The sequence below is a fragment of the Acomys russatus genome, chromosome 10 (genome assembly GCF_903995435.1).
Source record: "Acomys russatus chromosome 10, mAcoRus1.1, whole genome shotgun sequence".
Classification (NCBI taxonomy): domain Eukaryota; kingdom Metazoa; phylum Chordata; class Mammalia; order Rodentia; family Muridae; genus Acomys; species Acomys russatus.
The window spans coordinates 27,222,171-27,294,259 of record NC_067146.1 but is presented as its reverse complement, the minus strand read 5'-3'; the positions used below and the strand labels follow the sequence as shown (position 1 = coordinate 27,294,259).

The window sequence follows — 72,089 nt, the reverse complement described above, 5'->3', positions numbered from 1 at the left end:
TAATGGGAGAATGATCCCATTACTCACTTATCCATTCCTTCCGTTGAACAGGTGACAGCCAAAGGTCCAGTATATCCTTTCTCTGTTGAGGGATCGCTAAACAAAATGCTCTTTAACCCTCAGGAGCTGAATGTAGACAAGAAATAGGAATCAAAAAAAACTTAGTCAATTTTAGCTTTTAGTCAAGTCTCTCCAATTTCTACGCAGAGACCTTGGCCTGTCATACTTAGGAAAATCCTTAACTAAAGAATTCTGGGATATAAATGCAAAAATGCATAAAAGCCATGGAGGCTGGGGCCTAAGTCCTCCACTGAAGCACCCCTAAGAGATGGCCATGTGCTAGCAGCAGTGTGCCTCATCTGCTGTGAGAAGAGCAATGTTCCCTTGTGAAGTTTGCCCGGGAAAATCTCTGGCATCACAGCTGAACTTATAAAACCATATGTAAACTTTTGATTAGGAACCTGACTCTTCAATACCACAAATGTGGTCTTCTGCATGGTACAGCGGAGCTAGAAGAGAGTGATTAAAGCTGGGTGCTCTGTCTGGCTTGCAAAAGTATAGAAGGAGAATGGAATATGGCCAGCTCGAATAGACACATAGACATAGGGTCAGGTAAACAAAGTAAGAATAGAGTGCCAGGGACCAGGGGGATGCCAACATCAGCCAGAAGCTGAGAGCTAAATATCTTTCTCAAACGGGTCTGTTTCACCTAAAGGACTAAGTACTCTCCAGGCCCACACTTGGTATCTCTAACTGGAGTCAGAACATTAAAAAGTATTAATAGCACTAGTAATAAGAGAGTGTAAATGATGTGTGTGTTAGTCCACAGACAGCACTTGTGTGGAAGTCAGAGGACAACATTTATGGAGTAGGTTCACTCCTTCCACCTTTGCATATGTTCTGGGTCTCTAGGCTTGGGAGAAAAGCACCTTTACCTCTGCCTCACCGTACTGACTCGGTCAGTAAAGTGCCTGCAATACAAATAGGAGGGTCTGAGTTCCCACCCCCAACATCCTCATAAGGATGCCCAAGATGAACCTGTAATCCCAGCACTGGGGAGGCAGAGATACTGAGAGACCTGCAACTTGCTGGCTGTTTACCTAAACTGGTGAGCTCCAGGTTCGGAGAGAGAGACCTTGTCTCCAAGAGGAAAGTTTAGAGGAATTGAGGAAGACATTTAGCACTGACTTCTGGCCTACACACTTGGACACACACACACACACACACACACGTAAACACTTTAATACACACACATACAAATTTCTGAATATCCTTGAGGTCTTAAAATTTTCCAAAAACATAAATGAAGAATTAAGCACCAGTTGATCAGCTTCTGGCATCATGTATGTATTACACAAGGATGCAGCTTAATAAGGTTTCTAACAGACAGAGATCCACTGGGAGCACTTCTGTGAATCTGATATTCTGAAGCATGAGCAACCTGCTTTTCCTGTAGATCCTGACTGGCAAATACTTTACAAAATAACATGTTTGAGGCAACTGGTTGTGTCTATCTTCCTTGTACAACCAGTGCTGTGCTTTCTGTCACTGTATTTACACTTTCTCAAATTCTCAGTAGGTGTAATCATAGCATGTGTTCCTGTTTAGCCTGGTTTCTTCTACTCAGTATAGTTGTTGTGAGGTGGCTGACAACAGTCTGTAACTGCAGTCTTAGAAAACACAATGCCTGCATCTGAACCCGGAGCTGTCAGGTATGCATGTGGCACACAATCACACACAGGCAACATACTCGTGCACATAAAGGAATGCATAGATCTTTTAAAAAGTAAAATATCCAGGGAAAAGAAGATAAAGAAGTAGGAGAAAGATAAGAATTCAGGACCCACAATCCTTCTCAAAGTTGAGAGAAAAAAAAAACAAACCCTGTGTCCACAGGCACATCCTTAGCTGTAGCTAGTGTAGCTACAACAGACAGACATGGCAGGAGGACAAGAAGCCAAGACCTCAGCCTGAGTGAAGCGTAGAATTAAGAAAAGGGGTTGCAGGCTCAGCGAGGTAGCACATGCCTATTACTGCAGTCATCAAGAAGCTGAGGCAGGAGCATAGCAAGCTCAAGGGCAGTCTGAGCTACATAGAGAGATATCTCAAGCAAGGAGAGATTACAACAGTATGTGGAGTCCAGCAGTCCATCCCATCTGATAGACCAGGAAGCATTAAGAAGAAGCAAGAGAAGAAATGGCTGAGGATAAAGAAGACCAGTCTGAAAACCTTGCAAGAGTAGAAAAGGCTGGCAGAGAGCCAGCCGTGACCATTTAGAAAGGTAAGAGGGATTGATAATGCATCAGGGAAATTATTTTCATTCTGGGAGTGTTGGCATCCAAGGACATTTGCCATCTCACCTCTTGTAAGTATTCTCTTCCAACTCAAAGCCAGCTGTTGCAGAGGAGATCTGGAACAGCTGCCTGGGGAATGTGGTAGCAGAAAGGAAATTTACTTTTCTTATGAGCATCTTCGATGTTCCTGAAGAAGCAATTATGTGCTTAAAGCCCTTTTTTAAGAGGGAGTTCTTCTGGCATCTCAGAAATTGATTTATATACAAAACTCTTGCTTAGTAGCCAATATAACACATTTTTTAAAAAGTGATTATAATTCCAACATAACCATGATGTGGTGGCCGATGATAATCTCGGAAGCAGATTAAACAGAAACAGCATTGTGAGTGGCAGTGGCTGCAAGAGAGGGAATTTGCTTTGCCATGTGTTAGAGACTTGCTCTGCATCCTTGTAAATGTGAGCTCATTTCATTCTTACAGCGGTCTTGCATAGCAGCCATCGGCACTCTCCTTAAGTCACCTGTGCGTTTCACTAGGCTGGTAACGGATTAGTTAGATTAACAGGTTTTGCTTCAGTGCTGTGGTGAATATATTAGTAGTGTCAGGAAAAATATAACCAACTCACCAACTGATATGAATTCAGTAATGACGACATTTATATATATTCAGTGAGCTTCATTATTTAGAACTGGCAAAGGTCATGTGCCAACAAGAGGATCTTAAAATGTGTCTGTAACTTGTTCATGCTTTGAAAAGAAATCATTCAATTTGGAAAAGATAATCTTTAGTTACTCTAGACATGCAAAGCATAGGTCTTTGATATTTATTTTTACATTATTTTAAAATGTACCTTAAAACACAATAGAATAACTTATGGCGTCTCCACCTTGGTTACAAGTTGTACTGGTCACTTAGCAAGTTTACATCCTAGTTGGAACTTTCTCATTTTTTCACAGAAAATTAAATGGAGACACAGATAAAATAATAAACTACATTTGGAATTAATTCTTATACCAGAAGGACAATTTGGCTTCATGACCATGCTTTCTATTTTTAGCAACCCTCATACTATGAAAAGATCTCACCTTATTAAATATTTTTATTAAGAAGAAATTAAGTATAAAATGTGAATGTTCAAAACTTAGGGGACCTGTAATTACTAAGGATGTTTGCGACACCAGATTCATGTAAAAAGAATAAAATAAAGTGTACAAAGTCAATTTCACAAAAAGTTTAGCTTGGCAATAGGCAGATGGATGTGGGACAAAGGAAGTGTTGCTGGAGTTCTGCCTGAGCTATGCATCGCATGGGAATGCCTTCTTGCTAAAAATGTCTTCTGCATCAGCCCTGACTTCTGAGACTGATACAACAACACTGCATCTTTTGCCCATGTTTCAGCACTATGTTGAATTTTGTCCTGTAATTCTCTTCCCTACTTACCTGGCATCCCTTTATCTTCCATAAAGGAGCAAGAAAAAAAAAAGTGAATGGTAACATAGTGATGAAGGAACTAATATTCCTCTGGTAGAACCAAGTAGAGTGCTTCAACGGAGACAGTAAGACCAGAACATGACCAAGACCCACAGAGGTAGCCCACACCGGGAGTCACGCAGACTCTGATGGGGAAACGTTATGAAGTGCTTTGGCCAGCACACTGGGTAGTATTGAGAGTTGCAAGCACTAAGCCTAGAGCTTGTCTGTGGCCAATCACTGTACACACACACCCCCACTCACCAGAGGAGCAACTCATCCTTTTCCTGGCTTCTGACAGCACCTGGAGGGAGCAGACTTGCACAGATCTGCTCACTCTATGTCACTTCTTAGTTGTCTCCCAAAGATGTGGAATATAGCATGAACAAAGCAGAAAAATATGACCTTTTAAAAGGACATACCTTTTGCCCATACTCAAGATATTCGAACCTGAATGTGTACACCCTGTCTGGCATACTCACTAGGTTTCTGTGGATACAAACCACATCGTCTTTTTTAATTTATTTATTTATTGTATATGAGTATTTTATCTGCAGAATAAGGCATCAGATCACATTACAGATGGTTGTGAGCCAGCATGTGGTTGCTGGGAATTGAACTCAGGACCTCTGGAAGAGCAGGCATGTCTCTTAAGCACTGAGCCATCTCTTCAGCCCCCTACAAACGACATCTTAATAGCTTTACCTCTAAGGCTCGTTTCTTATTCTTTGGCCTCAACACAATACCAATGATCGCTCTTCTGAACTTCCCTGAACAGCTTCTCCTTGGCTTCTCTTCATGTTCTCCTCTACCCTAAGCCAGGAAAATGACTTCATTTTCCAGTGGTGATCCTTTCAATATACAGATATGAAAAAGCCATGTCCTCGCTTTCTCAGAAAAATGGGAACAGGGCTTCCTCAAGACCCAGCTATCCCACTCCTTGGAATATACCCAGAAAATGCCCTATCACACAACAGGGACATATGCTCAACCATGTTCATAGCTGCTTTATACATAATAGCCAGAACATGGAAACAGCCTAAGTGTCCCTCAGTACAAGAATGGACTAAGAAACTGTGGTATATTTACACGATGGAATACTACTCAGCTATTAAAAACAAGGAATTCCCGAAATTTGTGGACAAATGGATTGATCTAGAAATTATCATAATGAGTGAGTTCACCCAGAAGCAAAAAGAGACAAATGGTGTATACTCACTTATATCAAAACACTAGTCCAAGGGATATGTACCATGAAAAACTTTACTTACCAAGAAAGTGGGTCAGAGGAGAGGACATCCTATTGAGACTTTAGGCGAGAGTAACATGGAAGAATAAGGAAATAGTAGGATCCACAGGGTCCTGGAAACCTACAAGAAGAGCTTTATGACAGGCAGATCTGGGTCCTAGGGTCCTCCTCAAACTAAGGCACCAGCCAAGGAGAATATAGGCATTAAACTTCGAACCCCTACCAGGACCTAGCCGATGATCATGATATTCTCCACCGTTGAGTGGAGAGTGAGATCTGATTCTCACATGAACTCTGGTGCTCCTTTTCTGACCACGTCCCCTGGATGGGGAGGCCTGGCGGCACTCAGAGGAAGGATAGCAAGTTACCAAGAAGAGACTCGATATTCTAAGAGCATATATAGGGGGAGGAGGTCTCCCTCAATCACAGACATAGGGGAGGGGACAAGGGGGGAAGTGGGAGGGAGGGAAGAATGGGAGGAAACAGGGGAAGGGGGGAAGGGCTAACAAGCGAGATGTAATATGAATAAAATAATAAAATGGAAAAAAAAGAACAAAGAAAAAGCCATGTCCTGCTTAAAAATCATTCCAGTGCAATGTGGCTTGGTGCTGTGGTATTTGGCTGAACACGTTCTTCTCTTTCCCACTCTGCAGCTCTTTCCCTCAGACCTGAATGCCAGACCCACAACACCCACTAGATTCTTATTCCTCACTATGGCTACCCTGCTTCCACTTGGCTCTAGGTAGTCCAAATTCTTTTCAGACCTGTTGAAATGTCACCCTACATTCCTTGATACATTATAATGACTCCTTAACACATGTGTGCACGTGATGTGGTGTGTGTGTGTTATTTCTAATGTGATTGTTAATTGTTAGATGATCTTATTCATGTCTGTCTCCACCACTAAAGCAGAAACTATATCCATCTTTTAAGCACAGAATCTCCAGGGATGTCCAGACTATTAGGCATTCAGTGAATATCTGTCACATTTGTTGAACACTTTAGAAAGCTATAAACAATAAAAACTTAAAATTCATCTAGTAAACAATTGTGATAAAAGAGGAAATACTCATGAGCTAATTAGTAGGAGTCATTTCAGTAAAATTCTTATTGCCCGATGAAAATAATGAGTTATTTGAAACTATGACAAATGAAGATGAATGTTAAACATAAAAATAATAAAAAGATGTTATGGCAGCTCTAGTTTGCAAAGTGATGATGAAAATGTCATGAAGGTTGAGAAATGGCCTTTGTCTGTATAAAAGGAACCAAGAAACCTCATCAGAATCACTAGGGAGACTTCTGGGGACCTGTCCACCACAGGTCTTTGCATTCAGAAAATTGGACCTGGCTAAGTGGAGTTGTGTCAAAAATAACATGAAATGCCAATGGTCAATGAAATACCAAGGCACAACGATTTTATAAAGAAGTCTATTTGAGCCATACGTGTAAAGGCTGGAAATCCAAAGAGCATGATTTGGTCTTCCATGGCAACCCCAAGGTAGATAACAAAATAAGTAGCCAATGTGAAAAGCTCCAAGCAAGAATCCAGAAAAGACTGGGGCCCATAATACCCTCTGTTGATACACTCTCCCAATGGATTCCCAGTAGGCTTCACCTCTTAAAGGACCTATAATCATACATAGGACTGAATCTGCATCGTGGAGCCTTTGAAGAACAAACAATCCTCAAACAGCAGTAGCAATTAGCAAACAGAAGAAAATCCTAATCTTCATGCAGGAGTCTTGCTGTGGCTTTGAAATCTCTCATAAGATGCACACATCATTGGTAGACTGGGCTGCTTTGTGGTTGAGAGAGGCCCACCGTAGGCAAAATGTGCATGCTTTCTTCACATCCTTCCTGCTCTTGTCCTGTTTCTAGAGAATGCTAGACCCAAAATGATTTGGTGTGAAGGACTAATTTCATGATGAAAACATTATGCCTCAGTGCTTAAAATATTCTACAGTGTTTTCTTTAAGTCTCCTTAAATTTTTGTTTTCAGCCTCAAAGGATAGAATTCACCATGTTTAATGAAAAAAAGTAAACCTAGGTTTGTGAACCTGGAGATACATAGAATATGTTTCTTCTTCTTCTTCTTCTTTTTTTTTTCTTCTTATATTTTAATCTGCAGTGCTGAGTATGGTACTCAGAGTCTGAACTGTGCCACATACTACTTTGTCAGTGTACTGTGGAAGTACTAGTGTTGACCTCTTAGGTCAGCAGTAAAAGTGTTCTCGAAAGATTCCGTGGTATTATTAGCGGCTTGTTTCTCTTTATCTTAATGTTAAAACATTAGTGCTTTTTCTCATTGGTTGAGATTTAGGAGGTGAGTGTGAATAGGCATCTGGTTTCCTGTCGCTGCAAAGGCCATGACAAGAGATGTAAACTTTTCCTTTCTCTGGTCAGTATTAAGAATAAACAGTTTCTAGCCAGGCGTGGTGATGCACGCCTTTAATTCCCGCACTCGGGAGGCAGAGGCAGGCGGATCGCTGTGAGTTCGAGGCCAGCCTGGTCTACAAAGTGAGTCCAGGACAGCCAAGGCTACGCAGAGAAACCCTACCTTGAAAAACAAAACAAAACAAAAACAGAAACACGAATAAACAGTTTCAGCTACCAAGATGAGACTTGATGGCCTATGACCATATAGTAGGGGAGGAGGTCCCCCTCGGTCTTAGACTTAGGGGAGAGGAATAGGGTGAAAATGGGAGGGAGGGAGGAACGGGAGGATACAAGTGATGGGATAACAACTGAGTTGTAATCTGAATAAATTAATAAATTTTAAAAAAAGAATAAACAGTTTCATGTTTTAAAAGTTAATTCTCAACTACTCTAGAAAACAGTATTGTGGTTTCTTAAGCTAAACCTGCAAGTACCCAAAGGACACAGCATCTCACTCCTAGACTACATCAAAGAGGACTGACATTTGTCCTCACACATTGAACCCTTATGTCCGAAGCATCTTTATTCATCATAGGTAAGACTGGGAAGAACCCTGGTGTTTTTCAGTGAGTGCAGAGCTTACCCATAATAAAGCGAAATGAACTGCTAGAACGTTTAAAATTTGGAGAAGTATTTAGAGGATTCTATTGAAGATTATAACATCTTGCAATGGGAAAGTACAAGAACAACGTTTGCTGGGTTCGGGGAAGGGTTAAGTGGTGAAGAGAGGAGCAGAGTACAAAAGAGAAGCTCAAACACCTAGTGGTGGAAATATTCTGTACCATTGTCTATCCATTCACTAAATGACAGACATGGAATCATCCAGGTGCGCATGTTGTTTTGCTATTACGACTAATGCTCAAGTCTTTATATGGACATTTGTTTTCACTTGACTCGGTAGATGCCTCGGAGAAAACTATTGCTAATCTTCATGGCATACTAACGCTTAACTTTATAGCAATTGCTAAAGTGTATTACAAAGTTCCAAAGCATTTTAGACTCCCATCAGATAATAAGTACTCTAAACTTTTTATGAGATAGTCGCTTTTATTACATTTATTTTATTTATTGTTATTTTGTTAATTGAAATTAATTTTTCAGACAATATATTCTGATTGATGTTCCCCTCCCCCAAAACTCAAGACTCCTCCCCACCTGATCTCCCATCCAAATCCACATATTTTTCTCCTTAGAGAAGCAGCAGGCATCTAAAAGACAATAATAAAGTAAAATAAGACAATAATTAAATGTGTCATTTATTTTGTTAATTTAGGTCATCAAGTTTGGCTGTAAGTGCCTCTACTTACTGATTTGTTTCACTGTTCCATTATTTTTATAACCATTTAAACACACAGATTAGTATTTCACAACTGGCTTTTGTTTATTTTCCTTTATTTAATTTTCCTTGACTTTAGTTTCTAAAATTGTTCATTTGCTGGCCCTCACAAATCCTGGGCAAACACTCTTTGACTGACATGCTTCCCCAGCCCTCAGTATTATTTTGGTGTTTTTTGTTGTTGTTGTTTTGTTTTGTTTTTTTACTAATAATACTGAACATCTTTTTAATCATCCAATTAGTCATTCATATATTTGTTTCTTCCAAAATTGTAACTCATACATAAACATTGAAGTTGTTCACATTGATATGGTGCCATCTTTGTTACTTTTCTGTTGCTGTGAAGACACACCATGTAGTAGAAAAGACAATGAGCCTGTGGATTAGTTTAGGAAGAACTTCCACTTTAGGAGTCCTGAGTATTGTACCTCCTCACTTTCCAGATGTTCACCGATTTCTCTTTGCAGTGGTCTTGGGAAGAGATATTTTCTCGGAAATTTATTCCTGAAAAGCCTATGATTCCCAATGCTTAAGAGGCATCTAATTTCCTAAGGGAGGGAAATGGGTACTGTAGTTTCTTTTCAGATTGTTCATTGTTAGAATGCAGGAATACAATTAGTTGTGTGTATGTGTGGTTTGGTTTCCTTAAATCTTGCAAACCTGGATTATTAGTTTTAGCAATTTTTTCTAGGTTCACAAGGATTTTCCAACTAATACCAAACTATCTGCAGATAAAACAGTTTTATATCTTCCTCTCTAGTCTGTGTGACATTAATTTCTCTTCTTGCCATGCTGTGCTGGCTAAAGCCCTGGTAAAATGTTAAATGGGATTCATGAGAGTAGACATCAGAAAGCATGCTCTCTTTCACCAAGATTATACTGGCTGTGGACTATGCTTGTTTGTTTGTTTGGGTGGCAGTGAAAGGCATACAATCAAGGCAGAACTGCCATTGACACCTGGTAAAATTGAAAAGCCTTCAAATGGCACAACCACAAGTTCCCTTCTCCACTCTTGGCCCATGAATAAGTCCCCATAGCCAAGCAGCAGGTGCAATTCCTAATGGTCTTCAAAGAGTGGCTTTCCAGCTCAGCAAGCCAGTATGATTAATCAATAAATAAAATGACATCATCCTAACAGTGTCAGGGACTCCTTATACTCTGTAAACTATAAAGCCTGCCTCCCATGGTCCAGGATGTTCGTTCTATACTCCAGGGTCATATCTTTCGGGCCCACCATGGCAGATGGTATCCTCCTTCCCTGAGTTATAAGAGTGTGGGATTGATATACTTTTGTGTATCTCATATGTTAACTGCCTGCGACAGAGTTTTCTGTCATTTCCCAAACCCTTCATCAGGAACCCTTCCCTTACTGGAGAGGTGACTAGGAGGCAGACGGAGAAAGTATAACTCTGTTTCTAGCTTGAGAGATTTAACTATGAATTGACATTAAATTTCTTTTTAATCATTTTTCTGAATTTATTGAGATAATTCATTGAATTTTGCATGCATTCTGTAAATGCAGTGGAATGCATTATTTGATTTTAATTTATTAACCAAGTTGCATTGCTTGAGTGAACATCACATGATCAATATCAATTCCCTTTACATGTTGCTGGATTAAGTTTATAGTATATTACTCAGTATTTTTTGTAAATATGTTGGGCTGATCCATTTTTCTCTTCTCTTATGATGCTGCCTGGTTTTAATATCAAATATCTTATCATCAGCCTCATAGAAAGACTGACTGATGAATTTTCTCTGCTCATTGCTTTTTTTTTTTAATTTTATTTTACAGGCATGGGTGTTTTGCCTGTTAATATGCCTGAGTACCATACATGTGTCTGGTGCTGGGGCGCTCAGAGAGGATGTCAGGTCCTCTGGGACTGGAGTTACAATTTGTTCCATGTGTTTGGGTACAAAGAATCAAATAAGGGTCTTCTAGAAGAGCAGCTAGTGCTCTTAACAGCTGAGCCACTTCTTTAGCTCCTCCTTATTTCATTTTCATTTGTATGTTGTTTGATCTTTGCCTAGTGCCCTTAACGTAAAACTTGGAATATTGATTTGAACTGGGTGGAGGCGGAGCACCCCTTTAATCTCAGTATTTTGGAAGCAGAAACAGGATGCTCTCTTGAGCTCAAGGCCAGACTGGTCTACAAAGTGAGTTCCAGAACAGCCAGAGCTACACTGAGAAACTCTGACTTGAAAAAATGGAAAAGAAAGAGAAAAAGAATATTGATTCATTTTTTTCCTACTTTTCGAATATAAGACGATAAAGCCATATCTTTCCCATTAACTGGGACATTATTTATGTCCTATATTATAGAGTATCTTTTGTCGTTATGATCAAGAATTTTCTAAGATACCATACAACTTTTCCTAGTTGTGTGTGGTGTTCAGAAGCAATCATTTACCTTCCACATTTGGGGGCATTTCTCACAATTACTCCTGCTATTGAGATGCATTTCAATTTCACTGTAGTTGGAGAACATTCTCTCAGAGATTGGCCTCAGACTTCCAACGTGCTCTGCCTTGAAAAATGTTCCAAATGTGTTTGGGATTAACATGTGCTTATCCACTGGAAGGATTGTGGATGAAGTATGCACATTAACTCATCACCAGACAATACAGAAGTTAAGTTAAATGAATACAAAATTCAGTTTTTTTACTAAATTCTTTGATTTTTTGCCTTTTGTTCTAGCAAAAGTGAAAGTGGGAAACAAGCATCTAGTAATGAAACTGTGTTATTTTCATAATACATCAATATTTTATCATAATGTCTTGGTGTCTCCAATGGTATTTCCTTAATTTCCATTTTTGTCTTATATTAATGTATCCATTCCAGCTATGTTAATCTTTTTATCTTTCACTGGTTGTGCCTCAGAAGCTGTATATCTTTTTCATCCAATTTAAGAATATCTGCTTTTTTGATTGTTGTAAAATCTCATTTGATATAGCTACTGGTATCATCAAAAGTACATTTGCCATTTTTCTGCCTGTCTTCCAAATGTCTCATGAATTTCATATCTATTTCTCCTCTTTGGGGTCAGAATTTTTAGTGTATTGTTTCAATATCTGTCAATTTAAATGTTGTGTGAGTTCACATGATGTGCTGGGAGGGATACATGCCACACACTTTTGTGTAGAGGACCCTCAAAATGTTTTTATTTGAGATGGTTTTATTTGTAGTCCAGGCTGGCCTGGAACTCATGTCAGTCCTGTTTCCACTGCCTGCCATGTGCTGGATTACAGAAATTAGCCAGACCCAGGCCTTCCTGTCAAACTGATAAGCTTACTTTGTGAGTTATTTTCTTAGAGTTGTGCTATCGAGCATTATATTTTTATTAGTAGTATATAGTTTATAATCATCCACATGAGGTTGATGCACAGGAAATAATTCCAGCAAAATATTGAAATTTTTCTTCTCTGAGGATGTTTTCTTTCTCCTTTTTTGTGTAATCATAGCCATACTCTTCACAATTAATGCTAGTCTCATAACAGCTGCTTTGTACAACTGCATGTCACTTAGGACGCTTTAAATAACACATATTATTTTATTTATTTGTACATTCTCAAATAATTTCATATTTACTAGATCCTTTCATCTTATGAATATAAGTTGTCATCCTGTAGTATTTTCCATTAATCTAAGAATTTCTTTAATAATTCTTTTTCTGATATTGTTTTTACTTTAATTTTTTATAATTTATTTATATTACATCCCCATTGTAAACCCTCCCTTGTCTCCTCCTGTTCTCACTCTCCCTCCCTCTTTCCCCCATCCCCTTTTCCCTAGTTTTCTAAAAGAGAAAGCCCTTCTACCCTACTATCTGACCGCTCACTGGGACTCCCTACATCTTCTTTGGTGACCCTGCAAGGCCATATGGCCAAGAGGAAGCTTTCAAATAGCAGGCACCAGAGTCCATGTCAGAGATAGCCCATGCTCCCCTTACTTAGGAGTCCTACATGGAGACTAAGCTGCCCATAGGCTATATCTGAACAGGGAGTCTAGGTTATCCCTACGCACTGTCCTTAGTTGGTGCATCAGTTGCTGCAGGCTCCTTACATCCAGATTTGTTGGCCTTGTTGGTCTCTTTATGCAGCTCCTATACCCTTCTGTTCCTTTTATTCCCCGCCCCCCCACACACACACACTCTTCCATGAAACATCCCTGCCTTCTGTCCAAAGTTTGGCTGTGAGTCAGCATCTGCTTTGATGCCCTGCTGGGTAGGGTCTTTCAGGGGACATCTGTGGTAGGTTCCTATCCTCTTCCCTCTTCAACCAGTTCCAGTGCTTATTCTCTTTGCCCTTCTGAATGCAAATCAAGCATCCCCCTAGGGTCCTCCTTGTTATTTACCTTCTTTATCTCTGTGTATCGCAGTGTGGTTATCCTGTACTACATGGGTAATATCAGCCTATAAGTGAGTATATACCATGAGTGTATTTCTGCATCTTGATTATGTCGCTCAGGCCAAACTTTTCTAGTTCCCTCCATTTGTCTGCAAATTTCGAGATTTCCTTGTTTTTGATAGCTGAGTAGTATTCCATTGTGTAAATGTACCACAGTTTCTTTATCCATTCTTCAGTTGAGGGACATCGAGGTTGTTTCCAGATTCTGGCTATTACAAATAAAGCTGTTATTGTAAGGCAGACCTAAGTTATTTCAGATTTTTCTAGATATGCAAATCTTAGTTGACATTAGTTTTCCCTTCCAGTACTTTGAATATCATAGTCTTCTTTCTCCTCTTAAGGTAATCCTGAACAGATCTGATTTATGCCTTCCTATTTCCTTGTTGTCAAGGTAACACTTATATTGCCATGTGTAATTGTCTTCTTGGAGGCTTACAGCCTGTCTGCTAACCTAGGCCTATTTCTGGAAGCTTCTAGCCTCCAGATAATCTAATCTAGGCCAAGAATGCTTTCAGCCTCTGAGATTTACTGCCAAATAAGCTCACCTTTTCTAGTTATTTCTAAGCTCTGCGTGGCTGCTTCAACTCAAGTATTGTGGGTCAAATTCCTCAAGCTGACTTACTCAAACTGGCTTCTCTCAGCTGACTGAATTGCTCTGCTTGACCTCCAATTAACTCTAGCAAACTTTTCTATTCTTCTGGTTCTTTCTCATTCGCTAGCTTCAGCTGCCTCTGCTGACCTCCCCTGAACTCATGAGTGAACTCCAACCTCACTTCCTCCTTCTGCCAAGTACCTTTACCTTCTTGTTTGTGATAAAGATGTATTCTAGGGGTATATAGCTGCATTCCCACCAGACTAGTCATGTTGCTGCATTAAAATTCCACTACACACTGCAGCTAATCCTCCTGGCCTCACATTTCCAACTAGCCCCGGAGCCCCCTGGGTCTTGGTGATTGCATGTTCCCTTTATTGTAGGACTGATATCTGGAAGAAAAGGTCAACGTTATTTTACTTGTTCACAAAAGGACTGATTACTGCTTTGCTCCCAGAGAGCCAACTTCTAAGTCTAATGTGAAAATAGAATCATTGGCTGCCAAAGTAACCATTGTTCTCTTTATAGAACTAGCCATCTTCTCACCACTCTTCTAAGCCCCCCTTTAACCTTTCTAATAGCAAAACATCAGAAACAAAACTTTCCTGCTGAGATTTTTTTTTTTTTTTTTTTTTTTTAAGCTGTGAGCACCACCATCTTATTTACGAAGATAACAAATTTAAAAAGTAGACCTGGGGTCTGGGGTTTTTTCTAACTGGCACATGATTCATGCAGTAATGAGTCTGACTAACTGTTCATTTTTCCCATTAAAGAAAGCAAATTTCAATCTTTACAACAACCGTATTTTACACACACACACACACACACACACACACACACACCCGCCTCCAAAAAAAATGTAAAATTATATTTTCCATTCTTGTGCAAAGAAATTTCAGGTCTAACAAAAAAAAAATTAAGAGTGATAGGAAAATGTTTAATAGGTCAGTAAGAGTTTGACTTAGGAGGCATAGGGAACATAATAAGAGACTTGGTCTATAGCCATTGTCTCCAGTAAGAACCTGTCAGAATACAGCTGTTATACACTACTGGGTATTTAACAGGGAAAATACAACATGGAATTGTTAACTAGGTAACTGAAAAGGCAAAAAACAAAACGTGAACTAGCAACTGCAAGAAGCAGCTGCCACCCTTGGGCGGAAGAACAAAGGAAGGAGGCTGGCCATAGGAAAACTCAGAAACTGGGAGAAGAAGCCCCACAGAGCTGAAACTCCCATCTCTGCAGAGGTCTCCAGACAGCTGGTCCTGGCATCACTGAGAAGGCACAAACAGACAGGTTCTGCCAGTAATGCGGTGGGAGGGAACTGGCATCTCAGAGAGCAGCAGAAGGCAAGGCAGACGCACCCAGGAATAGGAAGCAGACAGGAAGCTTCACCAAGTTCCTTCCTCCTCTCCGTACCTCACCGCCACCACTACCCTTACCACACCACAAGTGATAGAGTTTCATAGCAAACTATCTAGTAACCACTAAATGTGATTTGTGACCTGCCAGCTCTTGCATCATGCAGAAGACAGAAGGAGACTCTTGGTGCTGAGATACGATGCTTAGTAACTGTCACATTCATTTAATTCAAAATAAAACTCTCCCCTGGTGTACCCAGTCTCTTTATTTCCCATGCACATGCAACCAACTGAGTCTTCTGAAATTACGATATGATGAAACAATCAAATATTACAGTGACTTGTAGTTTCTTATCATTTTAACCAAGGCTAAACCAAAGTTGGCGTCTACCTTCCTTTGCTGCAGAAGGTAAGGTCACATGGGAACGAGAAGAAAGATGAAAAAGAATTACTTTTACTTTCACTGTGGTGTGTGTATGTATGCATCGCATATGTTGTATACCCGTGCACGTGAGTGCATGAGCACCCTGTGTGCTCTCCTGTGGAGGCTGAAGGCTAACCTCAGGTATTGTTCCCCAGGAGCACCCACCTTGTTCTTTTGAGACAGGTCCTCTTATTGGGACTTGCAGCTCACCAATTAGGCAAGGCTGGCTGGCCAGAGACCCCCTGAGACCAGCCTGTCTGTACCTTTCTAGTGCTTCAGTTACAAGCATGCACGGTGCCTGCCTTGTCATGTAAGTACTTGAAAAGTCTCAGGTCTGTGCAGCAAGCGCTTCACTGACTGCGCCTTCTCCCTACTCTTCGTATGTTTGATGGACATCTTATTTTTATTTTGGTCACCTCAAGTAAGTTACAGATACAGAGAGTTCAAATTATAAACAAACAAAATGCACCTATGTCAACAAATAAAACCACCCCACCACTGTGCAACCTGAAAGATCATGAAGTTTAAATGCTGAGCATTTCCAGGTTAGAAGCAGAGACAGGGCAGACAGGCACAGAGATTCTCCAGTCTCAGTGGTATTGCTTATTCACTCGAGGATCACCAGCCTCATGGCTGTGCCTTTCTGGATGAAAAGCCTTTTAGGAAGTAGAGAAAAAGAAAGCAGTATAAACTTAGGCTAAAGACAGTAGCTAAGATTCCCACAGACTCTGAGGAAGGTTAGGAAAGTTCTCTTCTTGGAACTTGTATAGAATATTATTGCATAGATTATGGTACGTTAGTGGAAGAAGTCAGAGATCGCCTCCGTTCCTTAACATGTTCAAGACAAATGCACAGCACATATGAGACCATGAGTTGTACCACCTGCATGCAAAACAGAAACAAAACTAACAAGCACGACAGAAACTTCTAAAGTGTTGCCAGGATGATGTGCAGGTGTGTGTTTTGACGTGATGGTACTCAGCATCAAACACACTTCTCTTATGGTAAGAAGAGCACATTCTAGAAGCTCATTTCGACATGGAGCCTTAGTTCTGCCTTCAGAAGAATTTGTTCTAAAATTCCTAATGATTGTAAAACCCTCAATTATTTTTGAGGAAATGTAGGCTTATTTCTAAGAATGGTGATAGTCTCCCTGTCTTCTCCACTAGGATGAATTATATCTTCTTGTGATTCAAGATTTAAAAAAAAAATTTAAAACAAATAGTGATTTTCAACACAACAGTCTTATAGGAAGGAAGGAGGGGGGAAAGAGTATAAGTTGTTTCCTATATGACTTTAATACCTGAAGCTGGTTAAGAAACAGTGGAAATCAAGTCTCTTCTTGGCAACCTGCTGTCCTTCCTCTGAGTGCCACCAGGTCTCCCCCTCCAGGGGACATGGTCAAATGTGAGGCACCAGAGTATGTGAGAAAGTCAGACCCCACTCTCCACTCAACTGTGGAGAATGTTCTGACCATACAGGGGGAGGTATTCCCCTCAGGAACAGTCATAGGGGAGGAGAATAATGGGAAAATGGGAGGGAGGGAAGAATGGGAGGATACAAGGGATGGGATAAACATTGAGATGTAACAAGAATAAATTAATAAAAAAAATAATGGTAAAAAAAAGAAACAGTGGAAAAGTAAATAGAGGAAAAACTGGAATATATATATATATATATATATATATATATATATATATATATATATATATATATATATATATGGATGGATGTATACAAAGATGTTATATTTTTTATGACTGGGGAGAACATAGGTCCTAGTGGAGAAGCTACTGCTGTTATTTTACTAAGTGGATATGATGTGCCCCTCCAGGTCCAGTTGCCTCAGACATAGCTGTATTTATGACTGTAGAATAGTTGTTCTATCAGGTTTGGTCAGAGAAGTTTCACTTTACAGTGGTCAGTGGAGTCTGCAGAGACTCACGGCTTATCAAAAAAGTGAGAATAAATGTCTGTGGGATGCCTAGCCATAAGGAACATCTGTATCATCTGCCTCTAAGGCTCACGGCCCATCTGGTAAGAGGCTGAATAACTGAAAGTCTGATGTCAGGACATAATATAGCCGCTGCGCTCCTTTTTTGTTTGTTTGTTTGTTTTTGTTGTTGTTTTGTGTTGTTTTAGTTTGGGGTTTTTGTTTGTTTGGCTGGTTTGGTTTGGTATGGTTTGGTTTTTCAAGACAGGGTTTCTCTGTGTAGCCTTGGCTGTCCTAGACTCACTTTGTAGACCAGCCTCTAACTCACAGTGGTCCGCCTGCCTCTGCTTCCTGAGTGGTGGGATTAATGGCGTGCGCCACCACACCCTGCCTTGGCTGCTGCACTCTTGAGGGCACAGCAGAGGTAATTATAGTCACAAGATTGGAACCTTGTTATGGGATTGGGGAGGAGCCCTCACCTATCCCTGAGGGCTTGTATTACGTAATGGTTGCTTGGGAGGGAGAGATTTTCCTCCGAGGTGTAGCCACTGGTGAGGTCTTGGTCCAGTGTGCAAACTCTCGCCTGGGCTTCTTTTTTGTTTTTGTTTTTGTTTTTCGAGACAGGGTTTCTCTGTGCAGCCTCGGCAGTCCTGCCTCTGCTTTGTAGTCCAGGCTCTGCCTCCTGAGTGCTGGGACTAAAGGTAAGGCGTGTGCCACCACACCAGCCAGCTTCTGTATACAACCTTAATGAAACTCACTAGGCCACAGTGGGGGGAGGGGAGCCGGGGAGAAGTGAGGGGGGGGGGGGGGAAGGGTCATTTGAAAATAGAAAAGGGCCTGGTTGGGAAGACAGGTAGCAGGAGCAGAAAGTGGGCAAGAGAAGTTAATGGATGTGAATATAATTGAAATATATCTGTAAGAATGTCAAAATGTTTATATATCATATGATAACAACAAACAGCTGAAAAACACAATGATCTTTTTCCTCAAATATATTTAAGATGTTTAACTTTTGTTTTTTTGTTTTTGTTTGGTTGTTGTTGGTGGTGGTGGTGGTTTTTTGTTTCTCCTGCCTCTGCTGGGATGAAAGGCCTGCGCCACCACACCTGGTAAATTATTTGCTTTTTAATGTGTAAACTGGCTTTTAAATGATGATGAGCAAAGCACCATCAATAACAACCGGAAAGAGAATGATTTGTATCTAAGAATTGAAATGACATACGAAAGCAAATTGCTCCGTGTGAGAACTGTCGACGGGAGCATGAGATTGCACACTGTGATGGAATGGGCACGGTGACGACAGCACCTCGTTGAGGCTGATGATGGAACGGGCCCGGTGAGAACAGCATCACAAGGGGCCTCGTTCAGGCTGACACAAGGCCACTGGACATGGATCCGAGACCAAGAGACTTCTCTCAAGACAGGCAAAACAGAGAGTAAGTGACTGCCTGGAACAAAGAGCTAGGGCACCTTTTCTTTTGGGAAAAATAAAACGAAGCCCTAGCACAGGATCTTATTTCTGATTTTCCTAAAATACAGCTAAAAGGTCAATGCTACCAGGCCTTACACCCGGGCCTTTTTTATCTTTTATGCTATGATTTGTAATCCTATTTCTATCAGATGCCTTTGCTAAGGAAAAGCAGTTTATAACCCAACCCAGTTTCAGCGTTACCGGACATCATTGCCTATAAATCGTTTATATTAACTTGTCTGTACTAGAAAATATTAGAGCACAGACAACCAACATAATTTTTTACCTAGAAATCTATTCTTAACATTTTAAGACAAATTTTTCACTTTAAAAATCTATGAAAGGGACATAGAATTAATATTAAGTTCTTAATATTTTTAGAATTAACATTTGTAGTGACCCTATCTTTCCCAGGTAAGACAAGAGCCCACAGTGTAGGAAAACCTCAGACTGGACCCCAGGTCACCTGGCGCTGGGCTCCTGCCAGTGCAGCCTCAGCTTCAGGACCTCTGCCACCCAGGCTGCTCAATCTAATCACAGGTGCCCACTGTCACTGAGCGGAAACTTTATGGATAGCGCAATTTACAGGCCCCCACCTCAGACCTCGTCCAGGATGGGGACACACAGTTTGTACCTCGGGTGCCCAATACCAGCACCACTCTGTGGAGACTTTCCAGGTACCTGGTCTTGTGGCCCTAACCTCAGTCCCTCCACAGGAAGTGGTTACCTTCTGGGAAGGAGACATACAGCTCCTACCTCAGGTGCCCACATTCTCCAACAGGAGGCAGAGACTTTCAGGGTACCACAACTTAACAAGAGGAGGGTCCCCAGACTCTCAACAGCCAGTGAAGGACACCAGAAACTACCACACAAGGCCAGAGACATTCAGATGGCTAAAGGCCAGCATAAAAACACCAACAACAAAAGCTAAAATAATACGGCATCTCCAGAACCCAGTTATTCCAAAGCAAACAACCCTGGATACTCTAAAACAACTGAAACACAAGGAATTGACCTCCAATCTTACAATGATAATGGAGGGAACAAGTAAAATCCATAAGGAAATACAAGAAGAAACAGCCAAACAGATTGAGGTCCTAAGAGAGGTCATGACAGAAGACTATGGGGAAGAAATGAAGAAATCACTGGATGAATTTTAAGAAAATGCAGTCAGGTGAAGGAAATCAATAAAATGGTTCACGATCTGAGGAAGGGATAAAGTATTTAATGCATGCACCTTTGTGGAATATGTAAAATTCAAACCACAGCACCATCTCATGTGTTAACTTAAATAGATACGACGAAATCCACTGTAACCTACAGAGCTGCTATGAAGATCACAAGAGACAGACCAGAACACAGCAAAACTTTAACCATCAGGAACACAAAGTCTGCAGGTGAGGAGCCTTTTTATAGAATGTGGTGAAAGTTCAACAACTCAACTATTTTATGTAGTTTCTACTGCTTGATAAAACAGTAGAACCCTTGGGCAGAAAAAGGTTTTACTTGGCTTGAAGTTCCACATAATAATCCTCCATGTAAGAAAGTCAGGGCAAGAACTCAGGCCAGGAACCTGGGGCCAGGAACTCAGGACAGGAACTTGGGAGCAGAAACTCAGGACAGGAAGTTGGGGCAGGAACTCAGGGCAGGAACTTGGGGCAGGAACTCAGGACAGGAACTTGGGGGCAGGAACTCGGGGCAGGAACTTGGGGACAGGAACTTGGGGGCAGGAACTCGGGGCAGGAACTTGGGGACAGGAACTCAGGACAGGAACTTGGGAGCAGGAACTCAGGGCAGGAACTTGGGGGCAGGAACTTGGGAGCAGGAACTCGGGGCAGGAACTTGGGGGCAGGAACTTGGGGGCAGAAACTCAGGATAGGAACTTGGGGGCAGAAACTCAGGGCAGGAACTTGGGGACAGGAACTCAGGAGAGGAACTTGGGAGCAGGAACTCAGGGCAGGAACTTGGGGCAGGAACTCAGGACAGGAACTCAGGATAGGAACTTGGGGGCAGGAACTCAGGGCAGGAACTTGGGGACAGGAACTCAGGAGAGGAACTTGGGAGCAGGAACTCAGGGCAGGAACTTGGGGGCAGGAACTCAGGACAGGAACTCAGGATAGGAACTTGGGGGCAGGAACTCAGGGCAGGAACTTGGGGACAGGAACTCAGGAGAGAAACTTGGGAGCAGGAGCTCAGGGCAGGAACTTGGGGGCAGGAACTCAGGGCAGGAACTTGGGGGCAGGAACTCAGGGTAGGAACTCAGGGCAGGAACTGAAACAGTGGAGGCATATGTGACTAGAACTGATCATAATGAGTGAGTTAACCCAGAAGCAGAAAGACTCACATGGTGTATACTCACTTATTATTGGGCATTAGCCCAAAAGGCATGTCCCATGATAGTCACACTTACCAAGAGATTAGGATAGATGTGAGGACATCCTATTGAGACTCTAGGTAAGAGAAATATAGGAGATGGGGAAATAGAAGAACCCAGAGGGTCCTAGAAACCTATAAGAAGAACATTGTGATGGGTGGATTGGGGCTCAGGGGAGTCTGCTCAAACTATTGCACTAACCAAGGACAATACAATAGTAACCATCGAACCCCTCCTCTGATCTACCCAATGGACAGGACATTCTCCACAGTTATGTGGAGAGCAGGGACTGACTCTGACATGAACTCTGGTGCTCCATATTTGACGACCTCCCCTTGGTGGGGAGGTCTGATGGCACCCAAAGAAAGAATAAGCAGGCTAGCAAGAGGAGACTTGATAGCCTACGACCTATAGTGGGGGAGGAGGTGGCACTCGGTCTTAGACCTAGGGGAGGGGGATAAAGTGAAAGTGGGAGGGAGGGAGGAATGGGAGGATACAAGTGATGGGATAACAATTTAGTTGTAATCTGAATAAATTAATAAAATTAATTTTTTAAAATTAAAATAAATAAAAATAAAATACTAATTTAACATATGCTGGGTGTTGAGTGGCAGGATAAGTATAGCTAGCAGGTGCACGCTGGTAATCCCAGTACTAACAGCTATAAACTGAGAGGATCATTATATTAATCTCAAAAATAAAACAAAAAAAGAAAGAAAGAAAAGTGAAGAATTTTAAAAAGCCAACCTGTTTTGCATGGTAAGCTCCAAGCCAACCTGATTTACATAAGACTGTATCTCAAAAACTAAAATAATACGAAAGCCTGCCAAATCAACCTGTTATTTTTAACGTAGTTACAGAAACAACAAAGTAGCTTCAACATTTTACTGTTTACGAGCAGACTTATAAAACCTTGTTTTAAAATCTTAGTTTTTGGCTGGTAAGATGATGGCTCAGCAGTTAAAGGCACCTTCTATCAAGCCGAAAGTCCCAAGTTCAATCCTCAAGACCTACATCATGGAAGAAAAAAACTAGCTCCTGCAAATTATCCTCTGACAGTCAGGTGTGCCATGGCACATGTGCAACTGCAAACATGCATGCACACATACAAAAAAATAAATTAAATGTTTTGAATTATTTTTTATTCCTGGTGTTCTAAAAATAAGTGTTTCCTCCATGTAGATAGATGTCTGTGGCTAAGCTACCAACAAAGGCCATGGAATGTCCGTAGTCTGTGCTGCCACCTGAAACCATGTTGTTGCCCCTGGGATGTGTTGAATTCTTAAATAGGAATACTTTGGGGTATAACATACATATTCAAAGCCCATGATCCATACACCAGCTCACTATAAAGGCCAAGGAAGCTACTTTTGCATTGTACCAATGTGTGTAGGCTCACAGTTGAAAATGAGGGACATGTAAGTGTTCTGTGACAACTCCTACCCCCACACCACTCCTACCCCACCTCCAAAAGGTAACAGCCTAGACAGAAACCCATTGGACAGAACTCTTAAACATTGCAATAAAGAGGCAGAGGCAGGTGGATCTCTGAGTTTGAAGCCAGACTAGTCTATAGAATGAGTTCCAGGACAGCCAAGGCTATATAGAGAATCCTTGTCTCAAAAACAAACAAACAAATAAATAGTGATGTGGATGCTGAACTGATGGTTTCTATCTAGGGTGCAGGTGAGGAAAGAATCAGTTTTCTTTAAGAGGTTGGCCACTGGGAGTTTAACCATGCCCTAGTGATTATATGGCCAACACAAGTTCAACTTTACTTTTTTCTTTTAGGGGTGAGGGGAAGCAGGTCACAAGAATGGGGTATCAGACCTGGGAGGCCTGGGAAGTGAGTGTGCTTGAGGCACAGGGTGTGAAACTCCCAAATAATAAATAAAAATATTAAGCTGGAAAAAATTGCATTCTACTACAACTATTCTCAACAATTCTATAAAACTCAATGGGTTGTTTAATGTACTACAGAATTGTCATTTCTAGAGCCCTGAAAACTAATGTATCTGGCTCATTTTAATTTGTTTTGCTTTGACATTCAGTAACTTCCAAATATGTGTCTTGTTATCTGTAATAAATACGTTGCGATTCAGATGGCATATCTGTGGATTGCTAGGAACCTGAACTGAAAGATACCATGGAACTACAACAAAAGAAAGCAATGGTAACTTGCTTTTCCCTAAGTATGTGTCATAGTATGTTGGCAGTTTTTAGGTCACATCAAATAAAGTGGCAATTACAGCTGCCACATTTGACATTTAATAATTAGTAATTTGCATCACAAAACAACACAGGCTCATCAGCTTTCTGTTTCTCCTCAGTGGATTGTTCTTTGAGATGCTTTAAATAGATGCTGCAGTGAGCATCGTGATGGAACTAGTTCATGTTATTAGGCTTAATTTAAAATGTATATGAAGAGTCTGCATCTCATAAATAATGAGTGAAAGCATTAAAAACCAATTGCTGATGGAATCAAATGCACAAAGTCAATGAGTTGATTCATGTTTTCTGGTAACACTTCATCTCTTGTATGGGGTTTTCTATTATAAGCAGGGTTTCAGAACCATTCCATTTGTCTTTTCTCAGGATAATTTTTCTTTCTTCAACATGTTCTCTTCTAATGGTCCTAAGAGAAGCTGTGGTCACATCAGTATTAAATTGTATATTAAAAAACAGCTAAGCTAGAAACTGTCCTTAGGAGAAAAGTAGAAACTATTAGGGCCTGAACAATAAATAGACAGACAGACAGACAGACAAATAGATAAGTAGGTTAATAGATATATGTGAAGGGGATTTAAAAGAAAACACCAGAATATACCCAACCAAAAGGAAAATAAGAAACAATCTCTCTTTTTATACTTCAGGCTCCAAAGACCTCATTTTGTGGTAAGAGATAATGCAATTCTCACTCCTAAAAGAACATAAAAATAGATTGAATACTTTTAAAAAGCAATATGGTTGGAAGATAACTGTGCTCTGTGAGGAATCATAGCCAACACTAGTTTCTTCCCAAGAATTCATTAAAAACGAATTGATTAGCAGGTCTGATATTCTTTAGAATAAATTAGATTTTATTTTGCACAAATTTTAACTGGAAATGAAGTTGTAAATTAAAATGTCTTCTAATGTAATTACATTGTCTTCTATTATAAATCATTTTGGAAATAAAAACTCTACTTCTTAATCAAGAAATGAGTGCCTGTTTTTAGCAAAATTAAATGGAGACCTAAGCAGAACCTGAAATGCATCAGCAGTGTGGACCACACATGAGAAAACAGGATGCACAGCCTGACCATGAATACCTAATGTGAAGATGAGTGGCTATATGCAGGATATAGGTTAAGTTTAGTGTATTCATTTTGAAGATGTATTTTTATAACATGAAAATTCTCAAATTTTTTGCATTTAAAATAAGGTAAGTTTGTGGTAAAGGGTTTGTCCATCTGTTTCTTCTGGATGATTAAGAACTTAGGATATATTTGGGCATGACTAAACTGAAAGGTATTAAATGCACAATTGTTCCAGTGGGAAGTGTTGTACTCTGGGTTAACTTAGATCTGGTTTGAATACTGTTCTCTCTCTCTCTCTCTCTCTCTTTCTCTCTCTCTCTCTCTCTCTCTCTCTCTCTCTCTCTCTCTCTCTCTCTCTCTCTCTCTCTCTCTTCCCTTTCCCTCTTCTTCCCTCCCCTCCCCTTTGCCCCCTTCCCCACTTACTGCCAGAACAATATTAAACAAACCTCACCTCTAAAGGTGTGGGGGAGGCTTAAAATCTATCAGAAAAGTTTGCTGTGAGCAGTGAAGGGCGTGATAAACGAAGAATGCCTTCCAGACACTTAGTAACTGGAGTGTCCACATCGTGACCATATTTGAACTGCTAGTTAGGAAAACTTCCTGAAAAAGATTGTTTAAGGCAAAACAAACGAATGCCTCTTCCCTCTCAGCCTCCCTGCATTAGTCTAAAGAGCATCCAGACAGGAAGCATTGGTTCGTGTCTGTTTCCTGGCTATGCTTTCTGCATATTCTCCATCTTCACAGGATGATATTTCATTCCATTCTTTTTTCCTCCATTGTCAGAAAGGTTTACATTTTTTATTCTAGTAATGACAAATTAGTACTTTGTTACCACAGGAAGAGATAACTAATATACAATTGTTTAACATGCCATTTAGCTTTCTACATATTTGAAACTCTATATAAGCTTTCTTAATATTATTTTAGAGAATTGATGTTCATTTAGATGGTCTCACTTACTTAAGAGTCTTTGTTGTTATTCTTTCTGACTGCATAGACAACCTATATTCTGATATTATTTTCCTTTTCCCCAAAGAGCATGTTTATTTCCTTCCAGAAGTCTGTTGACAGCAAATTTTAAAAACTTTTGAGTACTTGTCGTTATTTCATCATCCATCTCTGAGGGGCACTTTTGGTGGTGTAGATATTTTTTATCATTATTTTCTTATAGCACATTGATTTTAATTCTGTGATTCTTATTGTTGCTATTAATAAGCCAGAGCTGTCAGCATACATTTTGCCTCTTGGAAGGTAATCTTTTGGATTAAAAAGTAAAATGGCCACTTTAAGCCTTTGTCTTTTTAATAATTTCACTGTAATATATATATATATGTATATATATATATTTTATCCTTATTTATCTATTATTTCTTTTGGCACATAGGTGAAATTATAAGATTAGTCCCAGTTATGAACATTGTAGTTTTACAAACAAACCAACAGTAACACAGACAACAGTCATGACCACACTATAGCTTCAGTACTGACTATACATACACACACACACACATACACATGCACAAACAATTTCTGGACTTTTGTAATATAGAAACACTGAGTTCTTTACTTTGTATCTACTAAATAATAAAAGCCACTTATTACCTGCTTTAATTTTCCATTCCTTCAGGTATAAGGAAAAATGAAAATCCCCCAAGGATTGAAGAACATCAGCTAGATGATTTAACAAACTTGTTCTATCCAAAACATGCTAGAGCTGATAAAATATTGATTTTATTCTTCTATGACAGATATGACCAACAAAGAAGTAAGAAAACTAGGGTTATATGATTGAATGTTTCTGTTATATTTAGAATAGTTTCTGTTTAAGAATCCAAGCACTAATTTGCACTGACCAGATACAAATAATTGAATAAAGACTACAGGCAATTCATGGCACTCATAGGCAAACTTGAATTTTGGTGAAGGTTTGTAATGAAGGCACTTGTCCTAGCCAATGCAAAGCTGTAATTCATATCTAAGGTTGGAATATCAGAAAAAGCTATACTGAAATTCTTTGGTCAACAATCCTGTTATGTCACGAGACATCAGTGACAGTTGTCAGCTGAAGAACACCATCCTGGTGTCAGTTCAAGCATTCACCCTTCATCTATTCTAGTGAGAGTGGTTCCATATGAATAGGGTCTATGTTCTTTCTTTTGTTTGCTTGTTTGTTTTGTTGTTGTTGTTGTTTCAAGAAAGGGTTTCTCTGTGTAACCTTGGCTACTCTGAACACACTCTGTAGAACAAGCTGGCCTTGAACTTACTGAGATCTGCCTACTTCTGCCATCCAAGTGCTGGGATTACAGGTGAGCCCCACCAGACCCAGATTATGTTCTTTCTAAAAGTAGAGATTTTATATTTTAAAACTCTATCCTCTACAAATGGGACCCCAGAGCTCCTGGATTTGAAAAATAATTTCAGATTTCTTATTTGTTAATTCATTAAGATATCTTATGATTTGATTATGATTTAAAACATGCTTTTGCTTAACAAATTCCTCCATAATTATTGCTGCTGTATTCATAATAGGTAGAAATTGTAAGCAGCCTAGACATCCATCAACTGATAAGTGGATAATAAAAATGTGATATAGTATCATCTTGTTGAATCATTGACCAAAGGGGTCCCATAAGGCCCCCTCACACAACACAGGCTATAGCCAAGGCTATTGGTTACTTACAACTTGGCAGTAAAGCCCTATTTCTGTAGACACTACTTGACTTTTGTCATTGAACATGGAGTAACCAACTTGGTGCTCAACTAGAAGCTTCACCCCTACTGACTAGCACTAATGGTGCTAGCATACTGAGTAGCATACATGTTATCTACCAGAGGAAAAAAGTAATCATCAACATCAGGCAGCTAAAAATCCTGACACCTACAACAATGACCTACCTGCAAGATATATTGGTTCAATAGTAGCACAAATATTAAGGGCATAACCAACAACTGTTTGATTGGGTTTAAGACCCATACTATGAGCTGGAACCCATACCTGACTGTTTATAAAGCTGAGACTCAACACGTCACATGGCCTAGGAGAGAACCTATTATTATTATTGTTCCACTAAATGAACATATCAATAAATATGACTTCTAATGGCACATTGCTATACCCATTAGTTAATGCATCACTCAACCATCATCAGAGCTTCTTGCAGTATATGGTAATTAACAGAGATGTACAACTGGATAGTATTGAGAGAGTGATATACTTTGGAGCACTCTGTCCTAAAATAAGGATGTTTTCACCAAAATTCCCACCCGTCAAGGCTCAGGGATCTATACAGCATAGAAGGTAGAGAGATTCTAAGAGAACTGTACATTCAGAACTGTATATTCCAGACACAAGTGGGCTGATCCACACATGATCTTACAAAGACTATGACAGCCTAGAAAAAAAAAAACCTATATAGGTTTAAACTAGACAAAATCCTAGTACTGAGAAAGGGGAGTGGACACAAAGCTCCATCCCAATGAAGAAGCTATTTACAATCCATACCTGATGGGAAAGGAAAAAGTTTTCTCTGATGAAATTGCAGCCTAATCTACAAAGGGAGTCCAGGAGAGCCAAGGCTACATAGGGAAATACTGTCTCAAAAAACAAAAAACAAAACAAAACAAAACAAAAACAAAAAAACAAAAACAAAAACAAACAAAAACAAAAAACAAAAAGAAAAAGAAAAAGAAAAAAAGAAAGAAAAAGAAAAGAAAGAAATCTCACTATGTTTATCAACAACATTCCAGGGCAATCCCCATACCGAGGAATAGTGGGCCAACACAAAATGGACAGCATACTTTTTGTGTGCATTTTAGTTTAATTTGGTATTTTTTATTGGATTTTGTTTGCCTGCTTGCTTTTGTTTTTGTTTTTGTTTTTAATTTGAGCAAGAAAGGGAAAGAACATGAAGATGAGTGGGTAAAAAAGTAAAGAGGATCCGAAGTAGAGGGAAGACTCTATAATCAGAATATATTGTATGAAAGAACTTTAATAATTTTAAAAAAGAAAAACTCTCTGTTCTAGTTTGACAACCTCACTTGTAGTCAAACTCATTAATCTCTAAATTATTAATAAAGCTGATTTTAAATCTATCATCTAACTATTTGCTTTCTACATTCCTGCTGGCACTATTCATTCATTCTTGATTCCCTGTCTTCTGCTAGATCCATCCAGTCATTTAAAAGTTTTATGTTACTCTCCTATTAATTTTTAATGCCTCTTACTTTAATATGAACATCTCAATTTCAATAAATTTCCAATTTATTTATCTATATCAGAATGAGCACAGTTTCTGATTTTATAACCCATTTCTATCATTGTCTGTTGCACAAATTGTCTCACCTCTGCCAGTTCTTTTCAAACTGGTCTGTCTTTTTCACTACTTCATATCATTTCCTTGAGCAAGAATTTGCCTTTTGGAATTAGCATATTCCAAACTCATTTTGTACTACTGACACTCAACAAAAGTATGCAGACATGATTATATCCCGCAAGAGCCCTGACACTAAAAATAACACTGAACAGCCAGGATCCGAGACCCGGGTCTAGTCCTTACGGATATACCGTGAACTTCTGTGTCCTAGCTTCAGCATTAGGTATTCAAACTGCCATTCATTGATAATATTTATTAAAAAAAAAAAAAAACTGAGTCTGCCCTGAACATGGCATTGTTCCCTAACATTGCTGTTATTTATATAACTTCCTTTTATTACAGGTTAATATAATAATGACTTAAAAGTATAAAAGAATACGCATAAAGCAGAGGCAAGCACTACATTTATAGTAGTATTTAGTGGTAAGAATATGGCTTGAGAAGAGACACATTGGGTATACAAGAAGGCTCTGGCCCAGGGGCGTCATGACATTTGCATTTCTCCCAGGCCAGTACTCTAGAGACCATGTTAGGTGTAGTCCTTGATTTTCTAATCTTTTTTCAATAAAATTTACTCAGTACCTTCCGGGTTTTTGTTGATATGTTGGGGGGGGTGTTGTTTTGTTTTTTTGTTTTTCAAGACAGAGTTTCTCTGTGTAGCCTTGGCTGTCCTTTGTAGATTTGCTTTGTAGACCAGGCTGGCCTCCAAATCAAGACAATCCATCTGCCTCTTCCTCCCAAGTACTGGGATTAAAGGCATGCACCACCACTGCCCCGCTCCCTTCGGTTTCTTCTTAGCTAGACTTCCTGTTGTGTAGTTGGTCTCCCATCATCCCAGCCCTATGTTTGGTGTTCATGTCCTCCTCAGCCTATCGCGAAGCACTCCTCTTTGTAGAATACTGCTTCATGCCCTATCACCCCATGCCAGATCCCTTCACTCACTGAACCTTCTTCTGAACTGGTGTGAGGGTATCAGTTCCCTTGGAAGAGGAGTTACAGACAGTTGTTAACTGCCATGTGGGTCCTGGGAATTGAACCCACTGAGCCATCTCTCCAGGCCCCATTTTAAAACAAATTTTAACTCATTTTAAAGTGCTGATAATATTTACCAATTTATTGTCTCCTTAATCTTTTTCCTTAAAACTTAATTTTACAAGTATATACGTGTACTTTAATGAACTTGCACAAATTAAAATTACAATTAAAAAGCCTTGAGTCTGTTGACACTGAAACTTGAAGAAGAATAAAGAAACCTAAGATGCTAATAACTGGATGAGAAATACACGTATGCCATATGACAAATGATATAGTTCTAATAAAGAGCTCTAAAGATTTGAAAAATAGTTCATAGAAAAAAATATAGTAATGACCGGGCAAGGACTGGTGTTTAGCTCAGTGGCACACTGGCTGCCATGCATTCCAACCTGATCCTGGGGGTTGTGGTCTTAAACTGAAGCCAGATATCTTCTAGAGTACTAGCTGGGGGAAGTTGTTCAAAGCACTACTAACATTGACTATTGTCTTGAGCATAGGTCAGGTTTCTCTCCTTATTAGGTGTACAAGAACACTGCAGAGGAGCACATTGTACATGTGATACTGTGCGGCATGTCTGTAGCTGTGCACAGTTGAAATGGGATAGGCTTCAACTTTAATTAGGTTGAGTCCTGTCAGTAAGCTTGGTCCCTAGCCTTGCATGCTTTGGCTGCCAAGAGACAGAGCAATTCATTCTTTTCAGTGTTTGAACTGGAAGAGTGAGGGTCCAATTTTAGGTAATTTTGAGTCATATTTAGCTTCCTCCATCCAGCCATACAAACACTAGAATCACGCAACACAAGAGTGTGTACAGCTTCATGGAATCTCTGCTTACTAGGAGGGCCCTCCTCCACTGCGGTTACCTTGCCAGTGTTGCAGAGAGAAAGGGCAGAACTGGTGGTTCAAGCAGACATTTAGAAACCCACTTCAGTTCTCAGAAAAACTGGCAGCTCCACGCTACACACACACACACATACACACACACACACACAGAAGGAGAGAGAGAGAGAGACTTGCATGTGCAAACCAGTCTGTAATGGCTCCACTAAAGAGCACGCTAATTTCACCCACAATTCCCCCTGGCATTTCCACTACAGTAAAGCACTTCAGCAGACAACATCCTGACTAGAAGCAGAGGTCTATTTTACCATATTTTGCACAAGATAGAAATGACACCAACTTCTATTTCAAGATAGTGCACCCAATGACTTTATGTTTTTAACTCCAGCTCACATGAAATTCATAAGGATATAAAATCTGACTATACCATCAAGATGTAGGGAATAGGAGGATCTACCATTAGACCGGAGGGCTCAGTACATATCTGGACAATCAGAACAGAGAAGCATGCAGGGGTATTTCAGAAAGGAGCAGCCTCAGCCCTAGGGAGAAACAGTGACATTCAGCACAACCCTAGAAACACTCTAACACAATGGCTCGCAGCCTTCCTAGTGGGGCAGTTCTTTAATACAGCTCCTCATGTTGTGGTAACCCCAACCATAACATTATTTTGTAGCTACTTTTTAGCTGTAATTTTGCCACTGCTATGACTCTCAAATATCTGTACTTTCCAGTAGTCTTAAATGACTCCCCCAAAGGGGTCACAACTGGTTGAGATCCACTGCCTAGCATCAGCAACTATTGATAAATTAAGAAAGGAATTAAGAATTGGGGCTCAGCCGGGTGTGGTAGCACATGCCTTTAATCTCAGCCCTCGGGAGGCAGAGGCAGGCAGATCTCTGTGAGTTTGAGGCCAGCCTGATCTACAAAGCGAGTCGAGGACAGCCAAGACTACACAGAGAAACTCTGTCTTGAAAAACCAAACAAACAAGCAAACAAACAAACAAAAGCAATTGCGTATCATAATTCTGCAGTTAGAAGTAAAGGTTTTATTTATATTAACCAATCACACATCTCCTCTGTGTTCATAGCTTTTTAGGCAAAAATAACTCCACCAATTCTATAAAGGGTATCTGCATTTACCTAACGGCTAAATCTTCCTTTTTCTACCATGTGAGGGATCACCAAAATATACAAGCTGAATTTCGATCATTTCACTTACATGTGAAGCTCCATGACTATCAGTTGTTACCACGGACGACGAAACTGAAGCCATCCACTTTCTATTACTCCTTACACAACAACAGGCAGCCAGGGGCACTCAGATGTTTGAGGAAGCCTGGACTGCAAAGGGCAGCCTAATGAAGACTAAAAGAACAAGATCAAATTCCAGGAAAAGCAGTGTAGAAGAAATCCAAGAAGATTTTGTTCTTTATTTGAAGTCTCAATTACCATTTAGAAAAGTCTAAGGGAATAAATTCATATTGGGATGAAAGGGTACAGTAAACCACCAGAACGAGTTCTTGGAAGTTAAAAATTTGATTGCTAAGGAGAAAGTATCATGAGAAGTGTTGGAAGGCAGACCCAAGGAACTCTTTCAAACTAAAGAACATCAAAAAGAACAAATACCAACCCAGCATGGTGGTGGCGCACACCTTTAATCGCATCACTCAGGGAGGCAGAGACAGGCAGACCTCTGTGAGTTCGAGGCCAGCTTGACCTACAAAGCAAGTCCAGGATAGCCAAGGCTACAGAGAAAACCCTGTCTCAAATAGCAAAACAAAACAAAAACAAAGAAACAAAAAGAACAAATACCTCAAGCTCTACACCCTGCAACCCAATAGCAGGGCATTAACAAAGTGAGTACTCAGAAAAATCATAGGAGAAACCATTACAATTTTCAGCTCTAAGAAGACCCAAGTCTTCAAACGAAAAAGGCTTGCTATGGAATGTTCATAAAAATATCTAAATTAGGTGGGGTGTGGCGGCTATAAGCCTTTAATCCCAGTACCCTGAAGGCAGAATCTGTGAATGTCTAGGAATCTGATGCTTGCACAGTCTGCATAAAGCAAGCTGCAGAAGTTAGGTAAGGCTACATAGTGTGACCTTGCCTAAGCAAATAAATAGATGCCCACAAAATGAATAACTAAATTACCCTTACACTATGATGGCCATTTCAATAAAGGCCTAGAGACAATAAAGCCAGCCAACCATGGACTGGAACCTTTGGAGTAAAGAGACAATCCATTCCCTCTTTTCAATTGTTTGTGGGATATTTTGTTGCAGTGATCCAAAGCAACACAACAGAAACGGCTTGAATCAGGCTTCTCCAATAAATAGGTTCATGGATGACAGCAGTACAGCTGGTTCATGATGATTCATGTCTCAGAAATCTGAAGCAGAGCAGGGCTGGGCAGGTGCTGGAGGATGGGCAGAAGGAAGGGTGGCTTCAGGTTTGTATGCATGCCCAGACTTGTCAGGGCAGGGCTGGGAAGGGTTTTCCCTTGACTAAAAGGCGGCCCTAAACACAGGATCAGGGTGTGACCAGAAAGGTCATTCATGTAAGAGCATCACCCAAGGACAACCAGATCCAAACAGATAAGACAATACAGGCGGTAAACTTTAAACCCCTACCCAGATCTAGTCAATGGTCAGAACATTCTCCACAGTTGAAGGGAGAGTGGGATATGACTTTCTCACATACTCTGGTGCTTCACATTTGACCATGACCTCTGGAGGGGGAGACCTAGTGGCACTCAGAGGAAGGACAGCAGGTTACCAAGAAGAGACTTGATACCCTATGAGCAGATACAGGGGGAGGTAATCCCACTCAGGAACAGTCATAGGGGAGGGGAATAAGGGGAAAATGGGAGGGAGGGAAGAATGGGAGGATACAAGGGATGGGATAACCATTGAGATGTAACAAGAATAAATTAATAAAAAAATTAAAAAAAAAAAAGACACTACGGTGTCAGCGCGGTTCACGACAGAAGAGTAAGGAAAGCAGGCAAATGAATGCAGGTGGGAGATTCCTGAGTAAAGATCAATGGAGATTATGCTGGAAATGCTGCCCAGATGCACAGGGCTGGAGTCAGGTCGCCATGTTAGAGCTTCCCAACGCTCTTCAAACCTTATTTCTCCTCCCTCACCTCACCCCTCACATCCTTTGAAGGGCCCTGAGCTGAAGAATGAAGACTGGAGAAAACATTCATCTTGTCCCCTTACCTAACTAAAGAACTAGGAGTGACTAGAACCTAATGAAGCTGGGACCATTATTTTACGACTGCAGTGAAACTATTTTCAAATTCTGCCAAGGACAGAAAATGAACAAGGAAACATGCAGTCACTTAAGAATCCTGCCTCCCAGGATGGATTAGGCCTATCAGATAAACTGAAGAAATCAGTGGAAAAGCAAAGCTGCAGATGCATTAGACGTCAGGCATGGTTCCAGTCTTAAGTCATCAAGCAAGAGACATGGAGGCAGCTGCCTTCAAGAACTTTGGAAGCTCCTGACAGGCCTGAATTTCAGCTCTGCTGGTGCCTCCAGGAAGGAGATGCTGACAGCATTGGAAAGACATGGTAGAGCAGGATGCCCTTCTTCGTAGAGTTGTGTTATTTCTTGTCTGCCTTGATGAGTCAGGTCTATGAAGCCTTTCTTAAAGAATCTAAGGTGAGAGTAGGGGCTAGATCTTCCACTGTAGACTTTGAGATCAAGTTACTAGATACCAAGGAGTGGGAAGACAGATCTATGAGGCTATGTGAGAACTACTCAGTACCACACAGATGCTGGCCAGGTCTTTCCACCTCCCACTCTGCTGAAATGTAAGTGTATACAGATGGCCAGAGAAAAAAATCTCCAAGCGTGGTTTTGCAATGGAGCTATCTCACCTATGGTCTGGGTGGTTCTGTCCTGTTCTCCACACTATAGATAACAGCGATTACCACATGTTCCAATAAAACTCAGGTGGAGTGTGTTTCTGCCTCGGTAGTAAAACGGAACTTAGTGGTGCTGCATAGTTCTGTAGACCAAGTTTAATGCGCTTTCTCTAGCTCTCTGCCTGATCTAAGGCCTTCCCCTGCCTGGTCATGATCCTTCTGCCGCCATCATTTTGTCATGGGTACTAAAGACACTGTATTCATCATTCCGACTGTTATATTCATTTACTTCTGTCATGCCTGTCACCTACTCTGACAACCTCTCCAGGACGCATAACTGTGATTCATATAGATTATGGGAAAGCCCGTCTCAAAACAGATTTCTGGCAGCAGCACTCTCTGTTTACTCTGCCAAGGTGGCTAATATAACTGTGATTAGCGTCATAGCATGATGTTAATCCACAAGAAACTAGTTTTTGAAAGCCCATAGTTTTTCTCAAGATTTCTAAAGTTCTTAATACGAAATGACTAAAGACTAGAGGCAAGAAACTGAAGAATGGTAAACCAGTATGATTGTCTTAGAGTGAAAAGGCTAGGGCAGTTCTGGCAAATATATATAGAGATTAAATTAGATACAAATGAAACTAAAGCAAAAACAAAAACTTGAGATGGTTGAGAAAATGAAGGGTTTCTATCAGGCCAAGGCAGTACAAATGGAGAAAGGGGATAGCTCTGCAAATACTAGAAAGAACTGGTAGGATTCTAAGATGCTATGGGAATTAGGAAATAGGAAAATCCAGGGTAAAGCTTTGAGTAATAAATGGAGTAGTGTCACCCAAATATGATCCAAGGGAATAAAGCAACGTGAAGGGCCAAGTTGCACTCTGACAGGCGTCTGCTGAACTGAGCGGCCCATGAAAGGCAGTGTTCAGTATACCATGCTAAATACATGTGTGGAGAAAACTGGCTTAGGAAGACAGCCGAGAACAGTCAATGAATTGTAGTTGAACTCTCACATGTGGATCCGGTTACTGATCCCAGCTGGTGGGGCAGGCAGTGAAATCTTCAGGTTAATATACTAATTATAAAGAGAAGACTTGGAAAATAGATGAGCATACCAAGGGCCATTCTGAGAGGCAGTAGGAAAATCAGTATTATAGAAACCAACCATCAGAGAAAAAATGCAGGTAATAAATGCTATGGAGCTCAACACTTGACAACAGGGAGATATATGTGAGTTACTAGCATTGTCAGCAGGGTGCTGTGTGGGGAACTCACATTGCGATGGGTATAATGTATAGTGAAAGTTGAAAAGCTGAAGAAATATGAGATTCTATATACAAACAACATGTGTGTGTATGTGCACATTGTAGTTACATATGCATATAACATTTAATGGAGGGCGGAAGGAGTTCAATATCAAAGTCTAAAGAATGCTCATACAGCAGTGAGAGGAAAGGAATAGTGGAGACACTACAGACACACATTTGATTACAAAGTAGGAGTTAAGTGTTTTGAACCAGAGCTGAGTCTAGGGCCCAATGTGGGACTCAAAGTTAGCCTCAGGGCAGTTTATTAGAGCCAATTTCTATAGGATTTTTTGTTTGTTTGTTTGTTTGTTTTTATGAGTCCACTGCCCTAGTTTCAACATTTATAAAACAAAACTTTGTTATGTTAAATTATTAAGTGTTTGCAATGATGTAATTAAATCAGAAAAATACTTAGAACATCATAAACAATACCCATGGTCATTTACAAAGTTGTTTCATATGGAAAGGAAGGAACTGAAGGGTTAAAGCTGGGAAGAGCAATGTCTTTCCAGTTAGAGGAGAAAAGCTATTGACACACGTGGATGTGCACATTAACATCTCAACACTGTTTTCCTTACCAATATTAAGTTGTATAGATCAGAAAATAATTCCCAGGGCCGTAAGGAACCTAAAAATTGTACAAAACTGGTTTGAAATGGCACCCATCTGAAATTCCACAGATGCAAACAAATGAAATCATTTGTTTGGTGAAATTTACTATTTGCATTTCAAGCTATAAAACAAGACCTCTTTTAAAAAATATTCTATATAGGATGTCACTAACTTCCAATATTTTATCAATTCTTCAGTATTCTGGGATAAGGAAATATTTTCAAATCAACTTGCCAGCAAACATAAACTCTAAAACATAAGCATTTTGTATACCTTCTACTTTTAATATAGTAAAATATTAAGAACTTTTAATTTCACATTAAATGCAAAATTAATTTTTAACAAAATTTTATTCAAAGTATTAGGAATACAATATTCAAAACATAGAAATAGGCTGTAGCAATGCTGCATAGATAGTGGTATACAAGTTCCCTGATGGTGTGACTTCTTCCCAAATAAAACTTCAATTTTCAAGTCATCAGTAGAAAATGGTAAATGCATTACCTCATCTCTCTGGGGATGAAAAAAATGGCTTCAATGGTGATATCACTACTTTAACAAAGACAAATCTCCAATTGAATTATACCTCCCTCTTTCAAAGATGAAAATTTAGAACGTAAGGTGTATTGGAAGGGAACAAGAAGTGAATTACCTCTTAAGGAGATATCCTGATCAGTGCCTACTTTACTCCAATAAAACACTGAATTAAAGTTTGAAAATTACAACCACACCATTATGCTTACCTAAAATTGCCAACATGAATACTTTTTTACATAATACAATACATGTATACAACAACAACAAAAATGATCTGTTCCCATCCTTTGACCTTCAGCAGAAAAAAAGTTATTATAATAGGATCTGAAAAATAATCTTCATGGCAGAACACTAACTCCACAGAAATACTTAGGGTAGAATGAGTTGCCAATGAGAAATGGCTACATTTATTTTCTGAAAAGAATGCTGATTTATGATTTACTTAAAAGGAATTTGTAGCTGGAAATACTATTCATTAAGAAACCATAAAGTTACCCTGAGAAAGACTCTTAAAATTACCAGTATTTTCAAAGTCCCTCAGTAACCATGAAGGAACTCTTGCCCGCTCTTCTTGTTACTTACATTAACAATGCTTTCATCTCAAAGGCAGTTGGGCTTCTCTGCTGTACTAGTAAAGGTCACAGCCAAGACATTTGGGTGTGGTGGAGAAAGGGCATTTTGCAGCCATTATGAGCAGGTCTCTTCCTGCGCCAAGAGTTTATACTTCTGCAAATAGTCTTGGGGTCAAACAAACCTATGAATCACACTGATGAAAGAATCTTCTAGTAAGTAAATTGGTAGTTTTCTTAAAACACATTGGTCTGGTCTACATTCTCTAATGCATGCCTGGAAAATAAGGCATGAGGAATTCTTCATTGGCCACTGCGGAGGACAGACAACTGTTTTTCTTTTCACTGGAGACAAATGGTAACATACTTGAAAGTGCACTGCTATTTTTAAGATCTCTTACACATCTACATTCGGCATTTTTATGACCCTCTGTATACTTTTGTATAAAATCATGCATACTCCCAATATCTTACATATCCCATAATTACTTAAGAAAAGACAAAGTGAGAACAGCTACGAAAGTAGCAAGATACTTTTCACAAATAAAAATACAGCATACAAAAAAATGCCAAGTTACTGATGAATGGTAACACGAACTCTCAATAAAATCCTTCCCTGGTGTCCACGTTAAGATTTGACAAGTTTAAAACCTTGTCCTGTGTCCAACACTGTAGGAAGAAACCAACTCATTTTTAATCTTTTCAAGCACCTAAAACAAGTTTTGCAGATCCAAAAAAGGTTCAGACCACATAACCAGTTTGCCAAATGCACTAACGGATATGTAATACGAGGGAAGTGTAGCATCCAGTGCTTGGCCACATCACTCCCGGTCGGCAAGTGCAAAGTGTAGTCACTCCACCTCTTTGACACACCGTATGCGGCTCTCACTGTGCGTCCTTTCTCAGTCCAGCAGATGTTGTTAGTGGAGCTGCAGTTGTACTCTACCCAGTCTCTTGTAAAGTCACCTAGCTGGGGGGGGTCAGCTTCTTCAATATCTACTGTCTTTGCCAGCTCAGCTCCCTGAACTGCAATATACTGGTCATTAATCTTTCTCACTTCTTTCACCCATGGTGTTGAGTTCTCGCTGTCTAATATGATGATTAGCCGGGAACAGAAGGAACCATTCTTTTCTCTCCACCATTCTAACAGCGTATCAAGGCGAAGAATGTCTCCACCTGTGGACAAGAAAAAATTCATAACAGTGGTGATTTCTGAAGTCTGTTTCTTTAAATTTTTAGAATACTTTAACAATAACAATAACAAAAATAAATAGGTAAAATATATTGTTTAAAAAACTATCTTTTCAGAAAATACTTTTAAAATTATACTTTTAGCCCTATACTTACATAGAAGTATACTATGATAATTGAAGAAAATTAATTTATATACATATATCCTTGATTTGCAATAGGGTTTCAAACAGATAAAATGCCAATCTGAAAACATTGTAAGTTGAAATTGTATTCACCATACCTCACCTACTAAACAAACACCAAAGCCTGATGACACTGTCCCTTCAAGCATTCACTGCCTAGTGCTGTGACTGTGGCTGGCTAGGGTCTGCAGCTAGCCGACACTGCCCAGCACCCCAACATTATCACATTGCTGCTTTATGTTCAAGTAAGCATAAAATGTGCTTTGCTTTGACTTTATCTACCTTTTGCACCACTGTAAAGTCATTAAATTGAACTAGTGTAAGACAGAAACTGTAGATAAATTTAGTAAAAGTAAAATTATACAGAAAAGCAAGCATTCTAAACTTAAGCAGCAAATGACAGCTCATAATCTCAAATAAAAGTGTCACCTGGCTTTTATGATCTGAAAGTTGATATTACATTTTTAAATAGGAAAAAATCAAAAGAAGGCTTTATGAAACATTAAATGTATAGAAAATTCAATCTTCATAATTCTTCCTGCAAACAACACTTTATCAGAACAAAAACACACATTTTGAGTTTTATTTATGGTTGCTTTCACAGGTACTGTAGTTACATGGGTCCTACAGTTCAAGGTTAAGTCTCAAAATAATTGGTGCTATACAAAAAGTTTGGTAATCCCTGTTCTACTGAGAAATCAACCCTTCTTTGCGTTCATAAGCAAACACCTACTGAGAGAGGACAGGGGCCACTCCTCAGTAATTCTTACCTCTCTCCTCCTAAGCCTGGAGAAGAGTTTATGGGTGTATTCACATTTAAATCAGAGCTATACCTGAAAAACCTGCAAGGAACACAGAAATCCCAGGTCCACTTAAAGTAAATACATTCCTATCTGACTTGCTGTGGATTTTTTGGCATTGATTTTTTTTTTAAAGAATACAATGTTAAAGCATTATATTTATTTTTATGAATAATGTTTTTTTCAGTGTTTACAAAAGATTTCATTAGTTTCTATGAGCTCATCCACACAGATAAAACCTTGCATATTTAATACGGGATATAACCCTTGTAAAACCTGGGGAAAAGTTAAATTTAAACTAATGTAGCTGTTAATTTCTAGATAATGGCAACTCAACACAGTAAACTGGCCCTGTAAAGACATCATCTGCTAACCCTGTTGTACATCGCGGAGAACACAATTTTTCTTTACCTTCATAAGTAGACACCTACTAAGTGAAAGCATTTTTTCCCCAAAAATTGACAGCACAGTTTAATACTCCCAAGATTAAACATAACTGTCCTTCCAGATTCTGAAGTCACCTGAACAAAAGTACAGAGACATCCAGATATTCCACTAAGAGAAAGGAGTAGGGAAATGGAAGGAAAAAACAAAAGGAAGGAGGGAGGGGGAGGGCAGAAAGGAGAGGGGTAAGAGGGAGAGACACTGGGGACTGTTACAAGGAAAAACCAAAACAAGTAAGTTTTGCTAAGTGCTGTGTACTAGGCATCTGAATCACTAAAAAAAAAGTACCATGGAGAAGCAACACTCAAAACAACTTTGGCTGGAAGAGTCACTACTATGAATTTAAAGCAGATATAAGATAGTTCACATTTCTAGCACCTAAACTATAACTCTGGCATTTCACGAATTGATCAGCCTGCTTGGATATTCAAAGTATTTGTATTTTCATATGAAGGTGTTAGGACCAAAACAGACCTCAAGAAAGGCAGTGCTGCAGACAATGTCCTGATTACAATCTGGGCTTATCTCAGGCTGAACTCTGACCCAGTAAACAGAAGAAATGCTAGCAGACAAACAACACTTGAACCCAGCATTCATCAGAGACCTTGTAAAGTGGGATTCTGTTTGTCAGGAAAAGTCATTATTTCCCTTATCTCTTGCCCCACCTCACCCTCCACCTCCAGTAAGGGCCTCTGGTTCCTGATGAACTCAAACAAGCCTATAAAGAGACCAAAGTCCCCACACTAGCTTCTAGCTGCTCTGGACCCGACTCCAATGCCAGCTACTCAAACTCCCAGGCCATTCTGACTCACATGCCCCATCCTACTGCTGCCTGCTCAATTTGCTGCTCTCTGCTCATCCACCCACAGCTCTAGCAGTTTGAGGTCCTCAATAAATCCTTATTCATACCCACAAGATGGTCTAGTTCTGTGGTTTCACTAAATCCTCACTGATAAATTTCAGGACTTAGATTTTTTTCTTATTTATAAAGAATAATATTAGTATTTTAATGGGAATTGCATTAATCTGTAGACTGCTTTTGCAGTATGGCAGTTTAACAATATATATTCTCTCAATCTATGAACATGGGAGAATTTTCCATCTTCTACTGTTTTCTTCCATTGCTTTCTTAGTTGTTTTTATAACTTTCACTATAGCAGACTTTGTCCTCCTTGGGTAGGATTATCCCTTCATTTTTGTTTTTTCTTTTTTGAGTGTATTATGAGTGATAATACTTTCCTGATTGAGTTCACTACTGATATACAAAAGGAAACATTTTGTATGTTGGTTTCTATCCTGCTACTAAGCTAAATTTTTGTCAGTTCTGAGTCTTTTGGTAGAGCCTGTAGTTTTTCAAAGTATAGAAGATGAAGGAATTTTACACTTTCCCCTTCAGTTTTGTCCCTCAGGTGACAGTCCTCACCTCATTTTAGCCCTGGCTCTACCTCAATGACAGAAGGACACAATTATTTTAATTCTAGGAGTCCATCCCAAAAAAAGAAGTAGAGGCAAGCTTAGAAACATTTCTTATCACTAATGTCTAAGGTAATACAAAGTCTAAAACAAGGGGAACAGATATAAACTATAGAATAATCTTACAAGAATTTTATAATAAAATAAAATGTATAAAACTTCTATATTATATTATAATGAGGACAAGGCACAACATAGAAGTTTATGTACAAAAATTATAGCAGTGGTTATTAAGGGGTATTTGATCTGTTGCCTTTCCCAATAGAATAATACATTTTTTCCTCTTTCCTAAATTTTTTGATGAAGCAACTCTAGAGGGCAAAAAGTGCTTATGCACACATAAGCACTGGAGAGGCCAGAATAGTTAAATTCACAGGCCTTCCTCAAAGGAAAGAGGCGTTTACCCTGTCCTCCTCCTGGAACACAAGTACGGATATCACTTACAACCTGGTGATCCTTTGCTGTCTGATGAGCCAGCAGCCTTCCCCCTAAAACCGTGAGCATGCTTCATGGCCATAAAACTCATCCTTGTGAGAGATGTCATTTGAACTTTACAGCAGCCTAGTTGCCTTCTACATTATTTGAGGGCCAGGCACTATGTTTATCTCATTCTCCCTAGACCCTTACCTTGAGCACTGTTTCTAAGTCAACAGAACCATGCTTTGGACAAACCATATATACTTTGCAGCTTCACTGTAACATGTCTTTAGATTTGTTGTATGCACAGGGCTGAGTTGTTAGCTGAAAACTTCTTTCCAAAAATGTGCTAATCTAAAATATGAGCTAATGTCAGACTCAAGGAATTCTAGCCCAGCACCAGAACCAAAAGCAGGCTGGACCTAATTTTACTCTGGTCTTTTCATGGATGTTTCCCTGCCTGCTATCAAGCCTGCAGGGACCCTCCACACAGCAACTGGTACTTCCACAATTAGAAAGAGCTTTAACATACTGGAATTACCAGCAATTTTCCAACAAACAACTTTCAGAATGCAGTTTTCTACTAAGAGAAAATATCCTCTTTGCTAAAATATCAAACAAATAAGAGCATCTTTTTATAATTTGCAAGTCTGCTGGTAACAGTACCTCAGATGCCAGTCTATGGCACAGTATCTATGTATAGCGAATGTATTCATCAGCTTGCTATGAGAAAAGCTGAGAATGCACTGGCCCCGATGCATGCTCTAACGCCCAATGCATACTGTTTTAGAGGCAATAAAGGCTTCAATACACGGTTCCCATGCACTACTAGTATTTCTTCCACTTTTTCAAAAAAAAAAAAAAAAAAAGTTGAAACATTACCTTTTCATCATTTAAATGTCTCTGGACACCAGACTACACAGACCACAAGCAATGTAACAAATTGCACCCTCCACAAAGCCTATCACAGCATTCCATTGTTTTAACATTCTTCAGCATATTCTACCCTAATTCTCTTTTAACATTAACAAGACACTTACAGCAGCAGTAAAGCCTTCTGAGTTATTTCTCTACCTTGCTTTGTTTTGCTCTGCTTTCTTGTAGGTTCTGTGTTACACTTGGCTTTTGGCCCAGATACAAAGCACTTAACACTTATCTCCAGTAACAGCCATTCAATACATTTCAAGAAACTGAGACAGCTGTTTAAAGGTTCTGTGTTTCTGTGATAAACTGATTTTTTAATTTTTTTCTGTCTCTCTGATAATTATCCCAATTGTTTTTTACCCTAAAGCAAGGAGATAAAATTATCAGGTTTAATATAAAAACTCCATGAATCCAAAAAGACTACACATTCTAATTGATGTGTGTTAAAGTATGGAACAGAGGCACATTGAGGGTCTTGTTCCCCAAGTAAAATTGTTTTGGACTTGATGTTAATTTGTTAGTACAAGTCTAATGCTAATAGTCATACTTCAAGGCTGCCAGAGGTAGTTATTAAAGAGTTTAAAGTTCTTGGTCATTTGACTTGGAACAAACTAGAGCACTTTACACAGAGCAGAGGTGTTCTATCTGATTTCAAGGCAAAATCAGTGTTGGAAGGCGTGTGTCTAGCAGGCATGGGAACTCTATCTGAAGAGCATTTAGGGCCACAGCTCAACCTGACTACTTACAAATAAGGCAGGTGCCACAGGCCAGGACCTATGACAGTAGCACCCGTGAATTACAAGACAAGGCACAGTAGTGTCATACTATGCTATGTGATAGCTACCACGACTCTGTCCATGGAAATTGACTTTCTTATTTTGTATAATAAACTCTAGAACAGTTACATAACCACAAACCTTTTTTTGCTAACAAAGAAACTCCATGATGGCCAATTTACTGGTAGTATGTTTCAAAGACTATAAAGAAATTACTTTAGAGTATTTCAATTTAGATAGTTATCAAAATTATAACTTTTTTTAAAGTTAAGTTTTCATAAGTGGATCTTAACTCTTTATAAATATCCAAGTATATGAAATTTAGATACTATCTATTATGGTATCTTTCTTTTCTTCCGAAGGGAAAAAGGTGATATAAGTATTAGTAAGCTGAATATGTAGGAACAGTGAGTTCCATACTGCCTCCATCTTCCACTTTACTCTTTGAAAATGGTAAGTTAACAGAGGTGCTGGGGTCGAAGGAGTTCATAGGAAGTCAAGCCTAATGTTGTCTACCAAAAACTAAGCAGAGTAGCTAATACTTAAAATGTATCCAGTGTTTGCCTTTACACCTAGAACAACCATTGCATTGTTTAATATTGAATTGCAAAAAATACAATTTTTAAAAACTGCTTTTATTTATGCTAAAAACTCTACCACAAGTCAGGCATGAAATTACTGGGCTCAAGCTGGGGAAGGCCATGTGCTACTTGAGCTTCTTTCTTTCGGAGCCCTTTCTCCACAGCTCTGCTCTGTGTGGCATGGTTTCTCCCACCCAAGTGTAGGTATGATGACTTTCATCTACGTAACATGGCTTCTGACAGAAACAACTTAAAAGAAATCAGGGCTTCTTGGCCCATGGATGTGGAGGTTTCAGTGATCATGCAGTGTGTGTAGCAATGCAGAGCAGCTCGCACATGGCAGCAGAGAAGAACAGGAAGTGTACCTGGGCAGCTGGCTTTCTTTTCCCCCCTTTTTACTTCACCCAGCCCTCTAGACCACTGGAGTGAAGCCCTACACTCAGGGAAGTTCTCCCTGGGCCCAGGGATATCCTCTCTGGAAACACCATCAAGCATACCCAGAGGTATGCTGTACCAGTCTCCTGTTTACAACTAAATCCAAATAGTTGGCAATGAAGATCAAACATCACAACACTTACACTTAACATTTTATGACTACTATTGTTTTGATCTCAATTTACAACTAGGCTGGATATAACTAAATGTAAATAAACTATTTTCAATAGAAAGTAAGAAAATTATCTTATTTTTTCATGATATATTCCATTAATTTTCTTACCTAGGCATTACTTAAATATTCCCGTTATGTTCCAAGTTCTCTTACATTCTGAGAACGCAATAATACACAAAACAAACCCTACAACTAAGGAAATCATTATTGTAGTTAGGAACACTGACAAATTCCTCTATGTAGTAAGACCTCACTTCTCTGAAACTTCTCTTGAAAAGGAGTGTTTTCTTTTTCTAAATGCAGGTAAACCAAAGTCTTCTCCAGCCCCAAGACTTTAAAAAATATAGACACATCAAAAAATCTAAAGTAATCCTAAAGAATTGTGTAGCTTACAATGAACCAGTGATGGTTCTCTACCGTCTTTCATTGTACAGATGTGGACGATGAAGCCAGCAGGACTCGTAGCTGAAACAGCGCTGCTGCACAAGAGCAGGGCCAGCGCTTCTGACCTAGCACCATTTCTATCGCGTGGTCCGACACTTAAAGTCCGGGTAAGGTTTTAATACATATAATATTAAAGACTAGGAAGTACCAGTCATCAGCTTCTAGAAGATACTACTATGTGGAATGATTCTAAAAACACTCTTAAAATGAGACTGTAAGTCTCAAATTAAATGAATATTTTTCTTTCTAAATACTATCAATGAAATAATTCTCAAATCCTTGTTACAGCTTAGTGAAATGAAATAGGTAGTTGTGAAATTAAAAGTAATCATATAACCTTGGTCATCTGTTGAGCAGCGAGCTGAAAACTTTAATGTCTCTTTGTAAATATTTCATGAGTGTATATTTCACAACTGTCAAAGGTGAACTTACCTGCTAGAGCCCACTCTCCTGAGCCATGGGTGTGCCCACTGTAATACAAAACGTAGGTATCATGTCTAGGTCCATCCACTGTCCGAAGGTCAAGGAAAGCTTTCAGTTTGGAATGTAGGGTATCAAATGATAGTCCACTTGTGGAATAGTCACATCCATAGGTCTCAATCATATGATATGCAAAAAATCTTTGGATGGCATTGAGCATGCCAGTAGACCTCAGATTTAACTCCTGTACATGTTCTGGTGGAAGCAGTGTTGGCTGACCATCAGGACTGCAGAGAGAGAGGGGGGGGAGGGGAAAAAACCCAACAATTATTCTCCTTTTCAGAGAGTATCATTCAGGGGCTGGAGAGATGGCTCAGTGGTTAAGAGCACTCACTGCTTTTCCAAAGGCCCTGAGTTCAATTCCCAGCACCCACATGGCAGCTGACAACTGTTTGATGCTGTCTTCTGATGTGCAGATGTACATGCACACAAAGTACCCACATACATAAAATACATAAATAAATAAATCTTTATTTAAAAAGTATTATTCTATGTTACATTCTCATCCAACATCTATAATGATTTCCCAAGATATAATCAATCATATCAATTAAATGGCAGGTTTCTCTTCTATAGTTCCTTTCATGTTAACAATTAAGTTCAGAAAAATCAAAACATGGTTTCTAAAACCTGTTATTCTTATAAGTAAAATGGTAAAGGACTGAACAATATCTCATGAAATATACAACACTATTCTTTTCCTCCTGTTCTTATTTTCTTACTGAATGACAAAAGTAATACTGTACTAAATGTTTCAAGAATAAAGGAAATGACATTATTTTCTTCCTGAAAAAAATTAAATTCACATGTGAAACATGGCAAACAAGAGTGGTTATATATTTAATTTCTGTATTGAAACACAGGGTCTTTGTAATGTGTTCAAAATTTAATAACTTAAGGTACAGTCTGAAGTAGAAGACACTATCAATTAACAAAAAATAACTTTAGAATAGTTATTAAGACTTATGTCCATATAGTATTTAATATGAACTGCAGACTTCGACCTGATCTGGAGCAAATGGTAGCCTGGGAAACACATTAAACTACATGTGACAACTAACAGCAAGAAAAAGCTTGCAGTGCTGAAGAAGAGGGTTATGACTGCTCTCCTCTCTAGAACAAAATCTTATCAGAAAAATTGAAAAATTAACTTTTACTTCAGGTACTATCAAACCTATCATAGGAATATTCAGTTTTATTAAAATAAAATCTTTCACATATTTTTGACATTTAAAGGTAACCAAAAGAATAGTCATATAAACTAAAATTATAATGTAACACAATTAACTGTGCATCTTACTATTTCCACGAATTCTTTTTGCAGAATTCCCATATCTTACTTTATGAGACCCTTCCTAAACTCTTATTTCCATGAGAACTTTCTACTTCTAGCAAGTCTTCACACAGAACTATTAAGAATTTATTTGAAGATTCCTATCAAATATTGGTAATGAGATTTTTAAAAATTATTTCAAGATATCACCACAACCAAAGGAACTATAAAGAAAATTTAGTCATCAAACTCATTTATGGCAGAAACTATTTTTTCTATTGTAAATATAGCTAGCTACTAAAAAATTTTAAATCAGTAATGTTTCTAGTTTCAAATTTCCCCTAAAAAATTATATGGAAGAAAACTACAATGAAATTAACTTTTAAAAAAATTTTTCGAGACAGGGTTTCTCTGTGTAGTCTTGGCTGTCCTGGACTCACTTTGTAGGCCAGGCTGGCCTTGAACTCATAAAGATCCACCTGCCTCTGCCTCTGCCTCTCCCTCCCAAGTGCTGGGATTAAAGGAATGTACCACCACGCCCAGCAATAAAATTAATTTTTAAGTAAACTTCATTGTTAAGCTTCATGTTTATTCAGAATTTTCATAGTAAATCCTACCAGCTTTCCAGAACATTCTTCCAAAAAGGGTTATTTTACCATTATTACTTTAGATAAGGACTCTTAGGTTCAGAGTGATTATAATTTGTTCACAGAACAGAGAACTGGAATTGCAGGCTCTCAAGTCCAGCAGATACTCTATTATTACACTGTTTTACAGGAACTTTCCTGATACTCCCTTTAAAGACAAGCTTTTCCTTCAAAAGTTCATCCAAGCTAAACAGATCTATCAAAATATTTATATTTAATCCTGAAAATTACATTATCACTTAAAAGTCAAGTTTTATACCTAAAATGAAGTGCAAGGGCACTGTACTTTGGAAATAAAATTGTAAAAATAATCTATAATGATCATTAAGAGATATTAATAATCAAGGCGTTGCTGTCAAGCCCAAGAGAACACAGTACCTGCAGAAGTTGGTAGGGATGACAATAGCATATCCAACAGAGGTTCCTCCTAAACAGTTACCCAGCTCATGGAAGAGCCCATGTGCCATGGACTCCAATGGCAGAACAATAAGAAACATGCTCAAGAAGATTCCATTTGTTGGCTAAAAGAGATAAAAGACAAGATTATATAGTTTGTGGATATTTAGACACATGTGCATTGACTCACAGTTTTTACATCTATGGTCTAGGATTAAAAAGATAACTGACAATCGAAAAATGATCATAAGAAAAAGCACACATTTGTGGACATGGATGAATTACCAGAGCAATGAACCTTAAACAGATCTCTAAGTTTTTTGTAAGTTGTAGCCAAACACAGCACATATTTTAAAATTTTTGTTAAATAACCTTCCAAACAAACTGAAAACAAAAATATAAAAACTCTGACATGAAAGAGAACAAGAATAAAACCATCTCTCCATGTCCAACCCACATAAGCAGCATTTTTCCAAATACCCATGACTATTACTTTATCAAAAAGGGTGCTTAAGGAAGGACTTGCTGTCCCAGTCCCATGAAGAGTTCAGAGAGTCCACAAACTATGAGAACAAAACCTTAAGGCTTAAAAAAAAATCATTTATATATAATAGTTTACCTTTTTATATATTTTTACATAATAGTGTACCTTTTTAAAACTCTAAACTCAATTTGTCTAAATTTCAGATCATAACAAAAAATATTAAGAGCATTTAAATACCTTTAAAGCAACAGGAACACAGAAAAAAATTCATAAAGAAGCTAAGATTAAATATTAACTGAAACTAAAAAGCAGGACAAAGTACTCATTTAAGTTGAAATAAAACAGAAAGATGATAACTAATCCTGTACTGTATCTTTTTAATACTATTCCAGATTCTTGCATTAGTGCTGCATAAATAATAGGCCTATCCTCAGAAACAAAATGTCAACACTAAGGAATGGCTCATCAGATCAAAAGTAAAAAATTTATTCAAAATGAAAAACCGATACCCTGGCCAATTTGGTACAGTGCAGTTTATCAATTGTATAATACACACTATAGTAAACTATAATTATTTAGTGTAAAGAATCAATTATAAACATCAAAAAATATGAAAATGTATAATTAAATCACTCCAAATAGTCTTTTAGACTATTTCCACACTTCATCTCACACACACACACACACACACACACACACACACACTCTAAAGTCAAAGTTGGACAGATAGCTTAGCAGACCCACGATTGATTCCCAGCACACACACAGCAGTTCACAACGGTCTGTAACTCCAGCTGCATGCCTTCCTCTGATCTCTGTTTTTGTTTTTGTTTTCTGAAACAGGGTCTCAGGATGTAGTTTTGGCTTGTTTAACTTGTCGTTTAGAAAGGCTGGCCTCAAACTCCAAGATCCACGTGCATTTGCTTCCTAAGTTTAATTAACACCAAGCACCACCACACAAGGCACTCATTTAAAGGCTGGAAACCAGGTGAAGAAGAAAAGACAGTTATGCACAATGTAACAATATTTTGGTCAACTATGGACCATTTGCACCAACTGTGTGCATTCAAACAGGTTGTCCATTCAGGGTCCCATAGACCATAATGGAACTGAAGATTTCCTACTGTCTAGTAACATAACGTGACTTGTTGTTGTACTTTTGTGCTGTATGTAGACAAGCCTGCACTGTCAGTCATATAATTATGTACAGCTCACAGCCAACAACAAATGACTGTTAGTGGTTCACATTTTTACCTCCTGTACTTCCTATATATTAAAGTTTACTGCAAAGCGATATGCCATGTTTATCCAGCAACAGCCCCACATTTTGTGTTTGCTGACTGCGGGCATCAATAGGCCAGGTGGAGTGATTGATGTAATCTAAATTTACAAAAGCATACTCTACCATGATCATTAGTTATCTGTTAGGAACTGTACCACACTTATCCTTCATGAAGAAAACACTACTCAGACCATTGGTACTGTTTGGTTTGGTTTGGTTTGGTTTTTTGCTTTGTTTTGTTTTGGGGGGTCGTGAGGGTTAGTGGGAATAGAGGATCTACTCTTCTGAAGTGATTCCACTATGTTCCACCAAAGCATGCTCTGGAAACTTAATTCTCAATCCAGCCATCTTAGGAAATGGGTCTCATTGGAAGTATAGTGGTCACAAGGACACAGAACTTACAAATGACCTTCACAAGTGAATAAATAATTATTACATAAGGATTCACTCAAAGCTGTGAATAATGCTCCTTAATCCTTCCCTTCCATCTGTTTGTCTGTCTGTCCATCTATCTAATCTATCTAATCTACCTATCTATCTATTAATCTACCTATCTAATCTAGCTACCTACCTACCAAGCAATCTACCTATCAATCTATCAGCTTCTATCTCCTCAACTTCCTCTATTAAAATTAGGCTTCCCAATATTCACACAGTGAAAATTAAATGTCATTTCTTTATAAATTACCTACTCTGTGTTACTGTCACAACAGAACACAAAACACAGGACATCCCAGTTTATAGTGTTCTAGAAAAAGTAGTCAAATTTTAGCTTCAAACTAAAATAATGTCCCCTTTGAAACTTAGACTAAATGGCTCCAAACTGGGGCAAACAAATGAAACAAAAGAAACAATTTGAATACTGTGCACTTCTAATTCAGCAGCAGGCTGAAAAGCTCACTGTTCCCCATGCCAAATGAAAGAAGGGCTGGTCCTTCCACCTTGCTGCAAGTGACGTCACTCTCCATGGATAGGTTTCAGAATGTGAGGCCTATACTAAGACTCTGTCATACCCAGGAATTGTCTCTCTTTCACCTACAGTGAAATTAACTGTATTATGGTTTTTCTAGTTTGGGTGAAAAGGGCTTTTACAAAAAGCTGCATCAAATCCCCATGGAATCTTCAAATGGAAAGACATATAAAAACTCAAGTGAAAGATTTCAGAGGGCATGTCTAAATATAAAAAGGTGCTGTGGGGTATGTTTCTAAGTGGGGTGCAGTCTCCCTTTTGGCCTTCTGTGAATTATCAGTGACCATGAATGCAACACTAGCTATGCTGGGATAGTGTGCCTTTTTAATTGATTTATTTAAGCGAAAAGTTTAAAAGACAGAAGCAAATATCAGGCAGTGAACATAATACAAACTGTGGGAAACAGCAGCCGTAATGGTGCATTTTAAGTCAGACTGAGATTATGAACCACAACAGAAGCTAATGCGAAATTCCAACTCTTTAATGAAAGTAACTTGAAAGGAAACAATTGACTCATTCTGACAATATTAGAGTGGAAAAATTAACAAAAAAGCACACCTTTTAAAATGAGATTAGTGATGATTTCTTAGCTATGACAAATTTTTTTCATAAATGAAAAATAACTGATAAGTTGGTTATGCCATCTCTATTGTCATGTATTCTGACCAAGGCTGTCAAACTGATCTCCTTAAAAGTTTTTTAACCTGTTTTTCCTTGCTGTATTAGGTCTGTTCCAACCGAAGCGGTGGGAAACCTTTCCATAGAAATCATAAATTAATGAGACATAAGAAAAAAGTGTAACTTTTTTATTCTTACAAAAATGTGGTGTGTGTATGTGTGTGTGTGTGTGTGTGTGTGTGTGTGTGTGTGTGTAAGAGAAAGGGAGAGTGAGATGGAGAATTGAGAATGATATTTAGAAATGTTAAGCAAAAATAGTTCAATTTAAAAATCTAAAATCCAATTTAACTAATTTGAGATAGCTGAGAATGTAATTGGATTAGCAATGTCATTCTCTCCAAAGCAGTTTTACCCCATCAGAGACTTCAATTGTTTCCCTTTCACTATATACTTTTCTGATTCTAAGTCAACTGAAATCACTTATGATTCATATTAATGTTACATTTGATCTTCAGCAGAAGTTCAAGGAGAGATCACACATAGAGGATAAAGGGTGTAAGAGCTGGGGAAGAGGGTGGGGGATTAACGAGGGTTAGAGATTAATGAGTGTAGAAACAATGTGGTTTCAGTATTTCTTTTCAGTTTTGTTAGTTTGTTTTGCTCTGAGTATTCTTATTACATTTCACAGGACACTGGGCAAAATAAAGGTTTCAAAATCTTTCTATAATCAATTAAACGAAAATTAAGCAGAAAAGTCTGCTTTCTTGTTAGGTGCAATGCCAACATCACAGACATCAGGTATCAGGTAGCCGTCAGTTGCGGAATGTAAATACAGTCAGGTGGATTTACATTAGTAATTAATAAGGCATTTAGCGGGTATATTACTGACCAGGACTGCCAACACCATCCCTTTAAACTTCTAGCAAAGCATAATCCTAGGCTCTTCCCCAATCACTGAATTCCAGTCTTCAGAACTTTACCAAATTTCACATGACTCAAATGCACAGATGTCACAAGCAAGGTTTGGCAAGCTTTTTCTATTGTTAATATGTTAAGCTTTGGAGGCAGATAACTGAGTTTTCAGTGAAACTACTAAACTATGTCATCTATCATGATAAAAACCAAGTAATAAAGAGTTCTAAAACCTATTTCTAGATTTAGGAACAGGTCTTAAATACACAAGGCCCAAAACAAATAACCAAGCAAGCAAACAAACAAAAGACTGGGGGTAGAGATGGTTCAGCAGTTAAGACTGTTTACTACTCTTGCAGAGAATGAGTTCAGTTTCCAGCAGCTACATCAGGTGGCTCACAAATCCAGTTCCAAAGAAACTGACTCTCCTCTGGCACCTACACACACACACACACACACACACACACACACACACACACAATTTCTTAAGTAAGAAAACACATTTTAGTATCTCTCAATATTGATAGAATTAGACAGAAAACCATCAAGGATATTGATATATCATTCCCAGCTTGACTTGACTGATATTTATAATATTCTCTGCCCAATGGCACTGTAATCTTTTTCAGATCATAAACAAATCCTCATTAAAAGACTAAAAACATACAAAGTGTCCTCCAAGCATAAAGATAAATCAAAAATCAACAACAATACAAAGACTGATGTTGGGAAATCCACAATTATGTCACACCACAAAAATATAAATAACCCACAGGTAAAAGGAGAAATTACAAGGGAAATTAGATAACACCTTGAAAGACAGTATAACACTATACAAACAACAAGACATAGAGGTCAATATTAAAAATAACTCAGGTGTGAAATCTCCCACTTACAATTAATTACGGTAGACAGATATATGCAAAGGCAATTCAGTGGGGAAATGTCAGTCCTCTAGTCTTTTCAAGCAGAGGTGCTGAAGCAATTAGACATTGTATACTAAACAAAATTCAGGCCCTTATACCATAAACAGAAACTAAAATGGATCACAGACTTAAATGTGAAGGCTAAAAGGTAACTTCTGGAAGAAAATACAGGAAAAAATACTTTGATGACCTACAGTTGAGATTCTTGTATAAAATAACTAAATATCCAGCCCATAAGAGGAAGAATTGATAAACTGCATTTTATAAAGTTAAAAGTGGTTTTTCTTCAAAAATACCAGTAAGAAAATTAAAGAAAAAGCCAGAATGAGAAGAACATTTCTGAATCCTTTATCTAATAAAAGATTTGTACCCTAATTCACAACGACCTCTTAAAACTTAAGACAAATAATCCAGTAGAAAAATGGGCAAACAATGTAAGAGTTATTTAAATGACATAGACTTTCATTGGGGAATCTATAAATTAAAACCCAAAGGAGATACCACTTGAGGGCCAACTTGAGTTATTTTCTCAAGTGCACTAAGAGCTGCAACCTCGAGATTGATTCTCCTAACATTATCTTTGCTGAGAGATTCCTCAGAAAGCTTTTGTGTACTCCCATGGGTACATACACTTTACCTGAAGAGCACTGGTATATACAAAGCAGAAAAATCTAGTGGCCAACAAAGCATTGGTTAACAGAATGTCATGACCTGGAAAGGCATCTGAATGAATGAGGCTAACTTAGCAAAGAAAAAGTAATTAAGACTGGGAAAATGGCCAACCCAGAAAGGAGAGGAAGAGTAGTAAGTTCTTGGTAGAGTTCTGACATCATCCAATTCTGAAAGTCCCTCACTCTGGCAAGTAGGCAAAATGAGGAAGCTACCCTGAGGCAGCATGGAAGGTGTTCTCACCTCTTGGTTGACTCCCACCCAGGCAGCCCACACTGAACGGAAGCATCATGCCCAGGCAAGTCTTTATGTCTCCCTTTAACGCTAACATATAGATCTCATGCAGCAGCAACAAATTGGTGCAAAGCAAAGAACTGCACCAAGAAGTGTTGCTCTTGTATGTCTACAGCCCAGCCTGAGGTATTCAAATTACACAGCCTGGCACACTATGAACAGTTATGATCACACTTTTTATGCCAGCCTTTTCCTTTCATTACACAGACAACTGTTTTTAAGGGGAAGACATCATGAGCTCTTCAGCATTCAGCACCTCTAGCTGAATGTCAACACTACATAGCCAGAGGAAGGGAAGACTAGATTCCTCAAGAATGTCAACATGAAGCTGAAGAGATGGTTTAGTCAGTCAAGCGCTTGATCTGGGTTTGGAACCCCAGAAATCATGTAAAAAGCCAAGTGTAGTGGCCCTTATCCATAATCCCAAGCTGTGGAGATGCAACAGATAACAGGATCCTTGCAGTTTGTTGTCCAGCTAGTACAGCCAAGTCAATGAGAGACCCTTTGGGGTGGGGGGTGGGGGTTAAAAAAGAGAGAAAGAAAAAAAGGGAAAAAGAAGGAAAAAATGAAAAAGGAAAAGAAAAATGAAAAATGCTGAAAATGACTGAGAAAGACAGGTGCTTGTTAGCCTCTGGCCTCCATATGCATGCACAAAAGCACACACATACATATGCACAGATATACAATATATACACATGCATAAACCACACACACATAATTTTAAAAATTACTACAAACACAAACTGTTAGCTGGACAGTTTGAATATCCATAAGCATATACCATAAAATATACCACCACAAAATACATTTTTCTCATATCTATAATTCAAATTATCTAATCTTTAATTCAGAAGCTGATATGGTACTACACATCTAATTTCTTTTCTTTCTAATTCTTTTCAAATAAAATTTCTCCAAGAAAAAGGCTATGCCATAAATGTGCTATACAAAAGTCACATCAGGTGGGTATGGGTTTAGTCTGGTACCATAACTCTTCACACATCTTCAAGTATATTCTAAATATGTCTTTAAGTGTAATCTAAATGTGTCTGTACGTATAAACTCTACAAATCCTAATTTCATCTTATCATGTATCACTGGCATTGACATAAGATAATAAACAAAAAACCATGAGCTTACCTGCCAGGAGACTGCTCCCAAAATTGCTGTTGCAAGAAGACTAAAAAAAACTAACTGCTCTGAAATTAAGCAAAAATGACGCATTCCTTTGGATGCCATGATTCTATCAAGGCTATTGTTATCTGCCCTGTGGTTAATATACACTTTATGGCAGTCGTTTAATTTGGTATGAAATCCCCAAAGAGTTAAAAGAAAAATAATATGGCAAATCATCCAGAAAATTCCAAAAATGGAAAACCCTGGTATCACGAAATACCAAAGATGAGTGTCTCTAAGCTTAAATGCTGAAAGAATGAAGAATGTAAGCTCAATCATTCCAGTGAAAACCACTGAAAGTCTCCTGCAAATTCTTCCACGGTACAGAAAAGGTTTCCACCTTTCGGTGACTGAAAGTCCACTAAAATAAATGTCAAGGAAAGGATCAGTTATCAGGCAAATAAAAAAACATGCAAAAGCAACCGGGTTTTGAGGAGTTTCCAATGAAGAGAAAAAGAACAATACTGAAAAAATTATTAAGTTTGGGATAGCTAGAAAGGACTTCATTCTCAGGTCTATAATGAGCATGGCCAAAGCCACAACAAGCAAAATGACACTCAGAGATTTCTCCACCAACATAGTTGTGCTGGCGATGGCAAACCCAACAAGTTCCAGAAACTCTACTGTGGTTAGTAAAGTGGGCCGATGGCGGATATAACCAGAAATTCTTTCCACCAAAGCACATAATATCCTTAATACTATAGACGTCAGGAGCAGGTATTTGGTTGATTCTTCTTTCACGTCATTTTTAAAGGATGAATTATCAAGAAAACATAGAAGGCCGAGCAGAAATCCAAACCAGAGATTGGAGAGACTTAAGCTTGCTGCTTCCATTGAGAAGTAATAGTAGAGGATGCTGGCAATCCCGAGAACAAAGAGGCCGAGAATAAAAATCACCAGAATTAAAGAATTTGCTGTTTTTTCCCATCTTACATAAAGACCTAAACATATAGCCACCAGTAGGTTGATTCTGGCTAAATGGCCAAGACACCGCACGGAGGAATGCATGTTCACTTCGCTGTTTACTTCTTCCAGCCTTGTCATTGCTAGATAGAGACAATGACTAAAGCAGTAGCGCAGTGATTTACACATGTAACCTGGCAAGTGGGCGGCTCCCACGCGACACAAAAATTAACTTCTTGTATTTCATTCAACCAAGCCAATATGGTAACTCCTATTCCAACATTTTCTCAGAGGTTCTCTTTATAGTGACCTAAAGAGAAGAAAGAAATATTTCACAGTTAATTTTTCATGATATGTTGTACCTTCTTCTTTATACTAAATAAATGAATAAGAGAAAAATAGAGGTTCTTCTGAAGTCCAATTCAAAACTAATCGAATATATCTTAATAGTAATGTATTCTGGCTACAAACTGCAAGTTACGCAAAGGAAAATGCCCATAATTTGTAAATCATGAACTTGCCTAATCTATTCCTATTTAAATATTCATTGGCTCAGATCATAAGCACTTGGCTTTGACACAATGAAATACCACTCAACTTTTAAATGGAATGAAGGACTTCATTATTACCTCGCGTTTGCAAACACTAGTACAGAGACAGTAACCATTATTATGGTCCTAATCCCCTGTATCTCTTTACAAGACATTTCTGAAAATGGTATAAAATTTCAGTCTTTACACGTAATTTAACTTTATTAAGGGTACTCAGTACCTAAAGCTGAGCATAATTCTTGTACTTTCACTCCTATCAAAATAAATTACTTGATTATCACTTATTTTTCAAATCTAAATACTACCTACTTAGAAAACCAATTGGTGAGAACTTCTTACTCAAAACCCAAATACTGGAACACTCACCAAGTCCTGGTAAAGAGCTTCAAATCTACCTTTTCAGAAAGTCATTAAGGCAGTTATTTGCTATGACCTACATAATTATTTCAACCTTCAGTGCTCCCATAGACTTCACGTAAAATACGATAATGGTTAAAATATATTATATATAATATATATGAGAAAGCTGTGAAGTCGGACTAATAAGTCTAATCACTCAGACTCATATGGTGGAAGGAGAGAACCAACTCTTATATTTTGTCCTCTTAACCTCTACAAACATGTCAAGGCACATGCATACATACATATCAAGCATGCATGTGCACACGTGTACACACACACACACACACATACACACACACACACATAAACACATATAAAAAGAAGTACTGATCCATCCACTAGGTCGTTCTTTAATGGTTTCCAATACACTATAATACTGGTCGATTGCAATAGCTTATGGTCGGTCATACAATACTCAAAAATTCATATATTCAGAAAACAGATGTTTGTGTTCTGGGGTTGGGTATTAGTGCTAGAGTGCTTCCCTAAAATGCACAAAGGATTAGGCTTAAACGACAACAACACACACACATATTATAAGTTTATTTAAACTTTCCTAATAGAGGAACACTTAAAAGGCACACTCAACAAAAACACGTGATAACTTAGAATTAATCCATAACTAGTGTTTTGCTGGAGAAGAATGTTTCTGGAACAATCTTAGGATCACTAACATGTTTCAAGTGCTATTGCTATTTCTATCTTCTTAGTCCAAAAGCATATTTTAATTTCTAAATCTATTCATTATATATTCAAACTTACTTTCCTCTATTACATTTTCATGTAAGCATTTCTTACCATGTGGAATTAAATGAAAATGTCTGGGTGTTTGTTTTGTTTGTTTAATGTCGATTTTTTACATAAGAAGCTGATAAAATCCAGACTCAAAAAAAAAATTTATAAAGTATTACTCCTATGTGCTATATCACACGGGGAGAAGGGGACGATCATCAAAATTCTGATGGTATAATATAAGCTCAGAAGCACTACCAGAGGGAGAAACACTTCACACACCACGCTAAAAGGTACCACTCCGCGTTCAGGAGACCCCTGTTCTCTGTTGCCAGGCCAACATTCTTTCCTACTCTGTGACTACTCAAACCTCTCTTTTTTCTCAAATTTCTTGACACCCACCTCTCACTGAATTTGTACCACACGGCTGCTTCCTACAGGGTCATCAGAAAGGAACTTACTAAAGTTTCTAATAGCACAAACCCACGTCAATCTCCATGTCTGAATGCCAGTCAAAAAGAGTACTCCTGCCCTGCGTAAATCTTTCCTGTTCCAGGAAATTCTCATTTATCCTTTATTCATCAGTACTTAAGCATTCGTAGGTCAGCTTTTTTAAAACTGCTAAGCAAAGGGGTAAAGAAGTGCAGGGTGTGGTGGCACAAGCCTTTAATCCCAGCACATCGTGGGCAGAGGCCAGCCTGGCCTACAGAGTGAGTTCCAGGACAGCCAGAGATACACAGCACTCTGTCTCAGAAAACAGAAAAACAAGAACAAACAAACAAAAGGGTAAAGAAACAAAACTATTTGTTGCCCTCACCTCTCTACCACGTTCAAATCTCTTCTCTCATGACAACTAATGTTTGGTTAAGTTCCTGTACATTCACTTCAAAGCATTCAACTGTGTGATTTCTCTTAGTCAAACTGCTCTTCAACTTCTGGAATGAGCTACAAGTTTCTAAATATGATGGAACCTTTGCAGGATCCTGCACATTTTCTTTAAAAGCCTTTACTGCAATGGACAGGACATTCTCCACAGTTATGCGGAAAGCGGAGACTGACTCTGACATGAACTCTTGTGCCCCATATTTGACCACTTCCCCTTGGTGGGGAGGCCTGGTGGCACTTAGAGAAAGAATAAGCAGGCTACCAAGATGAGACTTGAAGCCTATGACCATCTAGTGGGGGAGGAGGTCCCCCTCGGTCATAGACCTAGGGGAGGTGAATAGGGTGAAAGCGGGAGGGAAGGAGGAATGGGAGGATACAAGTGATGGGATACCAATTAAGATGTAATCTGAATAAATTAATAAAATAAAAAATTTTTAAAAGCCTTCGCACTGTTGAGTATTATCACCTTCTGAAACCTTTCCCTCCCCTGGCTCCTAATGTCCAAGAATATTTTTTTTTCTCCCAACTCAGTGGTTTCTCCTTGATTCTCTTGAAAGTTCTTCACATGCAACCTAGCCTTTGGACGCGTCATCCCAACCCTAGGCTTTGCACAATCTCAGTTACTTCTAAACTTAATTACACAACTTAATAAAAGACAATACAGCTAGCTGTATCATGGAATATAGGCCTGAATTTTAAAAGTCTTTATCCCTTCTGACTTACTTTTTAAAATAGCATGAACCAGAAACGAAAACAAAATCTTTTTTAAAAAGCATTTTATTGTTTTCATTTGAACTACCTTCCTTAATGATTTGAAGGAAAGCTCCTGAGGCAAACAAAACCCAGTACAATGAAGAGAATCAGCAAGTCACTGCTAAAGTCCATTTAAAAAAAAAAAAAATTCAGGGTGGGGATAGAACCCAGGAAGCATGCTTAAAATTTGGGAGGCCTTGGTTTGACCCTAGTGGTACCCTCTAACCTTCTTCCACACATCTTCACCCACTATTTAATCCTCATCAGTCCTTGCTTTTTCTTTTTCCTAAGTATCTCTCTCACATTCCTTCTACTTCTTATCCCCCAAATCGCCACCTAAATTTTGGCCACCATCATCTCATTCTTGAATGTCTTCTTTTTTATTTTTATTTTTTTCTTCTACTCCTGCTCTTCTTATAGAAAATGTGTATTTAAGACCAAATTTTACCATGTTACTCTGCTATGCAAAATTCTCTAATGGCGTCCCACCCATCACAGCACTATAGTCGCACCTCTTTCAGTGCCTTTATAAAGGACTGTATCATTGGATAGGAGCAGTTGCCCCATCTGTTGCTGCTCTTCCTCTTTTTATTCCAAACATGCTGGCATGTCGATTATGAACTACATAAATACCATGCCCTCTCTGGCCACATTCCTTCTCCTCCTCCTAACCCTATCTGCCCTTTATCTGTCAAACTCTACAGATCTGGGTTTAAATAGTGTTCTTGGAACAATCACCTCTCACTCCTCAGATGATCCCTACACTCCCTCTGAGATGGAAACATAAGAATACTCCTTTCTTCACCATTTGTTTAATGGCTGCATTCCTCACTAGGTCACAAGAGATCTGTCTTCCACAATGCATGCTCAGTAATCTAGCCAAGTCAGTAATCAAGACGGCATTTAGTTTGCTTTAAAAAAACAAAAAACAAAAAACAAACAAAAAACAAAAAACAAAAACAGACGAATACAGAAATAACTAATTAGGTAATGCGGACATAAAACAAACAATTTTTAAAATATGCCTCAGCTAGTACCAGTAGTTAAGAGAGGTTCCAGGAATTTTTGGCTTGTTTGCTTTCAGCCTTACTCCAGCCTTCACGTAATTCACCAAATTTCTTCCAAATCAGAAAGTGCCCTCCCTGTGTCCTATCTAAGGCAAAGGGCTTCACAACACAATGTATCGCTTTCATAATCTTTCAGTGGAAATCTATTTCTATTCCATGTAGGGGAAGTATCAAAAACCTGAAAGAACCACATTAAGAAGTCAGAGTTAGGAGAATTACAGACTTGTTTTTCTGAATTCCTGCTAATAATTCTTTCGGCCCACCTCTTAACCAGAAGAACGGCAACTCAAAACTCTAAAGCCCTGCCTTAAGCAGCAATAGTAACTTATCTCCCCCTAGGCCTCGTCCTAGCGAGGGATGGAGAGGTGGGGGCCGGGACCCTAGCCGTTCGCCCCCCACCCCTTCGCTCCGGGAGGTGACACAAGGCGAGCCCGGGTCGGAGTGACAAGGGACACCTAGGAATTCCCTGCCTCCGTGGTCGCCGGTCCCTGGCTGGCACCGCTCCCACCCGCAGGCCGAAGGGGCGGGGCCTGGCCGGGTCAGCCGGGCCCTGGGCGGCGCGCCAGCCCTCCGCCGCCCCGCCGCTCCACGGGATCCCTTTACCTGCCTCGGGAGTCGCCACCGAGCCTCGCTCCGTCCGCTGAGAGCCTCGCAAAGCAGAAAGGGCGTGGGGCCTCAGAGCCTGCGACTCAGAACCAAGAGGTGGGAAGCCGCGGGGACGTTAACCCGACACCGCCTGCACTAGGACTGCACGGCCTTCGCACAAACTTTCTCTATGGCCCACGCGACCGCCATATTTCCGCCGTCGACTCTGGGCGCTACGGATCGCCGTCAGGGTCAAGCCGCGCCGCGCGCTTTCTTCCGTGGCCCAGCCTCCTAATGGCTCTCCATGCCCAGATGCACCCCTAGAAGGCAGGTGCGCCTACCTGCTGTAAGAAAGCCGGCAGCCCAGCCCAACTCTGGGCGCTGATTTAGCTCCCACCCGAGATTAGCAGTAAGAGCCAGGAACCCGAAGACCACTGAAGATCAGTTCCCTAAAGCTGCGAGGTGTCGCAGCTTAGGGGTGGACTGAAACTGGGCCATCGAGGGTGGCATAGTTGCAAGTGGACTGTAAATATATGTAGAAGGCGTTGCTGCTCCTTCATATGGATGGCATAATATGTGGCTTCGCATATGCTGATCAAGCCTTCAAAGCCCTTCTCTCCTTGCCTCAGGCTGCTTTTCTGATTAAGTCCACCATTAATCCCCATCCTGAACATCTTTACTCTACAGCCCTAACTCTCGCTGGTCCTGAGCGACTTTCAAACTCCACTGACAAATTTAATACGCACTCTGACGGCTCTTGAATGAACATGATCATACTGTTGGTAGCCGCATTTCACAGCTGCTGTGGACCCTGATAATCTTAGGGGTTGAAGTGTGTTTGCAATCTTGGTTTCTCCGTCTATAAAATTATAACAAAACCCTCCTCACAAGCTTGTCACTATACAGGGAAACAGTGTGTCCCTCCATGCGTAAAATGAAAATTTACATATTCCATAACTGTTAGAACACGTTGTTAAGGGGGAGGGGCTTTAGTCGCCATAAGTACAGGACCAGAGTAATTTCATTTTGAACTGGAAGGGAGATAGTAGTTTCCACTCAAAGTGAGATTGTAGAAATGGGAATTTTAAAATGAGCAAGGTGTGGGAATGCAAGAGTGGATGGAGAATCACAAAGCAGACACATTAGCATTAAGGGGAACAATGACTTAAGTGGCATAACAGCATTCTTGCTAAGACAGCAAAGGTGACTACTTGTTACCTAGAAAATCGGGAGATAAGAAAAAATGTTCTAGCTAAACTGACTTCATAGCATTCTTGGTTAAAAACTAGATTTTAAGGGAAAAAAATGCACAGTTAGGCCTGGAAATCGGGTTCTGAGTAAAGTCTGGCCAGGCAAAGGGCATAAAGCCCTTTTCCTTCCAAAAACTTTCTGCCTGGCTTCTGTTTCCATTTCCTGCTCTTTGCAGCTTTCACAGAGGTCAGACCACTTCTAAGCCCTAGTCTTCTCATATGTAAACAAGTACTGATAACGCCTAGCCTACAAAGTCCATCTATGGATTTAGGGAGAATGTGTGTTTTTAAAATACCTTATAAACTGGGCATAGTGGCGCATGCCTTTAATCCCAGCACTTGGGAGGCAGAGGCAGGCGGATCACCGTGAGTTCAAGGCCAGACTGGTCTACAAAGTGAGTCCAGGACAACCAATGCTACACAGAGAAACTCTGTCTCAAAAAAACAAAAATAAATAAATAAATAAATAAATAAATAAATAATAAAAAAAAATACCTTATAACCTTTAGATGGTTTATCCTTTCAGATAAAGCTTAAAGTCCTTAAATAAGGCACGTGGGTGTTGTCTTGGTGGTATAGTCCTTGGCGAGCTTGCCTGATGTTCTGGCTTGGAGCAAGCACTGCCAGAAAAAAAGGAGGAGAAGGAGGAGAAGAGAAGTAGTGGAAGAGGAGGAGGAAGTACAGACAGATTATGTAGTTTTCTCCGCCTTAAACTTTCACACACTCCCCGAGTCTCCACTCCAGCCTGCTTTCATTTCCTCAAACGAGGGGCCACATCCTGTTCTGCTCAGTATTACATTAGCTTAGTTCCTGATACAGAGGCAGCATTTTAATGTTTTTAAAACAAAAGGATCAAATATTACTGGCCCTCACTAGTTCTCACCATTTAATTTACATTAGTTTTATCTGTTCTTCTTCTTCTTCTTCTTCTTCTTCTTCTTCTTCTTCTTCTTCTTCTTCTTCTTCTTCTTTTTCTTCTTCTTCTTTTTCCTTCTCTTCTTCTTCTTCTTCTTCTTCTTCTTCTTCTTCTTCTTCTTCTTCTTCTTCTTCTTCTTCTTCTTCTTCCATGTCTCTTAATGTTACAGTTGCCTTGGAGACCATTGAGGACATCAAGGCTCTGTTGACGTCCATTAAGAGAAAGCTATTTCCTCCTTGTCAAAAGTATGGTATTTACATCTGGCCCTGAACCTGGCATTCTGATCTGCTTCAAAGGTTGGAGCATTCCATACTATTGTCTGCTCCCTTGGGAGTCAGTGGAGTGAGGCTTGTCTGTTATCTGGCCAAAAGAGCATCCCTCAGGAGAGCTGCCACGCTAAGGAGATGGGAGGAATAATTACCCTCTTAGTGAGATGCTGTGCTTTTCCTTCCCAGAAATCTCAGCTGCTTGCAGAGCCTCTGCCATGCGGTTACCTGCTTTGCTGAGTCAGGAGTTCTTCTCTTTCTTCTTTTACTTTCAGATACTGGCAAAAGCCTAAGCATATTTTCTCTGACATTTGGGATTGTCCACTTCTCTGAAGCTGTCCTCCTTTTGCCATGTACTGCCACGGGCTGCTTGCTGACCTCTATTCCTGAATATGTCCCGTAACATAAATGGTATGGCTTTGTCTCTTTGTCTGCTCCATAGCCTTCCTCCTAGTGGCTACACAGATTTACAGCCTGCTTGCCCTGCTGTTTTTCTCTCTTACTCTAATAAAAGTGTCCTTGAACACCTGAATTCACTTTTAAATCATTTTATTGACAAGACTAAGAACCCAAAGATGGAATTCCAATTTCTCTGGTAACAAATGGCACTCCACATGGAGTTCTCCAAGCTTTTTGGTAACGCTACCAAAGTGTGAATTTCCTCATTTTCATTTAGTACATGCAGGTAGTTGCTACAGCCACCGTATCTATAGGGTTGAACCAATCTCCCAAATACAGGTTTCACATATGGAGATAAAAAGATTGGCTTAGATCCCCTGCAGACTCTAATTCTGCTTCCTAACCAGACTACCAAATCTGTCATTTTTTGGATCTCCTACCTCAAAGGCACTGTATTCACTTCCAACTCAACATACCCTTTGTGGATACTTTCAATGTTTTTCATTCGTTTGCTTCATGCCACCACATGAAAACACTTTGCAGAAACTCCTACTGTAGGAGTCCAATGGATGAAGCTGAAACAACAGAAACCTGACCTTCCGACTGCATGCCTTTTAGATTTGACCTGATAGGGGCGATGAGGGAATGGAGAAAGGACAGCCGCACAGCCATACAGAAAAGCTGGACTCAGGTGGGGCATACACTCTACTTGAAACACACAGCATCCTGGAAAGTCGGGACATTTATTATATATCTCTGAACAAAGGGGATATACTTATTGTATACTTATTCTGTTCTGGAGGAGTGCAGTTAGCTAAGCTAGGTAGATGGTAGATGGGCTAAGGCCTGTATAGGCTAGTTCTAGTTAAAGGTCAGTAGTTCTTAACCATCTGTACTTGAGCCAGAGCAAGGCTTTGCCATTCCTCTGAGCCTCAGTTGCTGAAAGCCTAGCCATTCCCATGGGTCTGAAGTACTGGGGGTCCTTGGCATGGTCATGGCCATTTTAACAGTGCACATTCACTCAGCGGTTCATTTGCTCCCCACAGAGTTATTCATCTAATCATCAGTCACTACCACCAGAGAAAAGCTGGAGCTAAAAATTCTTAGGACAGTAGTGAGGGGCATGGGTGTGGTGTGGCATCCAGCGTCCATCATTACTTATGTTAAGTATGTGGGTATGGTGGTACATGCCTGTAATCCCAGCATGTTGGGGAGGCAGAGGCAGGTGGATCTCTGTACAGGACAGCCAAGGCTACACATAGAGAAACCCATTTCAAAAATAAGTACATAAACAAGTAACAAAGGTGTGAGAGGCCTGGGCTTGACAAGTACAACCCTGTTACCTTCTTTTAGTTTATAGGCTATTAAGTAGTCTGTGAATAGCTTCATGGCCAAGTATAGGCCTCCTATACTTTCTATCCATTCATTTCTAGACCTAGATCCCCAGGAGTCCTTTGAGCTGCCAAATGTTCTCTAGCAGATTTGTTTTCTAATTAACTCCACTGTTTCTGCTTAAATAACAATAGCCGTTTTGTGTTGCTCAATACTGAGACTCTTCTTAAAACAGACCTCCACTTCTTCCTCAAAAATGACCCTCTGCTGCACAGTCTTGAATCATTCTTTTTTGTTTGTTTGTATTTTTATTTTGCTTTGTTTTGTTTTTGTTTTGTTTGTTTGTTTTTTGAGACAGGGTTTCTCTGTGTAGCCTTGGCTGGCCTCGAACTCACAGTGATCCTCCTGCCTCAACCTCCCAAGTGCTGGGCTTAAGGGCGTGCGCCACCACGCCCCGCAATGAATCATTCTTAATGTTAATTATTTCTGTATACTCCAGGATGTTTTGTGTTTGAAGGTATTTAAATCTTTATCTGTAGAACCAAGGTGGTTAATTTGCATAGTTGAATGCACAAGTCCTCTTTCAATATCACTAGGTAAACTCTGACTAGAGATGTATTAATTGACAGGAAAGGTTAGAAGGGAGTTTTCGTTGTGGAGGTGGGAGGTGTTAGAGATACCTGCCTGGTGATAGCATCACACAGGTGATTCTTCCTTCCTCCAAATCAAGCCCCTTCCCTCAAGGCTTGGGAATCAATGGGGAAGAGGAGGTGGAGAGATTATAAGGCAGAAGTGATGAATGGCATCAAGGAAATGGTGTCCTCCAGACACAGCATTACTGATGTACTGCTGATGAGCACCAAAGTTCCAAGGTCAGCCTCATGCCCAGGACAGGACAAACTCAGTCCTGTTTCCTTTCCTTTTTTTTTTTTTTTTCTTTTTCCTTTTCTTTCTTTCTTTCTTTTCTTTTCTTTTCCTTTTTCTTTCCCTTTCCTTCTTTCTTTCTTTCTTTTTTCTTTTTCTTTTTTCTTTTTTGTCTTAGTTATCTTTTGCCTGTTTGCTTTAATTTTTTTAGGGGTATCTTTTTGGGGCGTGTTCTTGGGTTTTTTTTTTGTTGTTGTTGTTGTTCTTTTGTTGAGAGAGGAGAGAAATAGAGAACCAGCATGTGGTCGGGTAGGTTGGGGGGATCTACGATGACTTGAGGGAGAGGAGAAAAATGTGATCAAAATATATTGAGTAAAAAAAAATAACTTTAAAAAACCTGAAAACATTTACATATAAAGTGAGTTGATTTCTAAAAACTTAAAAAAAAAAAATATGCTAGCAGTGTGACACCATTCCAAATGATTCCATGCCTCTAAGATAACTATTTTTTTGTACTCCGCAATCTTCTGTTTGAGCTCTGTTTCATATCTCCTTGCTGATAAGAATTTGTGTAATAGCATTCAACCTGAGGCTTGCTTTCAGTATAGGTACCACATAATAGTGAGGGATGTGACAGTATCCATTAATATTTGTTTTTATCTTTTTTTAAGTTAGCATAAAAAGTATTGGATTTCTTATGGCTTTCTCTGTACTTAGTAATCCTCTCCCTAATCTCCTTTTGAAGATCACCTATATTAATCTTATTGAAAGTTTTCAGAGGTATCTAATAATCAGTGAAAAGACTGAATGAAATTTATTAAAAAACAAACAAACAAAAACCAAACCAAAACAAAACAAAAATGTCTGAAGGCAGTGAGGTCCTTCAGCCAGTAAAGGTGTCTGCCTCCAAGCCTGGTGGCCTGAGCTCCATCCCCCAAAACCCACATAATGAAAGGAGGGGACTGAATTTGCAAGTTGTCCTCTGACCTCAAAGCACATTCCAATACCTAACCCCTGACCTCTGGCACATCAACAGGCAAACACCTGGACATAAGACAGTCACCTGGGGACCATTTCACTGTCATGAGATTTCAGGGTATGGTTATTGATGACATTATAATGATCCCAACAGCTGGAACAGATGTTCTCTGACACCTGCTTCTTTGCAGGCAAAATCTATGTGCTCCATGCCAAGAAATTCACCCGGAGCAGTTAGTTAATTCTGTCAAGCAACACCTGTTAAAAACAGAGCCGTGCTAATAAAAAAGCAAAAAACAAAAAACAACAAAAAAGGGGGGGCGCAATGGGAACGGCAGCCCCCGTGTCACAGAAAGAATGGCTGTTCTTGTCATATATTCAATCCCGTATGGCAGGAAGTCAGCAATGAGTCCTAAATAATTTCTTCCCTACAGTCTCTGTTGTAGTCCTTCCTTTTAATTCTTCCGTCTGGATCTGAGGCTAAAGTCTGGGTTCCCAAGCGATGGTAGCAGTGTACCATTTTGTTTACAAAGTGCTTTCATCTATATTACATAACCTTTATAAAAATCCAGTGCTGTAAATAGCTTCACTGGTTTACAAATAAAGTCTCCAAGATACAGGGAAACTACGTGGCCTAAGATCCTTATAATTAAGCATCACAGAGCAGGGACTTAAACCTGTTTTATGGTTTCTGTTTTGGGTCCCCACTGGGAAGCAATCTTATCAATGGTGATCAAAGTAACCATAGCACTACTTTTGAAAACAGCTTAGAACCATCTGGAAGAGGCCAAGCTACATATTCACATCAGTTCTACTCTCTGTAGTAAGTCCAAGATGTTCAGAAGTGATCCTAGTAAGCAAGTCTCGGAATTCAGATTTAAGGATTAAATTCAGATGTATACAGTTCATATCACTTGATATTTTTGACTTAAACTTTTTTTTTTAAAGATTTATTTATTATTATTTATACAGCACTCTACCTATAGCTGCAGGCCAGAAGAGGGTGTCAGAATACATTATAGATGGTTGTGAGCCACCATGTGGATGCTGGGAATTGAACTCAGGACCTCTGGAATAGCAGTCAGTGCTCTTAACCTCTGAGCCATCTCTCCAGCCCTAAACTTTTACTTTCATCTCGTCGTTCCTCATTTGCTAAAAGTTCATCTCCTAAGGCTTTACCTGCCTGTGAAATAAAAATACTAACATTATTTACTCATGGGGTTATGAGAAAAAAATGAAGTAATAATGTATATGAGGACTCCGAAAAGTGCCAACCCTCACTTTTTGTTGTGTGGTTGTGTGGCTAAATGAAGCAAAGTTGGGCTTTACTAAGGCATGGAGGTTTCTTAACAAAAAATTACTGTTACTTCCATTTAAATATGGCTATTAGACAGTGGGAGAGATAGGACAGAGAGGGAGAAGGACGGGTGTTTTAAGAAGGGCTGTTGTAGTTGTTTTGTTTTTGTTTTGTTTTTTGTTTTTTGTTTTTTTTGGTTTTTTTTTTTTTTTTTTTTTTTTTTTTTTTTTTTTTGGTCTTTTGAGACAGGGTCTAAGTCACATCAAGCTGGCCTTGTATGTAGCTAGGATGACATTAAATGTCCTGTCCTGCTGCCTCTGTCCTCCATGCTAGGATCACAGGCAAGTGCCACTGCTCCTCTGCAGGGCAGGAGCGCAAACCCAGGGCTTGTATGCATGCTAGGCAGGCACTCCGCCAATAGCTAACTCCTCAACCTCTCACTTTTGTTTTCTGTAGAGATGAACTTACTTTAACTAACTTTAACTAGCTTTAACTTCTGTCAGTTTGCCCTTCTCACACTTTGCAGATCAGCGAAGGAAGGGAAGGTGACTACAGATATTAACAATATCCTGGCTTGTGGCTTTTCTGCTGAAAAATATTGTTATTTTAACAGAGATCCCCTAAATGTGTTTTACTACTTGCCTCCCCCTAGCCTCCACCCTTGATTATAATGTTCTTTCCTGGTCTCATGCACTTGATGAGTTGACTGTAATATACTATGGTGAAGAATTTTTTTCCTGTGATAATGTTCATATCTGGCCACTATGTGCAGTTGTATATATCTTTCCAAGGATTGGGAAAGTTTTCTACTATTACTTTTATTGAATTGATTTTTTTTTCACCTTTTTCTCTTCTTAGCTTTGGGGATTCTAAAGGCAAATGCCTACTGGTTGTGTCCTGAAGGTCTTGAACGCTCTCTGACTCTGTCTTCCTATCCTCCCCCGCCACTTTGATTGCTTTGACTATTTCAAAAGGAGTATTTCATCAATTTCAGATATCCTTTATTCCTGTAGTATGTTGTTCCAGATCTTAACTATATTTTTATTTGGCTTGCTAAATTCTTCATTTCTATCATTTTTATTGAAGTTTTCCCCCCTAAAACCTCACTCCATTCATTCATACCCTGTATGAATTGTCTTCCTATTTTTTTCTAAATTTATTTACGTGTATAGTGTTCTGCTTGGGTACCAGTTTAGTGCCTGGTGGGTGTGGGTTGGGGGAGGGAAAAAGATTTCAATGGATCTCATGAAACTGGAGTTTCAGATCACTGTGGTTCACTGAGAATTGAGCCAGGGTCCTTTGCATGAGTAGACAGTGCTCTTAACCACTGAACCATCTCTTCAGCCTTGTTTTTCTAGGTTTTGTTTTGTTCTGTTCTGATTGTTCGTTTTGATAACTTCTTACTTGCATTCTTTCAGGTCTCATTGAGACCGCAGTTGGTTTCTTTATTTGGTCATTATTGAAATGTTGATTTATCTACTTATTGTGAGAGTGCAAGTATGGAGGACGGAGGACAGCTAGCGGAGTCAGTGTTCACTTTCCACCATGTGAGCTTCAGGGGTCATCAGGTTTGGTGGCCAGTCCCTTTACTCACTTAGACATCTCACCAAGCCCCAGTTTATTTACTTACAAAAAGATCTTGCTTTGACACTAAGGGTGGCTTTAAACTTTCAATGTCTCACAGTCTGGCTTTGCAAGCCTGCCTCTGCAGTCTGCTAGGATGACAGGTGTGCTCCACCATATCTGGTGGGTACATGTTCACCAGTTCTTTCATCTACTTCGATTTCTTTGTAATGTCTCTCTAGAGAGTTATTTTATTTGGAAGACATCATTTTTAATGTTTTGCATGTGGCATGCTGAGATTTGTATAATACCTTACCACTTATGGTGTGGTCTTTAGTTTGAAGATATGTCTTAAGGTGTCAGTGTGTCATGTAATGTTGGTTTTAATTTGATCTGGACACTACAGTGTAGTCTCTTAATAATATCTTCAGCTGTGATTAATGACCCTGGGCATGGCACTTATGGTGGCCGGATCAGAAAGACCTACTGACTTGGTGTCTTTAGCAGTTTCAGCAGATGTCATGTAGACAGCAATGAATCAGTTTGTTTTCTGTGTAGCCCAATCCTAAAATAGGAGTGGTGGTCTAACAATATACTCAAGTATTATTTTAAGACATTTTATTTATATGTGTATATGTCTATGTGTATATCTATGAAGGTATGTGTGAGTGTGAACCTGGAAACTAGAAGATGGCCTTGGGTTCCCTGGAGCTGGAGTTATAGGTAGCTGTAAGCTACCAGCTTGGTTGCTAGGGAACTATACTGGTCCTCTGCAAGAGCAGCACATCAGCTTAGGCTGAATCATCTGTCCAGCCACTCCACAGGCATGCTTGATGCTCCCAGCAGGGTCTCTGGCACACACAGAATTGGTCATCTGAAAGGCTTCAAGAAGGAACGGCATTGGCCAATATGTATGGAGGGGGAAAGTGGCAGAAACGTCAGGGTCCCTTCCGTGGTATCATACCCAGGCAGGACAGCTATGCATTGTCAGACAAGGTGAGAAAAGAGCAGGAGTGGGAACTACAGGTAGATAGAAGCAAGAACTGTGGTTCTCTAAGGGAACACAATCAGTTCACAACTTTAAGTTAAAATTCAAAAATCACGGTTAGCATGGAAAAGTGAAGGGGCGTGTTGTTACCTGCAAATAGCAGAGTGCACCTTCCAGAATTAGCGTGCTCTCCCCAACAACGAAAAGGTGGGGGAGTTGATTAGGGATGCCTATACATATTCCTGTTGGGGAGGCCCTTTGAGGATTGTACATTCTTTCTACATGCTCAATGTTGAGTGTGCATTTTAAAGGTCATAATTCAAGAAGACAATATGGCAGTGTGTGGGGACGCTTAATCAGTACCTGCCGGTCACTCTCAGCTCCTGCCATCAGCTATGGTGGACTACAATGGGCTGGGGGGAGAAAGACAGGGAAATGTGAGCTAGCCAGACTTTTGGAAGTGAGAAAACAGGCTCTGGTGGATTAACCCTTTCCCCTCAGCTCTTCCCCTGCTTCATCGTGACCAAATGAAAGAGCACCCAGATCCTTTGTACTTTCATGGCTAGGAACAATTGTTGTTGGTGCTGC

The 72,089-nt window shown here is 39.4% G+C and overlaps 1 protein-coding gene across 1 annotated transcript; it reads right to left on the bottom strand.

The window, feature by feature from the left end:
• Positions 1-37,393: 37,393 nt before the first annotated feature.
• On the bottom strand, positions 37,394-61,891 carry Tmem168 (transmembrane protein 168). The gene is made up of 5 exons (XM_051151921.1): positions 61,667-61,891; positions 55,735-56,983; positions 48,422-48,564; positions 46,076-46,350; positions 37,394-38,974 (listed from the first exon to the last, which is right to left on the bottom strand). Exons 2-5 carry the CDS (start codon positions 56,860-56,862, stop codon positions 38,427-38,429), a joined length of 2,094 nt encoding a protein of 697 aa, XP_051007878.1. The 5' UTR covers positions 56,863-56,983; positions 61,667-61,891; the 3' UTR covers positions 37,394-38,426.
• Positions 61,892-72,089: the final 10,198 nt, after the last annotated feature.

Bases quoted from the DNA above. Each gene is read 5' to 3' on its own strand.
- Tmem168 (XM_051151921.1), bottom strand. From the start codon at position 56,862: ATGTGTAAATCACTGCGCTACTGCTTTAGTCATTGTCTCTATCTAGCA. The intron at 48,565-55,734 runs GTAAGCTCATGG...TATCTCTTTTAG, and splicing joins TGGGAGCAGTCTCCTGGCAG to CCAACAAATGGAATCTTCTT. The intron at 46,351-48,421 runs GTACTGTGTTCT...CTCTCTCTGCAG, and splicing joins ATCCCTACCAACTTCTGCAG to TCCTGATGGTCAGCCAACAC.